At 44.2% G+C, this 72,089-nt stretch overlaps 2 long non-coding RNA genes across 3 annotated transcripts; one reads left to right on the top strand and one right to left on the bottom strand.

Moving 5' to 3' along the window:
* Positions 1-20,886: 20,886 nt before the first annotated feature.
* On the bottom strand, positions 20,887-29,359 carry LOC142924808 (uncharacterized). 2 transcript variants are annotated; one of them, XR_012941877.1, is made up of 4 exons: positions 29,156-29,359; positions 22,690-22,930; positions 21,952-22,087; positions 20,887-21,557 (listed from the first exon to the last, which is right to left on the bottom strand). It is a non-coding gene; the product is annotated as an uncharacterized LOC142924808 (long non-coding RNA). The 2 variants fall into 2 exon arrangements; XR_012941876.1 differs by lacking the exon at positions 29,156-29,359 and adding an exon at positions 23,999-24,582.
* Positions 29,360-44,597: 15,238 nt separating this feature from the next.
* Positions 44,598-47,092, top strand: LOC142924790 (uncharacterized). The gene is made up of 3 exons (XR_012941862.1): positions 44,598-44,653; positions 46,013-46,110; positions 46,972-47,092. It is a non-coding gene; the product is annotated as an uncharacterized LOC142924790 (long non-coding RNA).
* The last annotated feature ends 24,997 nt before the right edge of the window (positions 47,093-72,089 follow it).

The following is a 72,089-nucleotide window of genomic DNA, read 5'->3' as shown; positions in this document are numbered from 1 at the left end:
CGGTAAAATAATATCGTGCGAGCCCACTGCGTTATAACAATGATCATCCACGGCAGAGGTATTGGTTCTGCCGTGTTTCAAATCTGCCTTGTGTTCGCGAACACAGTCCGAGACATGTCGTTTCGTTTCCCCAATGTAACTGCTGCCGCAGGACACAACTTAGTTTGTAGACACCAGGGTATTGCATGTCAGGAATGACATCCTTCACAGGTGGGATCAAATCACGGATTTTGTGTACTGTATTGAATTGGACCTGGATCTTGTGTTTGTTTAAGATTTTGGAAATATTTTTGGTGACACGTGCTATGTACGGTACGGTGATTGTTTTTATTGGATTCTCAGAAGGTTGTCTCCCCATGGTTGGAGATACAGCTTTGCGGATTGTGCGGTCTGAGTATCCATTCATCTTGAGGGCTTGGTGTATGTGTAGAGGCATTAATCGGCACTCCCCATCCTGTTAGCGGGTAGCTTCCCCTTTCTCGTCAACAGGGGGCGGAAGCGCTATCACGCCACTGTTAATGACTATGGCCCAAGGGGCCAACGACAATCCCTGGGAAGCGGATCCTGAGACACATTCCCCAGACCCCGGGAGGGGGGACTGGGGGATGATGTCACCTTCCAGAAAGTTCTGTAAGGGAGGCGTGGCTAGGGCGGAGCAAGCCACGAACCAGTATATAAGCCGGACCTCTCAAGGGTCCGGCTCAGGCATCTCCAAGCCGAAGACTGTAGACCTGGGCTGAAGTTAATACCCTGGACCCCAAGCTCCGTCGTCCTTCCAAGGGTCGGAGCTCAGTGAGGCCAGTGGTCAGGACCCGAAGACCCTGGCACGGTCGGGTCAGCATAGCCTCCCCTAGGGCCCCCAGCCAGAGGACAGGGAATTAACGGGTTCCCAGTGTTAGGGCCCGTGTAGTCCGGAGGCCATACCTCCCCAGGTATCGGGTGAAGGGGCCGCTACCCCTTTGTGTTAGGGACCCTGTAAAATAGTGTTAATAAATATCGTGTTGCCTCGCAAGAAGTTCTCCGCCGATTATTTACCCACTTCATATGTGCTCCAGTTCACTGGCTAGGTGGCGCTGGTCGGAGATGCAGCGGATTATTTTTTCCACCTGAGGACGACCGCTTGTGTTGCGATAGAAACATCGTTATATGTTATTTTTTATTTAATTTTTCTACCTACGTGACTTTACCAAAAGAACCAAAGAGTATGGATTTCTGCAGTCACAGAAGCTTCAAATCATCACCCAAATAAGATTTTGTATATGAACAACAATGACTATCTCCAATTTCCAAATGTTACCCACCAGAGATCCTTTCTGTATATACACAACAGCAAGCGAATTATAGCACAATACGTTCAGTCCCTATTCATGACACACTTGACTCCCAATCCTCATGTAAGATTGCAATATAATTTCTGCTTGAGGGCCCGTCAAAAAGTGTTGAGAATGGACACTTTTTCCAAAAAACTACGTAAAATATTCTTAATTAAAAGTCCAGTATAGTACTCTTCGTGGCACTCATAAGTGAACTTCATTATTCCTCATGTTAATTATTACAATATTAACGATTTACCCAGGAAAGCCTCATTGAGTCTAAAGACAGGATTTTTTTCAGAAGTTTCTCATTGCAATGAGATATTAGGCAATTATATTAATGAGCGTTTGGCTCTGTGTGAGTTGAACCCAGAGAGACCCCCACCTTGCACATGGGGAAACAGCACAACTCTGCACAGATTCTACCCACACTCGATAAATAATTAAAACCGATCTTGATTTGAAGCTTTTGTGACTGCAGGAATCCTTACTCTTTGGTTCTTTCGGTAAAGTCACTTTGGTAGAAATAAAACAAAATAAATCACGACGTTTCGATAGCAACACAAGCCATCGTCTTCAGGTGAAAATCGCGACAGCCGCGATGTCTGCTGCGAGCAGCACGATGTCTGCTGCCTTGTGAAGAGAAGCTGTTACCAGCAAGAGTTTATATACGTTTTTGAGAACAAAGGTAGCCAAAGTAGTGCTAATGGGGTATTATAGTGTAAAGGTAATAAATAGCGTGCCATGTTAAAGGAAATGAACTTAGATTAGCATGTTGGATTATAGTGCAAAGTCAATTTGCTTCCGTAGCGCAGAAGAGTTCAGATTAGCATGTAGGATTAGCATATGTATTTTGATAAGAGATGCATGTAAAAGTTAGTGAAAAAAATAGCAAGTTAATGTCAGTCTATGTGTAACCAAGAATAGCATGTTAAAGTTGATGAGAAAAGTATGTCAAAGTCAATGAGCGAAGTTAATGAGAATATCATGTTAAAGTCAATGAGAGATGAGCAAGTCGATGTCAGTCTACGTGTAATAAATAGCGTGGTATGTTAAAGTTAATGAACTTAGCATAAGAACGGCTGGCGGGAGAGAGAGAGAATGTGTTTTAATGAGAGAAGCATGTAAAAGTTAATGAAAAAATTAGTAAGTTAATGTCAGTCTATGTGTAACCAAGAGTGGCATGTTAAAGTTAAAGAGAAAAGCATGTAAAAGTACATGAACGAAGTCAATGAGAATATCATGTTGAAGGCAATGAGAGATGAGCAAGTCGATGCAGTCATGCCGGTGGTAGCATGTCCACGTGTGACAAAAGCAGCCGTGTTAGCGATCCAAAAGATGGCCGTGCCAACGCGTTCGGGTGCGGAGCTCGCTCCCGCCGCGGAGCTCGCTCCCGCTAGGAGCTCGCTCCCGCCACGGCGCTCGCTGACGTCACAAAGCTCTGCCCCCCCCCCAAAACCAAATTTCCATTTTGAAAATAAAACATGCTTCAAATCGCTTTAAACTATTGTCATTGTATTTTATGTGGCGCTGCACTCTGATGTTGTAGGAGAAAACATTAATTAAAAAGTCTATTTAACTAAATAGAACGTGTTGTCTATATTTATTTTAAGTTGCGCATTTCGATGTGACGTCACATTTCTCAACCCCCCCCCTCGTCACAAATGTCTGACCCCCCCCTCCCCAGGTGCGTGATGTCATTTATGGACGGCCCCCATCGCCTTAAAACGCGAACTCGCGCTTGCAAACTGAAACCACGGAACTTTTTTTGTTCAGCAGCGCGATCCTCCGCGAGATGTAATGAGTCGTCCTCGCGCTGTGAGTGAGTGTGAGTGAGACAGCATCGTCCCCCACTCCTCCTGATGTCGAGGGTAAATGGGCGAGGTTTAGGCCTGTGACTCATGCAGCTGCAATGGCTGCTTTGTGTACGCGGTCCAGACCTCCCCAGAGACCCTGGCTGACAAAGGAGGTGTTCAGGATTGTTGAGAAAAAGCAACAGGCCCATTCTAATCGTCTACAGCATCCCACGTCAGAGAATGAGGAGGCTTACCGCAGCCTTCGCTCGGAGGTTCGGAGAGACGTGAGGCGCTGCAAGGATGGGTGGTGGTCGCGGGTTGCTGGGAGATGGAGTCTGCCTCAATGGCCCGCGATCACAAATCCCTATTTAACTCCATTAAAAAAGTAACCTACAGCGCCACACCTATTACCATTGTAGAGGTAATCGTCACTCACCACTCTGTGGGCTGGTAGCTTCCCCTTATCGTCAATAGGGGGCGGAAGCGCTATCACGCCGGGGCTAATGTCCATGGCCCAAAAAGGGGCCAAGACAGTAAATATCGTGTTGCCTCATCAGAAGTTTATTCGTCAATTTATACCCACTACACCATCATTAGGGGAACGAAGGGTGATCCAATCTCCGACCCCCAGCGACAGGTTTGCAGATTTGCTGAGCATTTCTGTGAGGTCTTGGGGGAGGGGGAATCCCTCAGCCTGGAAAACATCATGGGACAAAGTGGGGATGACCCTGCTGAGGATGCGGTGCCTCAAATATTGGAGGAAGTCACCCTCTGTGAGTGGCTGGCTGAGGTACCATCCGTTGAGGAAGTACTGAGGGCGATCCAGAGTCCGAGAACAGGAAAGGCACCGAGCAGAGATGATCTCCAAAGCGAAATGCTGAGGGAGGGTTGCGTTTGTGCGCAGACTGCCCTACATGACATCATAACAACAGTCTGGGCCACTGGACGGGTTCTGCAGGATTGGAAGGATGCCCTGGCGGTCCCCCTCTTTAAGAAGGGGGACCGCACAGACTGTAACAACTACAGGGGCATCTAACTCCTCAGTGTGCCGGGAAAGGTCCTGGCAAGGATTATTCCACATCGCCTTGCTAGGTACGCTAAGGAGAGGCTTGCGGAGTCCCAATGCGGTTTCAAGAAAGGGCGGTCCTGCAAAAATGTCATATTTTCTGTTCATCTGCTACAGCAGAGGTGGAGGGAATTCCAACTAGACCTACATCTCTGCTTTATTGACCTGGTTAAGGCCTATGATACCATCAGTAGGCCTGGGCTCTGGGTTGTTCTTCGTGCTTTCAGAGTCCCTGACCCTCTGCTCACACTCATTAAGGACCTTCATGATGGTGAGCAGACCCGAGTAAAACTACATAGCCGGGAGTCAGAGCCATTCCCTGCGACAGGGATGTCCTCTGGCTCCAACATTATTTAACATCTATTTCGACCACATAGTTCGTGAAGCCTTCAGTAGCTGTACCAGAGGAATTTACGTCCGGTACAGATACAATGGGAGGCTGATCGATGCCCAGGTGCGGTCAAGGGATGTCTCCCTATTGGTCAACCACATTATGTATGCCGACGACCTGGTAATTGCTGCTCATTCAGAGGAGGAGTTGGAGGCGCTGCTGCTGAAACTGGAGTGTGCCACTAAGAGGTGGGGCCTTACCATCAGCCCCACCAAAACGAAGCACCTGCCTGGGTATTTTGTGCCATCGGGCACTCTACCGCCACAACTCCTAATTGGTGATGGGGCAGTTGGGGAGAGAGTGGAGAGTTTTCCATACCTGGGCAGTGTGCTCATGATCGGCTCCGGTTTAACAGCAGAGGTCTCACTCCGAATTAGTCGAGCGGCATTATCTTTTCATCGGTTGTGTAACGTTGTGTGGAAGCTGCCTGGTCTGTCGCTCCGCATGAAGCTTCGGTTCTTCTCGGCCACAGTCATTCCCTCCCTTCTCTACGCTTGCAAAACGTGGACCCCCCTAATGCAGCATCTTCACCGGTTAGAAACATTTAGGCTGGCCTGCCGACGATCAATCCTGGGTTTAACCAGGCTGGATTGTGTGAGGAGCTCACAAATCCTCGAAAGATCTGGACAAAGTCCCATCGGTGAGCTCCTCCAGCAGGCAAGGCTGCGTTGGCTGGGCCATGTAGCCCGCATGCCCAATCACCGCATGCCCAAACAGCTTTTGTTTGGCCGGATCGAGGGAGCTAAACGGGCGTGGCACGGACTAGAGAAGAGATGGAGTGATGTGGTACAGGAGGATGTGGAGCTGAGTGGACTTGCCAATGACTGGTACCAGCGATGTCTCTACTGGGCAGTTGGAGGCAGTCGCCCTCCAACAACAACGGAGGGCGGAGGAGCGACGCTCAGAAAAACGAGCGGAGCGTCGGGTGGCTAAAGCTCAGCAGGTTGGCACAGTAGGGGGCACAGGTGGTGCATCAGCCAGTAATCTCAGTCATCTCAGTCAGTCGACCAGTGGCACCTGGGTCTGCCCCGTGACCTCCTGCCAGCCGGCGATCGACACTTCACGTAGCCTCAAGGTGCACATAGCCTGGCATAAGCGTCGTGGTGACGTCACCGCCACTTAGTGGCGCATGGCGGTTGTTGTTTTGAGACAGTAAGAGAGTGTGAGGTCGACTCAGCCTCAGATGAGTACCTGGTGCGGTGTGTCGTAAACATCGCTACTGGGGGAGACAAAGGCCGCCGTGGAGGAGAATCCTAAAATAATAAAAGCTTTTATTATAATAAAAGCTTTGATTATAATATTATGATATTATAATAAAAGCTATACTAAAAGCTTTTTAAATTAAAAATACAAATTTTTTAGAAATAATGTAAGCTTTTATTATGAAAAATGTATTATTTAATTTTTAAATTGGCAGAATCTACACGCCATATTCTTGGTTCTTCAGGCAAAGTCACGTAGATTTGAAAATAAAAATAATTAAATTTAATTTAAAAATATAAATAATAATATTTAAACTAATAAAAGCTTGATTATTTTAAATTTATTATTTGAAATTTTAAAATACAAAAAAATAAAATACAAATAATAAATTGAAAATAATAAAAGCTTTTATTATTTTATAATAAATTGAAAATAAAAGCTTTTATTATTTTCAATTTATTATTTTAATTTTATTAACAGGTCCCTGGAGGGTGGGCTGGTAGGGCAAGTCTCTGCACTGCCTATTGCTGATTTTACACCCAACAGCACGAGATTTCACTTCGTTAAAGTATTGAAAGGGCACGGACGGACACATTAATCTATTGCAGGCTGGTACACTCAGTTTACAACTTGGTTCCTACCAGTATTATGACTTTACCGAAGGAAGCAATAATCTGGCGTGTAGATGCTGCCATCTGCTGGCCACCATTGTTGGGTGTAGATTGTGACTTAAAATTTTCGTGACTTCAGGAATTCATATTCTTGGTTCTTTCGGTAAAGTCACGTCCATACAAAATAAAAAAAAATATCAAATCAAATAAAAATGTGAAATTTTAAATAATAAAAACAAAAAACCCACATTCATATTCTTGGTTCTTTCGGTAAAGTCACGGAGATAAAAAAAATACAATTTTAAAATAATCGATTGAATAAAAGCTTTTAATATTATTTACGCTTTTGTTATATTCAATTTATTATTTTAATTTTTAAATTGGCAGAATCTACACGCCACGTTGGTGGCCGGCAGGTGGCAACATTTACACGCCGAATTCTTGTTTTTTTCGTTAAAGTCACGTAGATTTTAAAATAAAAATAATATAATTTAATTTAAAAATACAAATAATTTTCTATCTACGTGACTTTACCGAAGGAAGCAATAATATGGCGTGTAGATGCTGCCATCTGGTGGCCAACAACGTTGGCAGGTGGCAGCATCTACACGCCAGATTCTTGGTTCTTTGGGTAAAATATAAATAATAAAGAAAAGTAAAAAAAATCATGATTTAGTATTTTTTCATTTAATTCTATTATTTTCATTTTCAAATCTACGTTACTTTACCGAAAGAACCAAGAATATGGCGTGTAGATTCTGCCAATTTAAAAAAAAAATTACAAATTAAAATAATAAATTTAAAATAATAAAAGCTTTCATTATTTTCCATTTATCTTTTGTATTTTTATTTATTTAATTTTATTATTTTTATTTTCAACCTACATGGCTTTACCGAAATAACCAAGAATATGAATCTGGATTTTGATTATTATTTTCAATCTATTTTAATTTTTAAATTGGCAGCATCTACACGCCATATTCTTGGTTCTATCGGTAAAGTCACGTCGATAGAAAATAAAAAAAATTATCAAATCAAATCAAATAAAAAGTGTGAAATGGAAAATAATAAAAGCAAAAACCCACATTCATATTCTTGGTTCTTTCGGTAAAGTCACAGAGATTAAAGAAATGAAACAAAATTTTTATTTTAAAATAATAAATTGAAAATAATAAAAGCTTTTATTATTTTCCATTTATTTTTTTGTATTTTTAAATTGGCAGAATCTACACGCTATATTCTTAGTTCTTTGGGTAAAGTCACGTAGATAGAAAATATAAATAATAAAAGAAAAGTTAAAATTTAAATAATATTTTAAAAAATATTTATTTTATTTTATTGTTTCCCTTCTACGTGACTTTACTGAAAGAACCAATAATATGAATCACTGCAGTCACGAAAGCTTTAAATCAAAATATAATAATAACAATTCATGATTTTCGTTTAATTATTTTCTTTTTATTTTCAAATCTACGTGACTTTACCGAAAGAACCAAGATTATGGCGTGTAGATTATGTCAATTTCAAAATTACAAATAAAAGTAATTTTATTATTTACGATTATTTTTTTATTTAATTTATTTCATTATTTTTAAATCTACGTGACTTTACCGAAAGAACCAAGAATATGAATCTGGATTTTTGCTTATTATTTTAATTTTTCAATTTGCAGAATCTACACGCCACATTGGTGGCCGGCAGATGGCAGCATCTACACGCCATATTCTTGGTTCATCTTCTTTGGTTCTTTCGGTAAAGTCACGTAGCATGAGAATAAAATAATAAATTGGAAAAATAAAATAACACAATAAAATTCTCACGACGTTTCGGCCACAACACAAGCGGCCTTCATCAGGTGAAGGGACGAGACTGTCTGGAGGACAGCGCTGGAGCGAACAAAGCCAAGCTCAGATCGAGACCTTTAAGCTGTGTGAGAAGGAACAAAGCACCTTGACAAAGGAATTAGCATTGAATTTAGCATTGAAATGGCTGAGTGATTAGCTTGTGACTGGTCACAGATATGGCTATGTTAAAGTCAAAGCATACACATCCACAGAGGCACCCCTTGACAAAGGAATTAGCATAGAATTTAGCATTGAAATAGCTGAGTGATTAGCTTGTGACTGGTCACAGAAATAGCTATGTTAAAGTCAAAGCATACACATTCACAGAGGCACCTAGTAAAAATCAAACAGGAAAATTTAGCATTGAAATAACTAGGAGAATTTAGCATTGAAATAACTGAGTGATTAGCTTGTGACTGGTCACAGAAATGGATGTGTTAAAGTCAAAGCCTACACATCTGAGCTATTAATAGTAACTGGGTCAGTGTCTACTTCAAATATTGTTCAGGCTCTGGAGACTTCCAAAGTTATTCGTGATGTTATACATTTGGTTCGTTTTGAGCATAATCGCGACCTTATATAATTATTACGTGATACACACGCTGAATATACGCACACAAACATCGTGTACACGTGTGTCGTGCCCTCTATTGTCCACATAGACGGCTTGTGCTGACTAGAGAACGATCTTAACGTACAATGCCGTGACATGTATCAGCCCTTTGTCGATCCAGCGTTTTGATAGAGGCCTCCCCCACACCATGTCGTTCGTGGGAGTTGTTTAACCATACTTCACCATGCCGGTCAATGCGGGTTTGGTGAAGTGAGGAGGCCCAGAAACTTGTATTTGCAGATACGAGTTTGCCTGTGCTTGCATCTGCAGAATTACATTCTCACACATCTTCAAGTGTAGTTTAATACTTCTAAAAATGCATTTATTCTTGAGGATTCCATAAAGTACTGTGGTAAAAAGAAAACAACTTGATTTGAATAAATTTCGATTTAAAGCTTTCGTGACTGCAGAGATTCATCTTCTTGGTTCTTTCGGTGAAGTCACATAGAAGGGAAATATTAAAATAAAACATAATAAAACAAAATTCTCACGACGTTCCGGCCACAACACAAGCAGCCGTCCTCAGGTGAAGAAACAGAACTGTCGGAAAGACAGCGCTCCAATGAACACTGCTAAGTTTGGCAGCGTATTTTAAGCTGGGTGGGAGGAGCAGAGCGCCTTGCCAAAAGAGTTTACATATCAACAGAATAATTTAGCATTGAAGTAGCTGTGTTAATGTGATAGATTAGCAGGATGTTAAAGTCAGAAATTAGCATATAACTGGGAGATTAGCATAATGTTAATGTGAGGAATTAGCATGTAACTGGTCACGGAAGTAGCTATGTTAAAGTCAGAGTTTACATATCAACAGAGGCATTTAGTATATTGACGCTAAAGAACTGCAACTACCCAACTATCATACAACAAACCGATGTGAAAGAACTAAATATAAACTACATCAATTTAATAAATGTACTCAATATATTCTCCACTAAGCTGAGCTACTAACAATAAGTTATTATACATTACACTTCTATGTCGCAAAAAATATTATAATATGCCTCCAAATAATATTTTTATTATAAACTGGCATAGACAGACCACAACACTGAATTATACACTGAGTTACTATACACTACCCTATACGTTAGATTATAATAATATTAGACTTGTAATATTACACTATGTATTATTTTACCAACCCTACTGTATACCACACTGCTGTAGATTCACTATACAATTACGATACTATATATTACCAAATAAATTATATTAAACATTACACTGAGTACTTTGTTGAACAGGGAATGCTTTGAGCTTGTGGGTTGAATCCATCTGTGTGGAGTTGTGTTATTTCCCAATATGCAAGGTGGGGTCTCTCTGGGTTCCACTCACACAAACATCTCAATGCAATGGGACCTTTCTGAAAATGCAGTACTTAGACTCAATGAAGCTTTCCTGGGTAACTAGTTAACATTGTAATATTAGCATGAGAGATAATGACGTTCACTTATAAGTGCCATTAATAGTACTATACTGTACTTTTAATGAAGACTATTTTGCGTAGTTTTTTGTAAAAAAGTGTCCATTCTCAAAACTTTTTGACCGGCCCTCGTACAGAAATTATATTACAATCTTATATGGAGATTGCCAGTCAGAGTGTTGTGAATAGTGGAGTGAACGTGTGGTGCCATCATTATATTGTTGGTGTGTATATACAGAAAGGCCTATTGGGTGGGTAACATTAGGTAATTGGAGGTAGTTAGTCATTGTTGTTTAGAAACAAAATATTAATTGGGTGGATAAGAGGGTAAAATCGTACATGATAGGAACTGCAATTTTGTGGAGTTCTGGTATAATGAGTTGTAGTATATATGAATCTTATGTCACCTTAAGTATGCCTTTGTGAGTACACTCGTGACACGGGTGTCATGTGCGTGACCTTTGTCTTTTGTTTCAGATGTGCGAGAGCAACTCCGCTGCGAGTCATGGTGGTGCTGGGAGAATTGCCTTCACCATCGATGGCACTTCACCAGCACCCGTCTCAACCCCACCTCAATCCGGTAGAGTTACAAGAGCGAAAAAACTTATCTCTTGTGACGTCTGTGGGAAAAAAATTCCAACTGGCATGGTGCCTAGAAGCCCACGTAAGAACGCATAAGGAGACCCGTGAGCAATGGTGCGGCATATGTGGACAAAGGTTTAATCAGCCAGGAAAATTAAAAGGCACATGAAGACCCATGAAAAGGATTATATGATAAAGGGTGCACCAGGTTTGGTGAATAACGGCAGTTTTGCCAATGCGGTGTTGAATCCACCATCGCCCTATGAGATGTGCTCAGTCTGCGGATTTTTAAGTCCTATTGAAATCCTGAAAACTCATGAAAGTCTTCACGCACAGTTCTTGTTCAGACCGAAGCCTGAACATGATTACACTTCGACAAAAGATAGCGGCGTTAAGATAAATGACATGAAATCCAAATTTCTTGAATGCTTTGGCCTAGTTCCACGTCAAGAAACTGCTTCACCAGTCAGTGAGAATAAACCATACGCTGCTCTCGATCCTATTACGAGCATGAAAGTGTTGATGACCTTGCAGCAGAATAAGAAGGAAAAGCGAAGTAGACCTAAGTCCATTAAAAGAAAGAAGACCACCACCAGTGTCACCAATTGCAGCAGTAGCAACAGCCAGAATTCGGACATCAAGAGGATGGACTGCACGGAAGCAGGAGGCTGCGTGGAGCAGAGCATCCCCAAGGTGGATGAACCCAACCTGGCACCTTTAGGTACGTCCTAGTAATGCACACACTACATTTCATTTGGATGTAATTCATAATTTCACAAATTAGTTAATGTACGCATATGTTGACCATATCTGTATGCCTGCGCTGAGGAGTCTAGAGATCTGATGTGGTGCTGCTCGGATGTTGGGTTAAACCGTGAAACTCTGGGTTTTCTGTCACCGAACCACGATTAAACTGGCTTCTCATTGATGGTCTTATCCAGTTACCAAACACTTCTTCCAGCAAACACTTGAACCTACAGCCCCAGAGCCCACTTGGACTCTTTGATGAATACCTCGAGATGGGTACAATGAGCTCAGAGGATCACACTACGGAGTCAACGCGTTTTACTTTATTATAAAAAAAACACACACAATTGGGTATCATTTGACTATATAGGCACGTGTGTACGGCCCCTGTGTATCTGTCGGACATTGTTGTGGGAGGGAAATTACCCACACTTCGGGTTGTTGAAGGCAGGGAGCACAGATGTAAGAGCTTAGATGTACAATACAACAATGTAATTTGCTGCACTGTCCTCTGCTGCTCACAACCCCACAATAACTATTGCATGGTCACAAATCCAACCAATTTTCAGGCTCAGCTCTCCTTAACTTCTGGGATCTGATTAAATCTGACGCATACTGGGTGATTTGGCCATAGGCACCAATCTATGGATATACTGTAACACAATTGTCTTTGAGCATGCGCGTATGTGCATATGTACGGAGTTAAGTTTTAGAAACAATAGGAGCACATATTTGCTCCTCTTGTCTGCTAACCAATGCAGCTACATTGGTCAGCTTGGATTGACGGTTTTCCCCCTTACTATTTATTTAAAACTCTTGTGCATCATGTCCACTGTGGTTAACTGCTGTGATTTGTTGGCATTTCAGCCACAGTGCATATGCCTAAAAATGTGTGGTACGGTTAATGGAGTCCTCAATACAGGATGTGATCTAGTTATTATAGCCACCTAGTGGTGGAAAATGGTGCAAAAGAAACCCAGGTGAACCAGAGCTGAACATTAAAGATGGTAGTGGCTGGTCGCATGTCAGTGGCCAATGTAATGGACACGATAATTTTGTGAACAAATGACACGAAAATGTGACCATATTTTGGGGTCTCCTTTGACTAAAACACATTCAATGCATTGAAAACATGTTTTGTTTGCTTAAAGTAATCACAACATAACAGCATTAAGAGTGTATGTCTATATCCTGTTTCACTCATTATCCTATCCTTGCCCCCCTACCCATTCTCAAAATATACCCCAGTTATCCAATTCGGGTTTGTCACTCTCTTCGTGGCATCATTTCCACTTGCGCCATTGCTCGCACTGCTCAACAACATCATCGAAGTGCGGGTCGACGCGTGGAAGCTCGTAACAAAGATGAGGAGGCCTGTGGTTTCACGAGCAAGAGGAATTGGAGCCTGGGCCGACATTCTGAGTATCGTTGCCACCCTCTCTGTAATCACCAATGTAAGTCGCCAGATTGTCCGCTCGCTTTCTCGCTCAATATCCCATCTTATGAGTGACATAACATGTCATGTTAGCCGTGTGGGTTCTTTTTACCATACTTCACCATTCTGGTCCTGGCAGGTTTGAGAAGAGGTGTAGTGGGGGACCAGGAGCGGTTCGGGTATCACTCGTCACTGATGTTAGTCGTAGCTGGAAGTCAATTGCATGTGTGCTGAATTCAAAGTGCAGTGCACGAATCACTGCACCACCGCTCCTATCCACTCTCTCCCAAAATCGCAAAAGGTAAAGCCTTGCCATTGCTTGCTCATGTCACTGCTGGCAGAAGGGCCTCAACTAAAGGTAGCTCTAGAGAACCCCTCTACACGGTATTTGGCCTACTCTTCCATGATGACCAGACATGTTGTAAGATGTGGAATTACCTGCGCTAAAACAGTGATGAACCCATTTATATTGCTAATTGGACAGAGGTGGGGGAGATTTAAGAAAATGATCCATTGCTTCAACTGTTGTGTCAGGAGAATGAACTGACGACTGCCAGATTGCAAGTCCTTATATGGTAACCATTTCACTCTGGCAGCAACCCCCCAAATTGTATTTGTGAAAATTAATGTAATTGCCAAGGTAAGATGTTCAGAAGCCTTGGTCAAATCATTGCATGCTAAGTGACCGCTATCGCTGTGCCTCCGTATGCTAATTCCACAGTCATGCATCTTGGCATTCACAACGGACATCATCCCACGCCTGGTGTATTATTATGGATACTCAGCAGAGTATGGCACAGGTTCGCCTACAATGCATGGGTACACGGAGGACAGCTTTTCAATTTTCAAGATCAGCAACTTCAAGGAGCAAAATTATCCCAACATCCTGCCAGCCTGGTTTGATCCGGCAATCCACACAACCTGCAGGTTTGTGCCATTCAGTGTCATGCCCAGCTATCGGGGGTGCCGTCCCTGCGAATGTGATGCACTGATGTCTGGGTGTGGCGTCCTCCTGGCTCCGCCCCTTCCTGATTATGCTCGTTTTCTTCCTCTTTTCACTCCGTGACTTTCCTTTTAAGACCCACACTTCCCCTAGGCCCCACCTCTGTTTATGCCCTGCCCCTTACCGTGGACACAGGGTTTGGCTTCGTTGGGTAGTAAGGGGTTGTGGTAGGGTTGGGGGAAGAGTGTGCATGGTGGGTGGGGACAGTAAAGGGGGTGGGGGGGGAATTGGAGGGGGGGAGCAGTGGGTACGGGTGGGATGGCTTCACAACCAAAGTCCCACTTAGAGAAATATAATAATAGATTGATATAAATTCTAGCTCATTGTTACCCTGCTAAAGAGTAATGTTATTTATTTATCTATCTATCGATCCACGACTGCTTAATTGAGTCTCAAGATCCCTTTTCAGGAAGACCGTGCATTGGGATTCCAGTTTAAGGTGGTCTTATGCATGTGGGATGCAATAAGAGGTCCTGGAGAACCCATGATAATGAAATGAAGCTTAAAGGTCCACACAGACATGAAACCACTTGCTCTACAGCCATCTTCTGGTCACCTCACAGCACAGTTAGTTAGGAAATTGATGCGATCTACCAACCCTTTTCTGTAACGTTTTTGAATTGCTGGCATACACAACTATAACCAATATAACCATATTGATCGATATTTAATATAACCTTACTTGACTATGACCAAATCACCACGAATACAGCTAATCTTAGATTCCGGAAGTCAAGCAGGCTTGAGCCTTGTTCGTGCTTAGATTGATGAACACCATGCACAATGCAGGTGCAGTAGGCGACTTTGGAGCTAGGTTGTCAGCAGTGGGTAGATCAGAAAAATTAATAGTTGTGCTATATTGTTCTCCCATTATCTGTACTCCCTACCTTCACCAACCTGGTACGGACCAGCGTGAACCATGGTCAATAGAGCCCCCACAAGCTGCACGTTGTGGGAAGGCCCTCTTTCAGAAGCGGATTTTTTAAAGGGCTGTGAACGCATATACCGTTTGTGCACAACCATACTTGTTCAATTTAGCGCCAACTCTACTTTCGAGGCACTTTGCTCAATATAGTCCATGCGTGCTTGTGGTTGTATGTGTGTAGGTATCCAGGTCATCGCTACCCGTCGGATCATCCCCAAGCCTACTCCGTCACCAAGCAGTACTGGAAAGTACTGACGGCAAAGCTGGCCTTCGTCATTGCCATGCAGGTACACATCAACATGCACACACACACACATTCATAAACCCATTGAAAGATAAAGGTACAGCCCTCCAATTACTTGCTCATGTCACTGATGGCAAAAGGGCTCCTGCTATAGGGAGCTCAAGAGAGACCCTTAAGATGTATTTGAACTGCTCTTCCACACTGGACAGACGTCTTGGGAAGAGCTGGGAGTTCCCGCACTGAACAGCACCAAACTCAGCCGACCAATTGACTGGATGTATTCCACTTACACTGCTTGGTGGATAGAGGCAGTGGAATGTAAAAAAAAACCTTTCACCGTTGTTTACACTCCCACGATCAAAGATCAATTCACACCCGTGACCTCTGGATTGCAAGTCTAGTGTGCAAAGCCTTACACTACTGCACCATCGTATAGACTCATCTGTGAGCAGTTGTTAAGGTCAGCAGAGCAAACCGTGATCATTGTCAATGGGTCATTACAGATAATGCCAGTAATGCTATTACACCTCACAATTGCACAGTATTTCTGAGATCACAAATAATAGTGGTAATACAATACTCACTTTCATCATGCAGCAGACGATTCATGTTGTTGATGCAATTTGTCACACGTAAGCATGTGTGCGTGTGGGAAGGGGAGCGGCTGCGTAGTTGTTTGTGAACTGCGCTACCAATCCTGTGTGACCGGAGTACTATTTCTGGCCACAGCCAACAACAGTGGAAAATATTAGAACCAGTGTTGAGCTTCCCTTAAGTTGATTCTGTCTTAAAATGAGTACTTGATGAAGTGTGTGAAAATCATCACTGGCGAGATAAAGGTGCACACCACCCCCACAGGCACTGTGCCACCCTTCATAGATGCACTTGTCTCAGTCTGTGAAAGGCTACACAGGGAATCTTTGTAGTGGTGACATGGCCGAGTGTAAGTGTTTGCTGATTGTTGCGGTAATTTGCGGCTGCCCAGGTGAATACTGTGGGTGCATTAACTGCACATCATAAATGTTGCCTGCTGCATAGTGAACGTAAAAAACCCATTAAGTAATTCAAAAAAAGTGTCTCGGTATAATTTGCCAAATGTTCAAAAATTACTCAAATGACTTAATTTAATTGGGAAAAACGACGTAACAATATAATATCCCTGGGCTTCAGGTCCCCGGAATAGTTGACCTGAGATGTAAAGCACTTTAAGATGCTGCCATATTATATTTAGTAAGCACCCTTTACATGCAAATCCTGAAACTGAAAATCCTTTACCTGTGTGTGGACGTGTGCAGCACGTGGTGTTACTCACGAAGGCCTGCATTGCATACATCATCCCGGACACGCCATCCCATGTGCGTGCCTGCAGGCGCCGCGAGCGCTTCGTCGTACAGACGATTCTGCAGCAGGCAGAGCTGGGCCGTCTCCGTAACACCCTCCTCACCGATGCCCCCAGCTCACCGCCATCTCCTCAATTCCACGTTGAGGATGAGCAGGCAGAGATGGGCCTGCTTCGCTGCTCGCTGCATAAGGAGTCTCCTGGCGTATTGCACCCACCCCAGCCGTGCCACATGGAGAATGAGCAGGCAGAGAAGACTGGTGACGACTCACTGCTGAAGGGATCCGAGGAGGAATCAAGCAACGAGGATTCGTCAACTGTCTTCTACAGCGTATAAATCTACTCTGGCTTTTAAAGGAGGCTGCTATCCTAACTCTGTTTGCACGTGGACAAGGACATTGCAGTCGAGGACTATCTGTATATATATATTAATAAATACGTTTATGATTTAACATGTCTCAATCATCTCATGTCTGTTCATACGAATCACGATGTGAATGAGGAAAACTAGAAATTATTGTTATTTTGTATATATTTTAAATTTTGGTTTAACATGTAGGCTTTCGCGCCCAATATCATCCATAGAGGTGTTTTTTGGATTAGATCGCATACATATATAAACGTGTCGTTAAAACCCGCCACCACTCGACACAGCCAACTAGTAAGGGTTGTCACGGAAACAGAACAAGCCAATTCGTCACTGGTACTTTGGAGAGCCAAGCCACAACATTTACAATTGGAGTACGACGTTTTGCCAGTAATTACAACTAGCTTCATCAGGCGACAGCCAGATTTGTGGCACTCTCGCGCAAAGTGGGGGGGGGAGATTACCGAGTCAACGTACATTATGCATGTGCATTATGAGAGCCCTTTGATCTTGTCCTTCCTGTCTATTGTGTATTAAAATAGCCGTACCAATGGTAATCCCTATTGAAGTATGCTGCCCTTTATAGGCATGCATTTAAATAATGTATTATTTGTTGGCACCCGTGTTCAGCAGTAGCAGAACACACGTGCCAACAAGGACACTCAGTTGATTCTAATGTTGAAGTTCTGTGCAAAACTAGCTACTACTGCCCAAGAATAATTCGAGAATCTATCGAAATTGGAAGAAAAATTTACAGTTCGGATAGCTACCGCCTTTGTGCTGTGTGGAAGCGACTCATCAAATAGTACATTAGATGAAACTCCGAGTACCCACTCAGGAGGTATAGTGGTAAAACAGTGGAGGAAAAAAAAGCTTTTTTTTTTTATTTGCCCTTGTTGAATGATAGAGTCGATACACACAGCAAGCGAGATTAAGAAAGCGCATCGGAAGAAATACCGGAGGAGAGAGAGAAGACAATTGCTTGCTGCAGAAGGAAAGGCATTCCTACCGAGGGAGACAAGTTGACAAAGATTTTGATCATGGGAACCGGTGGCGTGGCTCGATCTTCCCTATGTGCGCAGCACGCTACCGAAGGAAAACAGAAAATCCTATTCAAAGGCTAAAATAAGCTCCATTTTTTGTATAAGAGCCCGATAAACAATAACCCCATCCATAGACTGAGAAAGAAAGGGAAGAGCCTGAACAAAGGGGAGGAGATTACGACGGAGATGGGTTGGAGGTGGAGAGAAGGGGAGAGGGGAGGCCGTAAAGGCAGCTGCACATTCAAGGAAAGCGGTGTAGAAAGAGTTGAACGGGGACATGGAGACAGCAGAGACAAGGGTGGAGAAAGAGGAAGAGAGGATCTTTCAGTGCTCGCTACAGGAAACCCACAAAACTGAATTTCCTAAACTCGTGTCGCCTCCGTGACAGCAGCACCACGAACGCCACAGACTCACGCTCCCCAAATCGACAATACCATCTCCATTGCCGACCAGCCACGAGATGGTTGCTCTCAACACCTCGGTCGTGGTGTAAGCAGCAAAAGACTTCCGGCTGGTGAGCATCCGGCCATTACGAGGGTTGGAAAGAAACTGAAGCACGGGGCGACTCCCACAACCTTCGGGTATTTCCAAACTGGATGACGTCTTGGGATGAAGCTAGAAGTAAGCCAAATCTGCACTCAATAAATGGGACAAAGATTCCAGAGAAGCCTCCAGAAATGTCACAGGAGGCTCGGGTGCGAGAAACCAGACTCCATGTGGGGTCCTCCAGACCTTTGCCCTCCAGTTCATCAACATTTGTAAAAGCAGGACGTCTCAAAGGTACGTAGCATGGGTGAGGTACGAGGTTGAGAACCACGTTCCGAGATTAGGCGCTTTGACAGGTTGGGGTCCGAGTAAACTTTTAATGGAGCTCACCCTATGACATTACAGATAGAAGGATAGTGTGCCGGCACAATCCGGACACCCTGCTACACCGAAACAATCTGCTGCATCAAACTCCCTGGTACAGCTAAACACTGGCACGATTGCGCTCAAATACACACAAACTCTCGCTCGGCCAGTTGGTACACAGGTTGTCAGTTGTGGGGGATGCGGGCCCCCGGCTCCCCCCCTGGGGGAGGGCTGATCTCGAGAGGGCTGCGGGCTCCGGACTCCTCGCTCGAGTGAGAGCAGCCGCTACTCGACTCCTCGCTCGCGGTGAGAGGGCTGCCGCTCTCCGGCTCCTCTCCTCGCGCCGCAGCCCCTCGGGTCCGCGGGTCCTGTTTGTGGGGCATTGCTCGGGGCTGGCACGTGGCTGCCTGGAATCAATCCGTCGCTTCTCAGCCACTCAAACGCGACGTCTCCGCTCACACAACCCCGCGCACCACTCACACGAACTAAACGGGGGGTCAGGGGTCAGAGGGCAATGACGTCCTTCGCACACGCGTTGCCGCCGATGCCGGGCAATGGAGATTGTTTAAAGGGCTGCGGGGCGGGGATTTGGAGTCGGTTTTAGAGCGACACACCAATCGCACGCGCGGGACGGGGGGGTCGGGGGTTAGAGGGCAGGGACGTCACTCATACACGCATAGCCGATTGGGGGGCTGTATGGGAGGTTATTTAAAGGGCTGTGGGGGCGGATATTCGGGATTGGTGTTAGCCCGCAGTCACGAAAGCTTTAAATCGAAATTTATGTTAAGTGTAATGTGTTGGTGTTAATAAATAGTGTTGCCTCCCAAGAAGTTGTGTGCGCCTATCTCAGCCCATTACATATAAGTGTAGATGTGATTATGTAATTCTTGTGTTCATACAAGTGTAGTGACACAGCGCTGACTGCTGTCCAGCAGCGGCAACTGCAGTGGAAAGTTTGCGCACACGCCGTTGAGCATATATACGGGTGTGCCGGCCGGGCAGAGGAATTGGGGCAAGGGTCATGGAAGACCTCATAGGGAAGCCTCTGGAACCCTCTGGTCGGTTCGAGAAGGGAGGCGTGGATAGGGCAGAGCCAAGCCGCACCGAGTAGAATATAGAATATAATATAAGCAGCGGAGAGCGACAGCTCCGGGCTGCCGGTTCTGGGAGTGGACTCGTCTCGACGTCGCTGTCGTTGCCACCGCATTCGCCCAATCATTGCGTGGCCAGACAGTAGTTGGCCTTCTCGGTCGACGCCGTCGGTGCAACACGGACAGGGTCGTGTCTAGGCCGGGCTCTATGGCAACGTGGTCGAGAGAGTGAGGCCGGAGTTGGTGTGAACAAGATAATAAAGAGACGATGTCTCCTGCAACTACCTCGTCTCCGACAGTGTGTGCGACACACACCACACGTCGGAAGGAGAACACTTCACAAGTATAAATGCTGCCTGTGTCAGTCGAGTCACATTTGCTCTAATTTATTTTGATGGTGACCTAAGACAGGAGAAGCAAAATGCACTTCTTCAGGAAGTGATATTTTTTTCATAATGCAGAGGCTGTGCCTGATACACATCTTTCACGTGTTGTTTGGCAACCCTGGTGCCCAATAAACGCCATATGGCCAGATCTTTGCATTGAATTCCAAGTATTAATTCCTCCATACTTGTGCACAGTTGAGTTTTTATTCCATTCCCTTCATGAACCATGTTTTTTAACTTTACATCATAGTAAGATAGTACATGCCGATGAATAATTAATAGATGCTTGAAAACATCTATCCCCCACCATCTGCCTGTGTTTGGCCTAAAACCCAATCACCCAGAATGCCCAAATTCACCTTACATACTCTAGGAATGTAAGCAGGTTAATGCCTGTATATTCATCACAATCATCACTCCCAAATGTGAAGACATGTCACGAGACTCGCTGACTTTTCTTAAAATACTTGAGAAATACAAATCATAGCTGAATATTTTCAATTCCATGTGTATAAGCCTTTGTCTCAGATTTATTGTAAAATAAATATACATGTACAATATAAACATTCAAATATCAGAAAATATTTAATGTATGTTGAATTTCTTTCACACTGTACATAACCAACCATGCTAAACAAGACATGATAAAAACAATCCAAGTCATGGGTTGCATACAATATGCAACTTTGGTTTATTGATTACAAATTACATAAAAGGTTCTGAAATTTTACAATACAGGTATAGTGCAATCTAAATAAGCAAATGTACTTTTACAGTGATTTCCCAAATGTTTATAACTACACAAATACTAGCATGTATGTTCCCAATAAAGTAGTCTCCTTCCAAAATGGCTAAAACCAAAATTAGTTTAGTTGTGCTCACAATATTGTTCACATATCCGTTCTATTTCAAGTGACATTTGAGTCTGTATGGATTTGCTGTGCAAAATACTGCTGCAACCATTCAATAACTCCAACCCTGAACGAACTTTATCACATTTTTCCAATACTTTGTTGTGGCACTTCCATTAACAGGGCAATTACTGTGCCCCATGGGCCCCACAAGTTCACAAGTAATTGCGATTCACACCACAGCACCTGAAGTACCATTGATGTTTAACAACCATGAATTAGCAGGACCAAGCGAACGTATCCTTCTGAGTAGAAACCTCGACCACCGCCATAAAATGCTTTCGGGCTTTCTACATCACGGGTAGTCAGCCATCCTTGTTCTCCTTGATGGTGTCAACCAGCTCTTTCAGACGCGACAGGTGGTACACGGCCCTGAGAAGAGACACGATTGAGAGAAAATTACTTGGTTGACTTATTATCAAGGTGGAAGCCAGAAAAATCTCACCAAGTCTCAGGAGGGTTTGGCAGTGATATTTTGCAAATTTCATAAGCGAGTGGTATGTGAGAGGAAAACGGAGAACCCGGTGAAAACAGAGGGAGTAAAATGCAAAACTCCGGATATAGATTCAAGATTCCATTGCCGTATTACTAACTCCTGGTTACCTAGCAGCCAAAATCTATAATATATGCTATTTCAAAACAGTCTCCCATCCAAGTAATAACCAGGCTTACCTGCTTAGCTTATAACATTCAAAATCTGACATCATACTTAGAGGCGGTGCAGCCTCTATGCTGTGCGTGAGTGTGGATATAAAGATAAATTCACAATGGCGTGGAGGGGTTTTCCCAGGGACGATCAGCCCCTAGAAAGACGTCCGTGTTGAAGCTGCCCGGGGAGGGGGCCTCCAAGCCGGGGGAGTCCAACTCCATGTGCGCCCTGCTCAGCAGCTCCTCCAATGAGGCTGTGCATCAAGAATCACGCATCGCACGTCACAACCACATGGGTGGCCGCTCAGCCGTCTCTGTGAGAAAAGACTGAATATGTACCTGAAAACATATGAAATGTCATCTGCTATATACAGACTATATATATACACACACCTAGGGATCTATTGTCCTCTGACACGGGCTCCTCGTTGGCTACATTCGTAAGGCCGGAGATATCCAAAACTTTGAGCCACTCTGGGTACTTTGGTCTGCTTTGCGGGCTCTGAGCGGTACCTGCTCTCTTTGTGCTGGTATCCGTCTCGTGGCTGCTGGTCTGGGAGTCCACATCGCAGTCACGCAGCCAGGCCGGGTACCTGAGCTCAGGAATGCTCGTGATCCCCGACACATCCAGCTTATCCTTTTGGCTTGTCAACCACCTGAGATAGGTACTTGTCGCACAGCCGCCGTTCGGCAAGTGCTCACGCCTAGTTGCTTCACTGCTCCATAAGTACAACAAAACATTCGTCTGGTTAGAAAAGAAATAATTTTCGGGCTTTGCCGACAAATTTAATGGCATCACGGCCTTGTTGCTTCTCGCTGTTGAGCTCAACCGTTTAGTTGGCTTATTGCCCCTCACCAATGATGCGCCGAAGCTGTGCGCGGTGACCCCGAGAGATGACCGCTTGCCTCTGTGCGACACTGTGAGGTCTCGGTGGGCGCCAGGCGAGCGGAGCAAGGACTTGGAGGAACCGTCAACTGGCGCCGCTAGGAGCTGGTCCGTGGTTAGACTGACCGTCGGGCTATGAGCCACGACCGCTGCAGCGCAGCAGTGAGGCTGCACGTGCCCGAGATGAGGTCCTCCACAAGCAGCATGCCACCTGCAATGTAAGACCCACAGACATTTTACTGGTACACAATGAATTTGCTCTCCCCTAGATTCCTTGACCCCTGAACGGCAATCCTGCAATGTTGCCTTACTTTGCACCATCAGTAACTAATGATGTTATCCGTTTGTGGAGTTTGTGAGAATATGGGATAAATCAGTGCATGAGCTGTTATTGTTTAAACTTCAGATGTGTCCAGTCTAGGATCTGCAAATTTTGACACAAAGGTTGGAGGATCACTTAGATTTCACAAACTTTACAAACTCGATAATCAGTGAAGTTGCTGGAAGATGACAGGAGAAAGAAATGCATGCACCGACCTATCTGTTCAGACCTATGCTATCCTCTCATATGCGTGTGCTTACTGTGGATAGTTTTCTCTGACATAAAATGAACTCATTAATGGAATTTGCCAAGCATCCCAGTGTGGGACTCTCACGAAAATGTATCTTTAGACCTTATTAAGGGTTTTTTTTCTAGGGGAATTACATTACATTCATGATAGCATAGCATAATTGACAAGCACCCAGTACAAGCAAAAAAAATGGGGTTCTCCTCTCCAATTATCCCCCATCCAGTCAACTAGCTTCGATACCTTATGAGACCTCCTTTGCCAGTAACAAGATATAGTAATAGGTTTTTACCCTTTTATCTGGCACAAAAACTGACACTTTTATACAAGGGATCATGTTTGCGATAACCACAACGCAAGTAGTCAAAATGCAAACAAGAAGACGCTAAGAATAAGAAGACGCCTTTTGGCGTCTTCTGGTCCAACACCAGTGGAGACTGGGATCTCAGAAAAGCCGTCTCGGGTGTGGACCAATCAAATTCAAGGACAGTGCATATTATCAGTTGTCTTTTTTGTTTGCATTTTGACTACTTGTGTTGTGGTTATTGCAAACATGATCCCTTGTATAAAGGTGTCAGTGTTTGTGCCAGATAAAAGGGTAAAAACCTATTACTATAGCTTCGATACCATTGCACCGCCTGCACACTCGATAGCCACTCGAGTGCAAGCACCACGGAGCGATTCCTCGCGTGGCGAGAGGCGCAACCCACCCTCATCCACACTGTGCATCCTCCTCTCCTCCGCGCGTCTCCGCTCCGCCATGCTGCGCGGTGCTGTGCTCTGCACGTATCCTGGGTAGCGGTGACGCACAGATTCCGCTCTGCTCAAAGTCCTCGATGTAGGCGTCCAGCGCACCGCTCGCCTACGAGCAGCACTGCTCTCCGCACACCACAGGGCTGTGCTAGCCCCCGCTTCCGGTCCGGAGCAGCGAGCTGCCCTGGCTGCCGCGAGGGCTTGTGTCCGTCACCGTGCTGTCGCCCGAAGGGCTGTTTGTCTCACCACCGTTGCAGTTCATTTTGTACGATTTGGGATGCCCGAACCGGATGGGGCCAGGGAGAGGAATCGCTGTGGCTACCAGGTCACCACTGGTCCTGGTATGGGGGGCACCATGAGGAGCTGCTGTGTGCGGAAAGTGGGTCCGACGTCACAACGCATGGGCCAGCGTCGACCACTTCGCGTTAGCAGCTTCAGCGTTAGGTCTCTTAAGCTACTGTGGCTGTTGTCCTTTTTTCAACAAAAATTCCAGCCTTTCCCATGCTTTCCTTCATCACACCTGCAAGCTCTATGTACAATTGAAGTGTCATAAATGCTCTACCTGCCTACTACTACATTATGAATGATATACATTTAAGAATTAGCTGGAGACAACTCCATGTTTAAAACACACTGTATTCAAAAGAGAAGGCTTAACATTTAACATTGGTTAACGTTTGGCATGTACACCTGCATCTCAACAAATTACAGTACTACTAATAAAATGAATGCTACATATTAATAGTGGTATTACAGTAGTATGACTACTTATATTTATATATTATCGCACCTCCGAAGAGCACGGTGGGCTTGGTACGGTGCGAAAGAGATTCAACACACATACAGAATACAATACTTTCCGAGCACATTATGCATACCGAACATCCAAGTTCCTTACCCTACCCTGAATAACAACGTGTGCAGAGTACAGCTCCTTTTTCAATCCATTGCTGGCTGACAGCTGTCCCATGCTATGCAGCTCCCAGGGGGAGGGGTTATTTACCGTACTTCACCACGCTGGTCAGTGTGAATTTGGTGATGGCAGGGGGCTATAGAAGTGCATTACAACAATGTACTGAACATTGCTGCACAATGTCAGGGTGCTATAGAAGTGCATTACAACCACGTACTGAATACTGTTGAACTGGTGGCAGGGGGCTATAGAAGTGCATTACAACCAGGTACTGAATATTGCTGCACTGGTGGCAGGGGGCTATAGAAGTACATTACAACCACGTACTGAATATTGCTGCACTGGTGGCAGGGGGCTATAGAAGTACATTACAACCACGTACTGAATATTGCTGAACTGGTGGCAGGGAGCTATAGAAGTGCATTACAACCACGTACTGAATATTGCTGCACTGGTGGCAGGGGGCTATAGAAGTGCATTACAACCATGCACTGAATATTGCTGCATTGATGGCAGGGGGCTATAGAAGTGCATTACAACCACGTACTGAATATTGCTGCACTGGTGGCAGGGGGCTACAGAAGTACATTACAACCATGTACTGAATATTGCTGCACTGGTGGCAGGGGGCTATAAAAGTGCATTACAACCACGTACTGAATATGGCTGCACTGGTGGCAGGGGGCTATAGAAGTGGATTACAACAATGTACTGAATATTGCTGCACTGGTGGCAGGGGGCTATAGAAGTACATTACAACCACGTACTGAATATTGCTGCACTGGTGGCAGGGGGCTATAGAAGTGCATTACAACCACGTACTGAATATTGCTGCACCGGTGGCAGGGGGCTATAGAAGTTCATTACAACCACGTACTGAATATTGCTGCACTGGTGGCAGGGGGCTATAGAAGTACATTACAACCACGTACTGAATATTGCTGCACTTGTGGCAGGGGGCTATAGAAGTGCATTACAACCATGCACTGAATATTGCTGCACTGATGACAGGGGGCTATAGAAGTGCATTACAACCACGTACTGAATATTGCTGCACTGGTGGCAGGGGGCTACAGAAGTACATTACAACCATGTACTGAATATTGCTGCACTGGTGGCAGGGGGCTATAAAAGTGCATTACAACCACGTACTGAATATGGCTGCACTGGTGGCAGGGGGCTATAGAAGTGGATTACAACAATGTACTGAATATTGCTGCACTGGTGGCAGGGGGCTATAGAAGTGCATTACAACCACATACTGAATATTTCTGCACTGATGGCAGGGGGCTATAGAAGTACATTACAACCACGTACTGAATATTGCTGCACTGGTGGCAGGGGGCTATAGAAGTGCATTACAACCACGTACTGAATATTGCTGCACCGGTGGCAGGGGGCTATAGAAGTTCATTACAACCACGTACTGAATATTGCTGCACTGGTGGCAGGGGGCTATAGAAGTACATTACAACCACGTACTGAATATTGCTGCACTTGTGGCAGGGGGCTATAGAAGTGCATTACAACCATGCACTGAATATTGCTGCACTTGTGGCAGGGGGCTATAGAAGTGCATTACAACCATGCACTGAATATTGCTGCACTGATGGCAGGGGGCTATAGAAGTGCATTACAACCACGTACTGAATATTGCTGCACTGGTGGCAGGGGGCTACAGAAGTACATTACAACCATGTACTGAATATTGCTGCACTGGTGGCAGGGGGCTATAAAAGTGCATTACAACCACGTACTGAATATGGCTGCACTGGTGGCAGGGGGCTATAGAAGTGGATTACAACAATGTACTGAATATTGCTGCACTGGTGGCAGGGGGCTATAGAAGTGCATTACAACCACATACTGAATATTTCTGCACTGATGGCAGGGGGCTATAGAAGTACATTACAACCACGTACTGAATATTGCTGCACTGGTGGCAGGGGGCTATAGAAGTGCATTACAACCACGTACTGAATATTGCTGCACCGGTGGCAGGGGGCTATAGAAGTTCATTACAACCACGTACTGAATATTGCTGCACTGGTGGCAGGGGGCTATAGAAGTACATTACAACCACGTACTGAATATTGCTGCACTTGTGGCAGGGGGCTATAGAAGTGCATTACAACCATGTTACTGAATATTGCTGCACTGGTGGCAGGGGGCTATAGAAGTACATTACAACCATGTGCTGAATATTGCTGCACCGGTGGCAGGGGGCTATAGAAGTGCATTACAACCATGTACTGAATATTGCTGCACTTGTGGCAGGGGGCTATAGAAGTACATTACAACCACGTACTGAATATTGCTGCACTGATGGCAGGGGGCTATAGAAGTGCATTACAACCACGTACTGAATATTGCTGCACCGGTGGCAGGGGGCTATAGAAGTGCATTACAACCATGTACTGAATATTGCTGCACTTGTGGCAGGGGGCTATAGAAGTACATTACAACCACGTACTGAATATTGCTGCACTGATGGCAGGGGGCTATAGAAGTGCATTACAACCACGTACTGAATACTGCTGCACTGGTGGCAGGGGGCTATAGAAGTACATTACAACCATGTACTGAATATTGCTGCACTGATGGCAGGGGGCTATAGAAGTGCATTACAACCACGTATTGAATATTGCTGCACTGGTGGCAGGGGGCTATAGAAGTACATTACAACCATGTACTGAATATTGCTGTACTGATGGCAGGGGGCTATAGAAGTGCATTACAACCATGCACTGAATATTGCTGCACTGATGGCAGGGGGCTATAGAAGTGCATTACAACCACGTACTGAATATTGCTGCACTGGTGGCAGGGGGCTATAGAAGTACATTACAACCATGTACTGAATATTGCTGCACTGGTGGCAGGGGGCTATAAAAGTGCATTACAACCACATACTGAATATTTCTGCACTGATGGCAGGGGGCTATAGAAGTACATTACAACCACGTACTGAATATTGCTGCACTGGTGGCAGGGGGCTATAGAAGTGCATTACAACCACGTACTGAATATGGCTGCACTGGTGGCAAGGGGCTATAGAAGTGGATTACAACAATGTACTGAATATTGCTGCACTGGTGGCAGGGGGCTATAGAAGTGCATTACAACCACATACTGAATATTTCTGCACTGATGGCAGGGGGCTATAGAAGTACATTACAACCACGTACTGAATATTGCTGCACTGGTGGCAGGGGGCTATAGAAGTGCATTACAACCACGTACTGAATATTGCTGCACAGGTGGCAGGGGGCTATAGAAGTTCATTACAACCACGTACTGAATATTGCTGCACTGGTGGCAGGGGGCTATAGAAGTACATTACAACCACGTACTGAATATTGCTGCACTTGTGGCAGGGGGCTATAGAAGCGCATTACAACCATGTACTGAATATTGCTGCACTGGTGGCAGGGGGCTATAGAAGTACATTACAACCATGTACTGAATATTGCTGCACCGGTGGCAGGGGGCTATAGAAGTGCATTACAACCATGTACTGAATATTGCTGCACTTGTGGCAGGGGGCTATAGAAGTGCATTACAACCACGTACTGAATACTGTTGCACTGGTGGCAGGGGGCTATAGAAGTACATTACAACCACGTACTGAATATTGCTGCACTGATGCTCGCCACGTGAGAGCCACACAGCAGGACAATGCTATACTGTACAATATTGAAATGATTCACCTACAAATACTAAACATTATTGTCTTAACAATCAATACTACTTTTAACATAAACAATAACTAATAAATGCACACGTAGTAATCGCCGTGCTAACCCTTAGCGTGCAATGTGAGCAGAACTTGTGTTGTAAGTCGTACCCAGTCCATTACCGCGCCACACACTCCCATTAACAAACCAACGACATTTACTGAATGTCCTCCTCCTTTACACGGCACAACCAGACAACACTTTGCACACCGAAGTGTCCAAGTCGCGTGCTAAGTGAAGCAAACCCCATTCAATTCTAGATTTAAAGCTTTCGTGGCTGCTAGGATCCATACTCTTTGGTTCTATTGGGTAAAGTCACGTAGGTGAAAATTGTTATTTTTTTCACCTACGTGACTTTACCCAATAGAACCAAAGAGTATAAACCCCATTCACTCTGCGCTCAGCGTTCAACAAAGTTGAACCTGGCTCGCCCTCACGCCTGCCCATCTCTCTCCGTCTCTCACCGGAGATTATTCCATTGATCGTCTTCGCCTTGCCGTCCAGAGATCCGTGTGGATTATCCGTGAGGGTAGTTAAAGGTCGCGGTTATTCGGAGAAGTTTTTTTTTATTAATTTTCCCGCCACAACCACCGCGTCGCCAAAGGCCGCTGAAGGCGATGTCCGAGACATGCCGCCCGCGCATGCGCACTGAGGGTTGAGAGAAACCTGCGGGGAGGGGCAGCGGGGGGCGGGGAAGCCGCCGCTGTTGGCCACACCCACATTCAGGCCACGCCCATATTTAACTGACGTCACGGTGACATCATTCTGGGTCGGACTTTATCGTGGGCTGGCTGTGCACGCGAGGAGCTCCTGACTTCTGACTCTGAATTCGAAAAAAATCAAAGATTCACGATGTCTACCTTCGTCGAGATAGGTAAAGTTTAACGTTAGTGTTAGGGAGGTGTGTTTGTGTTATATGTTGAGCCTGTAGACAAAACTGCTGGGGATGTGCCAGATGTCTCCATCTAACGTTAAGGAGGTTGGAGTCTGGATAGCGCATACCAGGTGTTACAGGCTACATGATGGGAAGCAGAAGGCATTCTAGTAAAATAGGTTTTTGTTTGTACGTTAATGCTCCTCCTTTTCCTTTACCAACCCATACTCACCGGCATGGTGAAGTATGTGCAAATAACCAACACGATTCGTGCATCGTCAAGAGGCTCTCCAGCAGGGGATTGGCAAAAGGTCGTACAGGAGCAGTTTTGTGAAAAATAATTGATTCTTTCATAATGTACATCTATGATTTATTATTATTGTTCATGTGGGTAACCTCGGCAAGGGGGGAAGCAAGGTCGGGAAGAGCGGGGGATGGGGCCGCTTTTGACCACGCCCATATTTAGGTGACGTCACGTCCTTTTCCTGTGACGTCACTATAGCGGGGAGTTATCCTTGGCTGGCTGTGCATGAGGAGCCCCCGAGTTCTAACTCACAAGATCTGAGATTAGACCAAAGATTCATGATGTCCACATTTGTTGAGATAGGTAAAGTGTAATGTTCGTGCTATGACGGGGCTTTGGGCCACTTTTAAATATTGAGATCTCGTCAGTGTTTTAATCGGACGCTCAGCAGGGTTTGAGCCAGGATAGTGCATAACAGGTCTAAAAGTGTAGTGTCGGGCTACATGGTGGGCAGCAAAGGGCAGTCCATCAAAATTGGTTGTACTATACATACTATACGTCTTCACCAACCCACATTAACCAGAGTGGTGAAATGTGGATTTGAAGCTTTCGTGACTGCAAGGATCCATACTCTTTGGTTCTATTGGGTAAAGTCACGTAGGTAAAAAATAAAACAACAAAAATCACGACGTTTTGGCCACAACACAAGTGGCCTTCTTCAGATGAAGGAACAGAACTGTCAGGACGACAGCACTTCAATTGAAATGTGGTCAAGTAACCACCATGATCTGTGTGGTCACGGGGAAGCTCTCGCAGAAGCTGACAAGCTTCCATCTTGGCAGTAATTATGTTGCCTCTTTTTTTACTCTCAGCGTCTCTGCAGCGCTTGCAGCGCTCGCACTCCTCGCCCCATTCACCCCCCACTCTCCCCCTCTCTGACTTATTTAACTGCCCTAACCCTGGTTTCTCTCCCACTTCAGTAAAACAGTTTCCTTGCTGTGGTTGTCACACCTGATGATGAGTGCTTATGTTGCATTCGAAACGTCGTGATTTATTTCTATTTCTATTTTTTTTTCCACCTACGTGACTTTACCGAAAGAACCAAAGAGTATAGCTGACAAGCTGTCAGGGCAAAAATGACTTTGCATATTCCAACTAATATTTTTTGCCCTGGTTTGTGTCTGACCATGCTGGGCACGGCTTTGTTAAAGTGTACGATATTCAATGGGGTAAAAGTCCCCTAATGGTAATACAACTTTATACCACAGGTGTACTCACACTGGAGCAGCGTCGACATTTATGAGAAAGCTTTACACATGAGTACCATGTGCGGTTCTTTACCGACATTCCCATCCCTGCACCTGCCTCCCCTGTCCCTAATGCAATGAACCCTCTACCCCCACATTACCTATGCAGAGCTCGTGGAGAGAATGAATGAGGAGGAGGGAGCGGAGGGGCATGAGGCTCAGCCTTCAACGGTGCCACAAGACTTTTCGACGTCATCATTTCAATCTACCCTGGCCCAGGTACGATGCGGCACAACGTGGATTTGCACAGCCTATAAATTAACTTGGCTAATGTCAAAGATGGGAGATTCCTGGTATTTACAGATTTAGTTGTTTGCATTCGCCAACTAATGGGCCCCAAAGTGTAGACATGGCTGCTCCTCATTTATAGATTTCCAGCCTTTGCAGCAGTGCGTTTTGGTGACTATACTGTGCTGATGAGTCCGAATGAGGATTACACCGGTCCACAGTTGCATATCACTGCATCACTGCTGCTGTTAGTCTGTCACATTTGCTCAACTTTATTTTGATGGTGGTTTAAGATAGCATTACCACAATGCACTTTAGAAAATACTGATGTTTTTTGTATAATGCACAGGGACTAGATGCTTTGTGTACATATTTCTCCAGGTCTCTGGTTTCCTCCCATAGCTAAATGACACAGTGTAACTGGTATTGGCCAAACGTACCAATGCTGAAAAAATACATGCAAATTATTCAATTGGAATTAAACTTAGCAACTTCGTTCTCGACTGCAAAAAAACAGAACTTGGTAGGACCCTCCTTGAAAATAAAAATGTAAACTCATTGAGGTTTTCCTGGGTAAACTAGTACATCATCATAGCAATAAACAACTTGCATACAAATAGCAGATTAACTTATGTCCTGATACATGTATCATGAGCTTATGAATAAATATACATTTCATGCATAAGCTATTACATCTCTCATATTCGTGTGTGTGCTTGCCTTTGCGTGTAGGACACTGTCTACTTTTGCGATGGAGTCCGTCGGATCGATTTCATCCTCGCGTTCGATGATGAGGTCCATTCTCAGGACGCCATCAACAATCAGGTGAGAACGAGGAACCTACAAATAATGCTCCACCTTCCTGCACCCAGCATTATCACCCCTCCCCACGTGCAACACCACACGCCTCTAAACCTAGGTTTGACGCAGTGGTGCCAGCTCAGCTCTCTGACTGCTGAGTCACCCTGCCACCTCCATACGAGTCTTTAAATCCACAGTATACATCCTTTATCAAACTGTATCGTCAACTGCAGACCACGCTAGTCAATGAACGCTAGACTCCCATCACTCAACTCGCACATCCATACCCTGAACCATACACCTCACTGCTTTGGCGAACAACAATCAATTATCGTTACGTATCACACTCCATCCACAACTCCTAAATAAATACACCACTTTCATATTGCCGACAACACCGACACCCAGACATAACTTACAGGATACATGTAATATCCACATTCTAACTGCCAAATGGAAAACTATTACAACAGTGCTGAAGTACCCAGTATGCATTCTCTGCAATATTGATGTTTTTGTTTATTTTGTTGCTATTGTACCCACGCACAATGGATCTATCTCCCTTGTAAAATAGCAAAGCAACTAGCTAAGTGAGACCATCCCTGTAACAAATAAGGTGAACTCAAACAGTTGATTGACAAAGAGCTGTGCAAATTTTTATTTTATTAAGGTCTGCTGAAGTGACACCGACTGAAGCAGTTCAGTGATGCTACTTTGCAGAGCCGTTCTCTGATTGATTCCCATGTGAGGCTCTACTCACTGTAAGAGTTCAAGAAGTTTCCTCACCTCTTGACTTGACTCCCACAGTGACACAACTGAGAACAATGTATAACACAGATGGTCAATTTTGTTTGACAGAAGAAGAGGACCGAATATCAGGCAAGCCTGATGAAGATGGGGCTAGATCTCGAGATTGAACCCAAGGAGGTAAGTTTCCTGCGTGTCTCTCTGCTATAGATGACAGACACTGTATACAAATAAAAAGGTGTTAGACTGTGATTGCTTCATAATATCACTGCTGGCATACATTCCTTGAGTAGGAGCGCTAAAGATCCCCGCTGGAGGGTATATGGCCTACTCTTCTATGCTTGCCAGACGTCTTGAAAGAGATAGCGAATACCCATACTTTACCCCACCATGCACAATCTTAAGATGGATTAATTGTGGCTTACCCATTTATACTGGAGGGTATAACAGTCTCCACCTTAATGTGGCATGCCAGCTATTTATACTGTAGTAATAAGTGTTCGATAACTGCACGTACATTATGCAATTTGCTTTTGGGTTGTGCCACACGTTGATCGGCACGAGGTGCTAACAACACGTGACACAAGCACGAAAATCCACGCGGCCGTGGACACTCTTCCAAATGAGACCATCCGGTTCCCTTGAACTCTCACCTGGTCAAACAAAGTCTAATAAATACAACTAAATGCACTCATCTAGAGTCTGACGATGAACTTCGTGCCATCCACTAGGAGTCGGTGAGCGGACGCACCACCTTTGTGAAAGTACACGCGCCATGGAACCCACTCACCACCTATGCCGAGATTCTACACATCCAGGCAAGATTCTGATGGTCATTGTAATGATGATCATGATGATGCCGATGATTGTGATGATGATTGTGGTGATGATTGTGATTATGATGGTGATAATGAATGTGATGACAATAATGTTTGTGAAGATTCATCATGGTTGTGATGATAATTGCGATGATCATGCATGTGATACAGAGTATGATGGTGAGGGTGATGATTGTGATGATTATAATGTATGACGTTCAACGATAATAATCGTAGCACTGACATTACGAGATATCGAGAGACGTAAATATACAAACGGATTAGAAAAACGTACATTTGGAAAAATATGCATATTAGCAACATATTGACTCTTTTTAGAAAAGTGAATGGGCTCGGGAAGGGCACGTTGCTTGAAGGGATGATGTCTGCTGGCCGAAAATGACATTGGAGTGGCAGCAGAAGGAGAGAACGTGCCCAAGATGATGTATATCATAGAGATGGCGAGATAAGATTGGCTCATGTGCGTGTGCTCATGACTGGGGATATTGGTGGGACAACTTGAAGAGTGGGTGGGATATGCAGTGGAGGCTTTTGGCATATTAATTGTTGCATTATAGGACTTGTTGTATTATAGGACTTGTTGTATTATAGGACTTGTATTATAGGACTTGTATAGAATGTTGTATTATAGGACTTGTTGTATTATAGGACTTGTATTATAGGACTTGTTGTATTATAGGACTTGTTGTATTATAGGACTTGTTGTATTATAGGACTTGTTGTATTATAGGACTTGTATTATTATAGGACTTGTTGTATTATAGGACTTGTTGTATTATAGGACTTGTTGTATTATAGGACTTGTATTATTATAGGACTTGTTGTATTATTGGACTTGTATAGAATGTTGTATTATAGGACTTGTTGTATTATAGGACTTGTTGTATTATAGGACTTGTTGTATTATAGGACTTGTTGTATTATAGGACTTGTTGTATTATTGGACTTGTATTATAGGACTTGTTGTATTATAGGACTTGTTGTATTATAGGAATTGTTGTATTATAGGACTTGTATTAAAGGACTTGTTGTATTATAGGACTTGTTGTATTATAGGACTTGTATAGAACGTTGTATTATAGGACTTGTTGTATTATAGGATTTGTTGTATTATAGGACTTGTTGTATTAAAGGACTTGTTGTATTATAGGACTTGTATAGATTGCAACAACTTGGGGAGACCTTCATCCATTCGTGGACTGATTTTGGCTGATGATGATTCCATGTGTTCGAGGCAAAGGGTTTAATACATTTAAAATCAAACAGGTGCCACTCAAGGAGAGCGACCTCCCCCAGGTGTCAGGCTCAGACAGTGGGCCTCTTCACTACCTGGGAAATATTCACCACCTGAAGCCGGGAGCCGTGCCCAAACAACCGGACTATTTCACGGCACCCTACCGGCGTTCGCAGCAGGACATCTATCCTATAAAGGATCATGACGTCCTCATCCCACCGGCCGTACGCAGCCAAATCGTACGTTTGTATCAATAATGCTGTATAAATAATGCCAGAATGAGGTGGTTTTTTTGCAAAAACAAGTTAATTTAATAGGGTTTTGTCGTGTTTTTATCATTTTAATTAAAGTTTTCAGCTCTGTATCGCAACTTGCGATCTCTGAGTGACATGTGGTTAGAAGTGTAAATCATTATGGTTTATTAAGAATGCCTGGATTTATGATTTAGGGGTTGTGGTAATATGTGTCCCTGTAGAGAAAGCTACCAAATTTTTGGGATGCTTAACCAGGAGACATGGTGAGCTAGCAGCCCCACCCTTTGTAAGTCCTGCCCACATTATATAACCACGTCCCCTCAATCACTCTCCCCTGCACAACAAAAGAATGAAAGACTACTGTTGATATGGTTCTTGGTGAGCAGGTATCCTGTCGAGCCAATATTATGGGCATTTGGGGTTTTGATAGTATTGTATTCTGAATAAATTGCCTTTGTGCATGGGAAGCATGCATAAAATGTCTCCTTGAAATCTGGATATTGTACTTGCTGAAATCAGTACATATCTGCTTCAGTTTTTGGAGTGTTCTATGGACCTTTCCGAGTCGGGACTCAATAAGAGTTGTGGGCCCATTATAACTGTGTAGGCTGGTGGTGGTTGGAGAGGGGGAAACATTTCAGAGTGGAGTGAGTCAATAATAGCTTACCCACCCAGCCCTATGTTTCATGCATGTAATGTTTGTCATGTGTGTCATGTGTGCTCACACAGGTCCACTACATGCTGCAAAACCCCATGCCACAAGACAGCACGAACATATTAAATATCAACCAAATGATTGAAAATGGCTGCTATACTGCAGCCTATCCACTGCATGACGTAAGTTGTTGGGGGGGTAGGGGGTGGAGGGCACACTGACACCTTACAGGAGGCCTATGTACAACACCTGAATTGCACACCTGTTTAGGACGCTATTGCATAGTCTAAAGCTTACCACATACTTAACATTAGTGTCCCACAGAGATGCGCCGCATAGGTGTCCAGGTTCCCCAGCTCACTAAACACACCTCTGATTTGCATGGTTGGCTACATACGGTGCAAAAGAAGTTCAATATCCATGCATTGGAAAGGACTCCACGAGCACTCTAGAGAGCCATTCTCAAGGGTATTTGGCCGACTATTTCACGTGGGACAGAAGTCTTTGGAAGAATTAGAAGTACCCACACTTCATCCCACAACACGTGAACAACCAATAGATTAACTGTGGGTGCACCCATTTACACTGCTTGCTGGGAAGAAGCAGCGTGATTAAGAAACGTGGTCATTGTTTTAACTGTCGTTCCCATGTCCAGTGCAGTGTGCAAGTGTGCAACACCATTACACCACAGCAGCGCCACGGCAGAGTTTTGGGGGGGTGGAGCTGGTAATTTGTGAATGTCCATGCAGTGTTTGTGACTAACAATTGCTTTCCCCATGTCAGAGTGAGTCTGTTCATCCCACCAAAAACCCGAACACGCTGGGCGACCGCAACACGCTGCGACGGGAGTGGGCGAGAGCCGGGCGCTCTTTCAAGGAGCAGCCTCTTGACCTTGTGCGGTAAGTTCATGCCCTATCCACTGCTGGATGAAGACTTCCCCAAGCCTTCGCCATCTCTCCCAGTCTCCTGATGCAACAATCCATGTGGCTCCTGCACACATGCTGATTTCATTACTTAAATCTCTGTGGTGCACATCCTCTCAGACGCATTCCTTCTCTTGACTGCCACATCATTCTTAGTCTCGACCACAGGCCATCGTACCTCTTAGGGACGTGCTCTGTCCAGAAAGGTCCTAAGGCTGGACTTGAATGCTAGCTGGGAGTTGATAGCACAGATGGCTGGGGAAATGGAGTTCCAGAATAGCATTTGCCCATGCCTTCCCTGCTCTTCACATTTCCCTCCAGCCCATGGTCCTTGCTTACATATTCGATAGCTACACCACTGGTGCCATGTGCGGTTGGTGATGTTTGCGCTGTGTGTGCGAGTGATGTTGTCGGCACAGGTCATACTTCGGGGAGCAAGTGGGGCTCTATTTTGCATGGCTCGGCTTCTACACAAAGATGCTGATCTTCGCTGCAATCGTCGGCCTGATCTCCTTTTTCTTTGGAGTATTCAGCAAGGACCGTGACATCACTAGGTACTGGCCCGACACATGCATACAGACAAATGCATACAAACACACACACACATACACTCATGTGTCAGATGTAGAACTCACACAGATCTCCTGTATAGCAATACAGACTGAACAATGAGTATCAGAAAGCACCTACTAAGGCTATACACAAGTACATATACACGTAAAGTACATATAGACATACATATACACTTATATACAATCCCATGGGATGCTGCCATGGTGTAATAGTTACATTTCTAGAATTGCAGTTTATAGATTTCCAGTGCGATCGCCTGGCATGGCAGCTGAAATAATGGCTAGGTTTCTTCAATTATCCCACATATGCTCAGCAGTATAAACGGAGACACCGCAGTTAGATGATTGGCAGTTCAGATGTGATGGGGTAAAATGTGGGTACTCCCACCGTGTCCAAGACGTCTGGCCATCATGGACGAGTAGGCCAAATATCATCTCGATGGGCAATCTAGAGCATTCTTTAGTGGAGGACCTTCCACCAGCAGTGGCATGAGCAAGCAATTTCAGGGCCACATCTTTAACATTTCACTATTAAAGTACATATGTACATATATACAATCTCATACAGTTTATATACATATACAGTACAAATATAGTACATTCAATATATTGTATATGTATATATGTTCCAAATGTCTCTGTTTCTAAAAGTAAATCCAAAAAATCAAGCCTAGCTACAATATTTCGGACAATCCAGGGAAAATTAAACATTGTTTTGGATTGCTCAGAAAACATGACATCGCCCATTGTGACGTCACTCACGACGACACGTATCACGTGGCATCGGGTTTCGTCACTCTTGTTCACATGAATATATTGTACATTCTTACGAATTGTAAATAATCCGAAAATCAAAAGCAAAACATATTCAAATCCAAAATGTTTAAATGTGAAACGTATCCTTATAATACGACTTACACACATAGACTCTGTGGAGCTGCATGACGGACAGCGGGGAGCAAGTGCAGGAAATACATTGCTGTACTCTGTGTCTGGAGTCTTCGCTTCCCATATTCAACCCGTACTGACCAGTGTGGGATGACTAGAATTAAATAGCCCTCATGACCCACGAGGTGTGGGGAGGCCCTCAGCCAGAAGTGGATTGATAAAAGGGCTGTAAACACCCCTGGAAATCAATACATAGAGATGTTACACCACTGATATCAACGAAAATTATAATTAAACATCAGGAAATACATTTTACTTTGGAAAATGCTCGACGTTGGAACCCATAATTTAGTCTGACTTTGTTTAAAGGGAGGGTATGACACATTCAAAGGTGGCATGACCTTTAGGCAAATTATATTTCTCATCCAAGTGTATTATGCCCATTAGTGTGTTTATGTTCGTGCGTGTCTATGTGTGCAGTGGAGAAATATGCAACAACACCATCGGAGGATCCTTGGTCATGTGTCCCCAGTGTGACCAAAAATGCACCTTTTGGAGGCTAAATGATACCTGCGAGACTGCGAAGGTATCACACAAATACACCATCGATGTTCCCTCTAAATAAGGATACTTATTGGTTATTGGTGATGTGCATCATTATCACAAAGCCAACTCACATTGCTGAGATTGTATCATTAACATTAACCATGATCACTAGATTGCAGCACATCATGCTAAACACTATGCTGCCATTCGTGTGGGTGTTAAAAAAATATTATACTAATAATACACGTGTGATCATTTTGAAGGTAGTTAGTTATAGTTTTAGCAAATAGGGTATTTTAATGGACTAAGTCGATGGTTAGACAAATACATGAAAATGAATGCATCGTCACATCCCAGCGGGAGTGCAAAAGTTACTTTGAGTAAATCCGACACGATGTATTTCATGAGTATTTCTCCACGATCAATACAAGTGGACAAAGTATTTTGAAATCTGAATTTCAGTGCTAATTAGTTGACATGTCATGCCGAAATAATGATTATTCACTTTAAAGTGTCTGAAATGTATGTCCACAATCATGGAACTGCCCATTGCTTATTTTGCTCTTTCTGTCACATTTATACAGATTTGTTTGATACATGAATAGCACTATAATATCAGACATTGTAGAGCATTGTCATCTCCACAATTTAATGGATGTTTCATGAGTGATTAATCTATTTTAACTTAAAAATCAATCGATGCATCGTTACTTTCCTGCTGTTGATATTGAAAAGACGTGGATGCTAAGATTTAAGGTTTAATTGTGACTAACACCTCTGATTGTGCCGTTGCAGACTTCACACATGTATGAAAATCCGGTCACCATATTCTTCGCAGTTTTCATGGGACTTTGGGGTAAGTGATTCTAAGCATTGGCACACATTGTCCAGACACAGTGACAAGTATCAACATGTTTGCAATGATGATGAGCACATTTGGCCACGTACAGTGTTAAAGAAGTTCAACATACATACGTACAACCATATACAGTACCATCATGTCTTGCAATGTTCGTATGCAGTGATCCTGACAGTCCTATTATGAACCCACTGCTCAATGAGGGCACATTTGGACCATGACTTGTACACATTGTCCTACTCTTACGAATGATAACCGATAATCTTTAATGTCCACTGTGAAGCAGATGGTGTGTATTTTTGTGTAATTAATACACCGGCAATATTAATCAGGGCAGCCACATAATTTGAACCACGAACCTCTGCAACAAGCAACGAATGCGCTACCCCAAGGCGATTCCATGAAAAATACAAAGTGGCCAGGTGGCTCAGAGTTCAGAGTGCTGCGTTGCCGCCGCTGAGATTCTGTGTTGAAATGAAAGTGGCCACCTGCGATTAAACAAGTTTTTCAATTATAGCGAGATGATGGTCTCAACTCAATCACCGATATCTGCACAACAAATAGAAAAAATCCATAATGTTGAAGTTGCTTCTGTACTTAATTTGGCTACATTCCAGCTCTGAGAATAAAAATGTTAGCTTGACTATCACGTAACAAACGCTCCTCTCCGTGGCAAAGCAGTTGGGAAAGAGCTACCCCTACTATGTGGATCAGAGATCACAGAGGTAGCTCTGTGACATTCGCTTTTGTGTAACGTTTTGTAACACGAAGAGCAGCACTGCTCTGTTATAGATCCAAAAGAAATCTCAATCTCATGCCGTGCCACTCATGGTGCAAGTGGGATAAAATTGTGGCAATGTACCAAAAAAAGCCAATAAAGGTATTTATGAAAGACAAAAAAAATACTAATGAAGTTACTTTGAACATTACATTTAACAGACTACATTAGGTAACTTTTGAACCCTTGAGCAATCGATAGTCAAATTACTTTTCAAAGTAAATCCTCCCCGTGTGGTGTGTCGCAACAGCCACGGTGTTCCTGGAATTTTGGAAGCGTCGCCAGGCATCGCTCGCGTACCGCTGGGACCTGACGGCAGCGGCGCAGGAGGGAGACCCCATCCGGCCCGAGTACCTGGCTCGCTGCACGACCACGAAATGTAACATCATCACCATGGTAATGCTTTTTGCTGTCACCACGGCGACTACCTCATTGCACACACACACCTCTGTTTTGTAATGTTGCATGTGTAACTGTTCACTGTTTTCCTAGTTTTTCTTCTAACATATTTGTTGGCCTTTGCTCAATTTTGTTTTCCTCCCAATATTATCCCGATTGTACTATCGGAATCGTTATGAAACAATGTCCATTTGGAACTCTATGTTATGGAAAGGTTTGCTCAAGCAGATGTTACATAATTACTTCTAAGATCCCTTCAAGTGAACACACACTAGAGGGTGGCCCTTTCCCATCAGCCCTGCTACAAAGAAATGTTCATGATGGTCAAACTAATCTTTTTTTATTCTGAAAGGTGAAATTTGGCCAAATTAAGAAAAGAAACAAATGTAATATTGGTGACCAGGCTGATCGGCTTACTACTTGGTTTAATTGTAGGCAGCTGCCTGGATTCAAGCCAATGAATCTCAGCGCTGCCAGCTCAACTCTCAGACATCAGAACCATCAAATCCATTCCTTTATATCATCGCATGCTTAACTAGTAGTGGGGAAAACAAATAATGGTTCATCAGTCAACCTTAACGGCTCACACTAACATTGGTCACTCCTACAGACTAATCTATATACAAATGCTTTTCCGTCTATGTCCGTGCATTGTGAGTGCAGGAGGAGGAGCCTCATATGCCTAAGAGGATACTGAGGTTCCGTTACTGCCTCTCTGGGATCATGGTGTTGTTCTGGGTGAGTCCGCCAACTCAACAGCAACATTGAACCCCTTCTCCTGATCCAGTGAGCTATGGTCAAGTCACCTGCTATGTGCCTCATCTTGGAGGCGAAGCAGGTTTTGAGCCTGGGTACTGCACGAATCGGTAACCATCATGCACAAAATGGACTGTAGGCTGCTGCAGAGCTACCTTGTGGCCAACAGAGAACTGCATTCTCATGCTTCCATCCTTTACCAACCTGTACTGGTGTGCATGGTGAAGTATGGGAAAATAACCCTGACAACCTGCACAGGTTTGGGGAGGCCACCATCCAGCAGTGGATTCATATACGGGTTATACATATATATTTTTACTTGACCCAATCCCAACCTCCACACGCTGCTCCCCCAGTCAGAATCGCTCTCAAACTATGTTGTTCCTCCTGTGTGATCCATTGAGTGATTACAAGTGGGGGTATAGATACATGCATAATCATATAACTTACAGCCCTTTGTCAATCCAATCACCTGAAATATCTACTGCTGCCCCAAGGCAATGAATACCTCATGAGCCATATCATGTTATCCACCTGCTCCTGTCAACCTCGATTTGGGTTTCTCGAGACCAGTACTCGGCCTTAAGGCCAGATGAAAAACATGTCCTCAGCTCCTTGGCCTTGAGTGTGTGGCCTCAGTCCGAGGAGGTTTCTTAGAGGTACCGACCTTGACACTGGCCTCATACTAGCGCACCCAACCTTGAGTGACCTTGACACTGATTGTGGCCTAAAAAGCTGCCGCCTTGGCCTCACCTTGGCCTTGTAGCTTTTGGTCTCAACTTCACATCTGAACCTGGCTCGAGGTCTAGCAGGGCCAGGGATAGTAATTCCTTTCATAACATTGCATCATTTTCTACATTTGACCAAGTGACGTTACCATTACACGTTCATTGTGTGTGATGTTAGCGAAACAGCTCAGGTTCTGTTTAACATGTAAGCTTTTCGCGACCAATATCATCCATAATATTTTTTTTGGGTTAGATCGCGTAAATATATGCCATGAAACCCACCACCACCCGACACAGCCAATTAGTAAAGTTGTTCACGTAAACAGAACATGCCAATTCGTTACTAGTACAGCAAATCCACAATATCTACAATCTGAGTACGACGTTTTGCCAGTCATTTGGTTCTGCAGTAGACAAACGAACTGGCACCTCCTGAGTCACACCAGGCTAGCTTGGCACAGCTAACTCACGGCTTGGTTATACAGTGGAAAAGAGCTACAAGACTGTAAATCTCACCCACCTCTGTGTTTCTTGTGTTACTGGCAGATCCTCCTGATTCTTGCTGCAATTTTGGGTGTGGTTGTTTACCGCCTGTCCATCTTTGGCATACTCTCCTCGAGTATCCCCAATCATGTGACCAAGATCAAGGTGATCGGTGCCCTACTCACACCTGATATGGTTACCACCATCACGGCCTCCATCCTCAACATCGTAATCATATTACTACTCAACAAAGGTTACGACAAGCTGGCCCTCGTCCTCACTGATCTGGGTAGGTGTTATCACCATCACGGTTTGCATATGTTTATTTTATTATACGCCACCAGAGAACACATGTAAATTTGAAGATTGGATAAATGTTGTGCATGGTAAATATTGTCGCTGTAAAATGTCATCATGATTTTAACCTTGCACCATGAGGCCATGAATAGCAGCATCAGTGCATCATCCAATCACTTGTTCAACTACTGCCTGTTTTTGTCAGAACTCTGTTAAATTTTTCCTCCAGTTTCATTCCGATTGGGCTATCAGAATCGTGTCTTGAGATGAAGTATCCAATGGGATCTCTTGTAGACCAGTGCAACCCTTAATGTCATGAAATGGCCCTAGAAGTGAGCTACCTCTGAGACCCTTCATTCAAGTGAACTCTGGTTCACACATTAGAGGGAAGCACTTTTCATTCCACACTGCTACGGAATGTAATGTTAATCTCGTAACAGTCAAATTGCTCATTCTCACAACTAAAATTTCACCAAATTAAGTGATGAACCAAATGGTGTATGTTACAGATGTAATGCCATCATTAGTAATAGTCCTGAAGCCATTAATTTACTGCACTTGAGAACACATGTTACCAGAGGTCGCTGCCTGGATTTAAACCCAGGATCTCAATGGTGCCAACTTAGCGCTCTGATTTCACCTCTCGATCCATTGAATCACTGAATGTAATTGTGGGCTGACCCTCACTGCTGCATTGCTACCTTCTAGCCAGCAAACAGCTCTCTGCTTGTGTTGGTCATGTTGCCCGCTACTGAGCCCTTTATTAGTAATTTATCCTGCTGAAGCCTGCACCCCCTCTGAAAGGTGACCCATGATAATTAGCGCTGTCCTCCAGACAGTCTCGTCCCTTCACCTGATGAAGGCCGCTTGTGTTGTGGCCGAAGCGTCGTGAGAATATTATTGTGTTATTTTATTTTATCAATTTATTATTTTATTCTCATTCTACGTGACTTTACCGAAAGAACCAAAGAAAATGAATCCTTGCAGTCACGAAAGCTTTAAATCGAAATTTAATACACCTTAAAGATATTTGAAAATCAAGTGCACTGGCTTTCAGACATCATACGGACAGTGTAAATGGCTTAATTGCAAATGGAGACTGAAGGACACTCCACAGGGTGAATGTGGTGAACAACACCTGGTAAACAACTTGTCCACTGTCACTCATTCCCCAGCAACATCTTTGAAATTCACTTTTGATCTTCAAATTCATTTTAATGGATATCAAAGCACGTCACATTGTGAAATGTTGCTATTCCTCAATGCGGCATCATTATCAGTGGCTTTTCGTAGCCTGTGTGCCAGAAACTATGTAAGTAACATCAAAACCGATTGCCCTGTTTGATGTCTGTGTCCCTGTGTGCCTTTGTATCATACCCACAGAGATGCCCAAGACGCAAGGAGAATATGAGTATCGGCTGACGTTCAAGAAATTCTTATTTCAGTTCGTCAACTTCTACTCGGCGTCTTTCTACATTGCATTTTTCAAAGGGAAATTCATCGGCTTCCCCGGAAGCTACACTTACTTTGGAAAATGGAGAATCGAGGAGGTGTGTAGATCTGAGGGGTTGGCCCTGTCTTTTCTATGCTGTTTGTACAACATTTTTATGTTTTACTTTTGTAGTTGATATTTTTCCCAACAATTGTCTTCACACCGTGCTGTTGGTGAAATGTCGAAATAAGGACTCTTTCTTTTGGAACTCTAAAAGGCCTCATTGTCTTCACACCTGGTCACCAGCTCTAGCATTAACACAGTCTCCGGAGTAAAAAAGTTTTCGAAACCAGACTTGAGAGAGCACGAGGTCACCACGAGCAGAACACGTGTTAGACTGATGCAATTGGTAACCCAGTTACCTTTAGGGTGTTAGTTTATCACATACTTTGCAAGTACTACCCTTGTGGTCTCTCATTGGACATTTTCAATTATATACCGTATTTATCAAACGCCATTTATTTAAAATTATATATTTGATCATCCTTAAAAATGTACAGTATTTCAGACCCCCTCAAGGATATATTTAGCCACTACCTATGACTCACTGTGGCGCAGTGGAGCACGTTGTGTTAGAGAACGGCCCCGTAATATATCAAGAACGAATTCTGGAGTAAGGAATTAAGCAGCATTGCGTTGTGCACACGTTAAATCAATGTCATTAAGACAGTGTTAATGACACGTAGTTTAACATTTACATAATTGCCATTCAGAGTCACCCTGAGTATTTGCAGCCTATGCTCGGAAGAAAGTCCATTGCCCAAAATGTGCCCCTGTTGCTCATGTTTCTGTTTGAAGGCAGACTTGTTGACACATGAGATGATTATTATGAGTATATTTGGTGTTATATTAAGGTGCCTACTTCTGCTGCAGATTTGCAGAAAATCGTCACGAGGGCGATTCATTGATTGAAATCCTCTCAAAAACAATACAGATAAAGGATAAAGAATACAGCTTATTATTTAAGTGCCTCTGTGTTTTCTACCAACTTAATTTCATGTTTTACGATTATTATATTTACTAGACGATGCTCTGGAATTAAACTCACCTGATACTAAACACCAACTGCAGTATGCATGTTGTGTGTTGAACTTATTTTGCACCGTACACAGTCTGCATCGGATGTGTGGGGGAAGGACAACAAACAAAACATTATCAGATGCGCCACCATTTTCTTTATTTAAAATACATGAGGGGGAGGGGGAAAGTGTTTCTTATAATCTGGAGAATATTGATATTCTTAATCACTGTCCCCTCTAACATATGGAGCCGTCACTTTTGCAGTGTGCAATTGACTGAAGAGAAGAATGTGAGAGGATCATTAGAAATGATGTGTGGTATCCATATATGTATTACCCAATATTTCATATCTTCAGTGTTTAACCTGAATCTATTCTCCACCCCATCCCCCCTCCAGTGTCCCCCAAACGGCTGTCTCTTTGAACTGACTTCTCAACTCACTGTGATCATGGTAGTGAAGCAGATGGTTGGCAATTTTCAGGAGGTCATCATCCCGTAAGTATCGCATGAACACATGAAAGCTGTGAAGTCTGATTACGGCGTTTCCTCGTGTAACGCGGTAGATGCGTTCCTGAAAATTTCCGCCTGAAGTAAAAACGCGCAAAGCAAGGAATTACTGAGTTAATCACATTTTCACAGTACATTCAACCTGCAGTCATTCCAAAGTGGGATAAACAACTCAGGCTAGGCTGCCGTGTTACTGTATCATTCGGCATCCTGTATCAAACTGCTCAGCCGCGCAACTCCAGACAGTCGTTCATCGTCGACTGCTCAGGAAAGCATTATAATTGCCGCGTTCGGCGTTTTAACAGTGTGCATTCCACATTATAATGGACACGTTCCACGTTGTGTGAAAAGTTTTCCCAAATATAAGAACCATGTTACAATGCAAATGTGTTGTGTGAAAACGCATTCAGCGAAAAGTCGGGTCGACAGCTTGTTAGCAGTGTGCACTGGTTAAGCAGTGAACACCAGTCAAGTGGACAAAGTTCACCTCGTTAGTATCATGCGATATTCCGATCAGACGCTTTGTACATAGTTTCATAATATTAGACAAGCAACTCCCATGACTGAAAGAGTGTAGTGGATTGACAACGGGCTAAATGAAAAACAGCTACTACTTAGGTTTTAGCAGTTGTTTGTACAGCTCTCTGACATGTTTTGTGTCATACCGCATATTGTTTGGCATGTCTTGACGTTTCGCTCCACGTGCTTGGGATATTCACATGATACAACCTGAAAACGCAGTGGAAAGCTATGAAATAGCAAACCTAGTTTTGATGAACAAATGGATATGCACGTGTGTAAGGGTGTCTCTGTGTCTGCACATGCGTACCTCCCTCCACAATTCCCCAGATGGTTCAGCAATTGGTGGGCCCAGCGTCGGGCCAAGCTAAGGCCTGAGGCTGTCTACACGCGCTGGGAGCAAGACATGGACCTACAGCCCCAGAGCCCACTTGGACTCTTTGATGAATACCTCGAGATGGGTACAATGAGCTCAGAGGATCACACTATGGAGTCAACGCGTTTTACTTTATTATAAAAAAAACACACAATTGGGTATCATTTGACTATATAGGCACGTGTGTACGGCCCCTGTGTATCTGTCGGACATTGTTGTGGGAGGGAAATTACCCACACTTCGGGTTGTTGAAGGCAGGGAGCACAGATGTAAGAGCTTAGATGTACAATACAACAATGTAATTTGCTGCACTGTCCTATGCTGCTCACAACCCCACAATAACTATTGCATGGTCACCCATCCAACCAATTTTCAGGCTCAGCTCTCCTTAACTTCTGGGATCTGATTAAATCTGACGCATACTGGGTGATTTGGCCATAGGCACCAATCTATGGATATACTGTAACACAATTGTCTTTGAGCATGCGTGTATGTGCATATGTACGGAGTTAAGTTTTAGAAACAATAGGAGCACATATTTGCTCCTCTTGTCTGCTAACCAATGCAGCTACATTGGTCAGCTTGGGTTGACGTTTCTCCCCCTTACTATTTATTTAAAACTCTTGTGCATCATGTCCACTGTGGTTAACTGCTGTGATTTGTTGGCATTTCAGCCACAGTGCATATGCCTAAAAATGTGTGGTACGGTTAATGGAGTCCTCAATACAGGATGTGATCTAGTTATTATAGCCACCTAGTGGTGGAAAATGGTGCAAAAGAAACCCAGGTGAACCAGAGCTGAGCATTAAAGATGGTAGTGGCTGGTCGCATCTCAGTGGCCAATGTAATGGACACGATAATTTTGTGAACAAATGATACGAAAATGTGATCATATTTTGGGGTCTCCTTTGACTAAAACACATTCAATGCATTGAAAACATGTTTTGTTTGCTTAAAGTAATCACAACATAACAGCATTAAGAGTGTGTGTCTATATCCTGTTTCACTCATTATCCTATCCTTGCCCCCCTACCCATTCTCAAAATATACCCCAGTTATCCAATTCGGGTTTGTCACTCTCTTCGTGGCATCATTTCCACTTGCGCCATTGCTCGCACTGCTGAACAACATCATCGAAGTGCGGGTCGACGCGTGGAAGCTCGTAACAAAGATGAGGAGGCCTGTGGTTTCGCGAGCAAGAGGAATTGGAGCCTGGGCCGACATTCTGAGTATCATTGCCACCCTCTCTGTAATCACCAATGTAAGTCGCCAGATTGTCCGCTCGCTTTCTCGCTCAACATAACATGTCATGTTAGCCGTGTGGGTTCTTTTTACCATACTTCACCATTCTGGTCATGGCAGGTTTGAGAAGAGGTGTAGTGGGGGACCAGGAGCGGTTCGGGTATCACTTGTCACTGATGTTAGTCGTAGCTGGAAGTCAATTGCATGTGTGCTGAATTCAAAGTGCAGTGCACGAATCACTGCACCACCGCTCCTATCCACTCTCTCCCAAAATCGCAAAAGGTAAAGCCTTGCAATTGCTTGCTCATGTCACTGCTGGCAGAAGGGCCTCAACTAAAGGTAGCTCTAGAGAACCCCTCTACACGGTATTTGGCCTACTCTTCCATGATGACCAGACATGTTGTAAGATGTGGAATTACCTGCGCTAAAACAGTGATGAACCCATTTATATTGCTAATTGGACAGAGGTGGGGGAGATTTAAGAAAATGATCCATTGCTTCAACTGTTGTGTCAGGAGACTGAACTGACGACTGCCAGATTGCAAGTCCTTATATGGTAACCATTTCACTCTGGCAGCAACCCCCCAAATTGTATTTGTGAAAATTAATGTAATTGCCAAGGTAAGATGTTCAGAAGCCTTGGTCAAATCATTGCATGCTAAGTGACCGCTATCGCTGTGCCTCCGTATGCTAATTCCACAGTCATGCATCTTGGCGTTCACAACGGACATCATCCCACGCCTGGTGTATTATTATGGATACTCAGCAGAGTATGGCACAGGTTCGCCTACAATGCATGGGTACACGGAGGACAGCTTTTCAATTTTCAAGATCAGCGACTTCAAGGAGCAAAATTATCCCAACATCCTGCCAGCCTGGTTTGATCCGGCAATCCACACAACCTGCAGGTTTGTGCCATTCAGTGTCATGCCCAGCTATCGGGGGTGCCGTCCCTGCGAATGTGATGCACTGATCTCTGGGTGTGTTGTCCAGGTAGATGCGACATCCTTCTGGGTGTGGCGTCCTCCTGGCTCCGCCCCTTCCTGATTAGGCTCGTTTTCTTCCTCTTTTCACTCCGTGACTTTCCTTTTAAGACCCACACTTCCCCTAGGCCCCACCTCTGTTTATGCCCTGCCCCTTACCGTGGACACAGGGTTTGGCTTCGTTGGGTAGTAAGGGGTTGTGGTAGGGTTGGGGGAAGAGTGTGCATGGTGGGTGGGGACAGTAAAGGGGGTGGGGGGGGAATTGGAGGGGGGGAGCAGTGGGTACGGGTGGGATGGCTTCACAACCAAAGTCCCACTTAGAGAAATATAATAATAGATTGATATAAATTCTAGCTCATTGTTACCTTGCTAAAGAGTAATGTTATTTATTTATCTATCGATCCACGACTGCTTAATTGAGTCTCAAGATCCCTTTGCAGGCAGACCGTGCATTGGGATTCCAGTTTAAGGTGGTTTTATGCATGTGGGATGCAATAAGAGGTCCTGGAGAACCCATGATATTGAAATGAAGCTTAAAGGTTCACACAGACATGAAACCACTTGGTCTACAGCCATCTTCTGGTCACCTCAGCACAGATAGTTAAGAAATTGATGCGATCTACCAACCCTTTTCTCTAACGTTTTTGAATTGCTGGCATACACAACTATAATCAATATAACCATATTGATCGATATTTAATATAACCTTACTTGACTATGATCAAATCACCACGAATACAGCTGATCTTAGATTCCGGAAGTCAAGCCGGCTTGAGCCTTGTTCATGCTTAGATTGATGATCACCATGCACAATGCAGGTGCAGTAGGCGACTGTGGAGCTAGGTTGTCAGCAGTGGGTAGTTCAGCAAAATTAACAGTTGTGCTATATTGCTCTCCCATTATCTGTACTCCCTGCCTTCACCAACCTGGCATGGACCAGCGTGAACCATTGTCAAAAGAGCCCCCACAAGCTGCACGTTGTGGGAAGGCCCTCTTTCAGAAGCGGATTTTTTTAAGGGCTGTGAACGCATTTACCGTTTGTGCACAACCATACTTGTTCAATTTAGCGCCAACTCTACTTTCTAGGCACTTTGCTCAATATAGTCCATGCGTGCTTGTGGTTGTACGTGTGTAGGTATCCAGGTTATCGCTACCCGCCGGATCATCCCCAAGCCTACTCCGTCACCAAGCAGTACTGGCAAGTACTGACGGCAAAGCTGGCCTTCGTCATTGCCATGCAGGTACACATCAACATGCACACACAGACACACACACATTCATAAACCCATTGAAAGATAAAGGTACAGCCCTCCAATTACTTGCTCATGTCACTGATGGCAAAAGCGCTCCTGCTATAGGGAGCTCAAGAGAGACCCTTAAGATGTATTTTTACTGCTCTTCCACACTGGTCAGACGTCTTGGGAAGATGTGGGAGTTCCCACACTGGACAGAACCAAACTCAGCCGACCAATTGACTGGATGTATTCCATTTACACTGCTAGGTGGATAGAGGCAGTGGAATGTAAAAAAAAACTTTCACCATTGTTTACACTCCCACGACCAAAGATCAATTCACACCCGTGACCTCTGGATTGCAAGTCTAGTGTGCAAAGCCTTACACTACTGCACCATCGTATAGACTCATCTGTGAGCAGTTGTTAAGGTCAGCAGAGCAAACCGTGATCATTGTCAATGGGTCATTACAGATAATGCCAGTAATGCTATTACACCTCACAATTGCACAGTATTTCTGAGATCACAAATAATAGTGGTAATACAATACTCACATTCATCATGCAGCAGACGATTCATGTTGTTGATGCAATTTGTCATACGTAAGCATGTGTGCTTGTGGGAAGGGGAGCGGCTGCGTTGTTGTTTGTGAACTGCGCTACCAATCCTGTGTGACCGGAGTACTATTTCTGGCCACAGCCAACAACAGTGGAAAATATTAGAACCAGTGTTGAGCTTCCTTTAAGTTGATTCTGTCTTAAAATGAGTACTTGATGAAGTGTGTGAAAATCATCACTGGCAAGATAAACGTGCACACCACCCCCACAGGCACTGTGCGAACCTTCATAGATGCACTTGTCTCAGTCTGTGAAAGGCTACACAGGGAATCTTTGTAGTGGTGACATGGCCGAGTGTAAGTGTTTGCTGATTGTTGCGGTAATTTGCGGCTGCCCAGGTGAATACGGTGGGTGCATTAACTGCACATCATAAATGTTGCCTGCTGCATAGTGAACGTAAAAAACCCATTAAGTAATTCAAAAAAAGTGCCTCGGTATAATTTGCCAAATGTTCAAAAATTACTCAAATGACTTAATTTAATTTGGGAAAAACGACGTAACAATATAATATCCCTAGGCTGCAGGTCCCCGGAATAGTTGACCTGAGATGTAAAGCACTTTGAGATGCTGCCATATTATATTTAGTAAGCACCCTTTACATGCAAATCCTGAAACTGAAAATCCTTTACCTGTGTGTGGACGTGTGCAGCACGTGGTGTTACTCACGAAGGCCTGCATTGCATACATCATCCCGGACACGCCATCCCATGTGCGCGCCTGCATGCGCCGTGAGCGCTTCGTCGTACAGACGATTCTGCAGCAGGCAGAGCTGGGCCGTCTCCGTAACACCCTCCTCACCGATGCCCCCAGCTCACCGCCATCGCCTCAATTCCACGTTGAGGATGAGCAGGCAGAGATGGGCCTGCTTCGCTGCTCACTGCATAAGGAGTCTCCTGGCGTATTGCACCCACCCCAGCGGTGCCACATGGAGAATGAGCAGGCAGAGAAGACTGGTGACGACTCACTGCTGAAGGGATCCGAGGAGGAATCAAGCAGCGAGGATTCGTCAACTGTCTTCTACAGCATATAAATCTACTCAGAATTTTAAAGGAGGCTGCTATCCTAACGCTGTTTGCTTGTGGACAAGGACATTGCAGTCGAGGACTATCTGTATACATATTAATAAATAGTTTATGATTTAACATGTCTCAATCATCTCATGTCTTTTCATACGAATCACGATGTGAATGAGGAAAACTAGAAATTATTGTTATTTTGTAAATATTTTTTATTTTGGTTTAACACGTAGGCTTTCGGGCCCAATATCATCCATAGAGGTGTTTTTTGGGTTAGATCGCGTACATATATAAACGTGTCGTTAAAACCCGCCACCACTCGATACAGCCAACTAGTAAGGGTTGTCACGGAAACAGAACAAGCCAATTCGTCACTGGTACTTTGGAGAGCCAAGCCACAACATTTATAATCGGAGTACGACGTTTTGCCAGTAATTACAACTAGCTTCATCAGGCGACAGCCAGATTTGTGACACTCTCGCGCAAAGTGGGGGGGGGGGGTGGGGAGATTACCGAGTCAACGTACATTATGCATGTGCATAATGAGAGCATTTTGATCTTGTCCTTCCTGTCTATTGTGTATTAAAATAGCCGTACCAATGGTAATCCCTATTGAAGTATGGTACCCTTTATAGGCATGCATTTAAATAATGTATTATTTGTTGGCACCCGTGTTCAGCAGTAGCAGAGCACACGTGCCAACAAGGACACTCAGTTGATTTTAATGTTGAAGTTCTGTGCAAAACTAGCTACTGCTGGCCAAGAATAATTCGAGAATCTATCGAAATTGAAAGAAAAATTTACCGTTCGGATAGCTACCGCCTTTGTGCTGTGTGGAAGCGACCCATCAAATAGTACATTAGATGAAACTCCGAGTACCCACGCAGGAGGTATAGTGGTAAAGCAGTGGAGGAAAAAAAAGCAAATTTTTAAATTTGCCCTTGTTGAATGATAGAGTCGAGACACACAGCAAGCGAGATTAAGAAAGCGCATCGGAAGAAATAACGGAGGTGAGAGAGAGAAACAATTGCCTCCTGGAGAAGGAAAGGCATTCCTACCGAGGGAGACAAGTTGACAAAGATTTTGATAATGGGAACCGGTGACGTGGCTCGATCTTCCCTAGGTGCGCAACACGCTACCGAAAGAAAACAAAATCCTATTCAAAGGCTAAATAAGCTCCATTTTTTGTATAAGAGCCGGATAAACAATAACCCCATCCATAGACTGAGGAAGAAAGGGAAGAGCCTGAACAAAGGGGAGGAGATTACGACGGAGATGAGTTGGAGGTGGAGAGAAGGGGAGAGGGGAGGCCGTAAAGGCGGCTGCACATTCAAGGAAAGCGGCGTAGAAAGAGTTGAACGGGGACATGGAGACAACAGACAAAGGGTGGAGAAAGAGGAAGGGAGGATCTTTCAGTGCTCCCTACAGGAAACCCACAAAACTGAATTTCCTAAACTCGTGTCGCCTCCGTGACAGCAGCACCACCAACGCCACAGACTCACGCTCCCCTAATCGATAATACCATCTCCATTGCCGACCAGCCACGAGATGGTTGCTCTCAACACCTCGGTCGTGGTGTAAGCAGCAAAAGACTTCCGGCTGGTGAGCATCCGGCCATTGCGAGGGTTGGAAATAAACTGAAGCACGGGGCGACTCCCACAACCTTCGGGTATTTCCCAACTGGATGACGTCTTGGGACGAAGCCAGAAGTAAGCCAAATACGCACTCAATAAATGGGACAAAGATCCCAGAGAAGCCTCCAGAAATGTCACAGGAGGCTTGGGTGTGAGAAACCAGACTCCATGTGGGGTCCTCCAGACCTTTGCCCTCCAGTTCATCAACATTTGTAAAAGCAGGACGTCTCAAAGGTACGTAGCATGGGTGAGGGACGATGTTGAGAACCACGTTCCATGATTAGGCGCTTTGACAGGTTGGGGTCCGAGTAAACTTTTAATGGACCTCACCCTACGACATTACGGATAGAAGGATAGTGTGCCGGCACAATCCAGACACCCTGCTACACCGAAACACTCTGCTGCATCAAACTCCCTGGTACAGCTAAACACTGGCACGATTACACTCAAATACACACAAACTCTCACTCAGCCAGTTGGTACACAGGTTGTCAGTTGTGGGGGACGTGGGCCCCCGGCTCCCCACCCGGGGGAGGGCTGATCTCGAGAGGGCTGCGGGCTCCGGACTCCTCGCTCGAGTGAGAGCAGCCGCTACTCGACTCCTCGCTCGCGGGGAGAGGGCTGCCGCTCTCCGGCTCCTCTCTCTGGCTCCAGATCCACCCAGGACGGAGATCACAACCCCAGTCTCCTCCAACAGCTACCACAGACACAACAAATCCGTCAATATCAGTTGGTTGACACCGAGGCGACCGCAAGGCAAACACCGGCTTAAAGCTAAACGATACGCATGGAGCTGCATCTCACAATGCAGTGCACGAAAACTGATTAAATAATACAGATTTAAGTTTGCAAATTAACACAAAATTCGTTCTCAATTTTAGTTTTCCAAATGCGCTATCGGCGTAATGTCAAGAGACAAATAAATCATCCATTCGTAAATCTCGCATAGCCGTGCAGGCCCTGTGTCATAAAATGCGGTGGGTAGCCTTTTATCTTGTACACAATAGGAGCCAACACTTTCACATTAGCTGTGTTATGAGATTGTGCGGCGCACGAGAGTCAAGCTGAAATTGTTATTCTCAGAGATGGAATTAGGAAAATGAAGTGCAAAACCCAAGTTTAATGAGACTGTAATTTTGTGCAGTCGCTGGTGACGGGGCTCGGACGATCGACTTGATAAGACTTGAGACCTCGGTTTCAACCCAAGCAGTCAAAATCCAGATTCAAGCCCAGAATCTCATTATTGCCAACGCACCGCTTTGATCTCTGAGCCACCCGTCCACTTTGCATATATAGTGTTATCATATATTTTATCTGAATGTCACCGCTGTACACTCAATTTTAACGGTGATTTTCAATATCTACCTTTGGGATGTTTGCCAAATTCACAGATATTTTTTAAGAGTGACAAGAGAAAACCCATGCATCTTACGTGACACTTTGTTGTGCTCTGCATTGGCAGTGATTGAATAACGCTTAAACGTATTTGAGTTATCGACAAATGAGTTTTAAGTTGGTAATAATAAACTAATATTACCGCGCACAATTTTGGAAACAAACTTAACATTGAGCGCCACTCGGAGGCGATAAGTACACTCAAACTTTGCACGGGCAGTGTCGTACACCTACTTGCTGTACTGCCTCTTACCAGCTGGAGGCGGGTGGGCTCACGCACGCCACGTACGCACCTGTGCGTTGCGATGGAGGATGTCCAAGAAGGAGCCGAGGCCCAGGTTGGGGAGGTTGCGCGAGTCAAAAGCTCGGCAAGCTGCTTCTCCACGCGTGACAGCGCGGGTAGGCCCAGGGGCTCTGCCATCTTACTTGCGTGGCTCAGCAGACGGACCAGATGCTCGGCTACCACCTCTGCGAAGGAGACAAGCAATGCCATTGTAGGAGAGGACAACGATGCTGTAACTCACTCCAATAGGCTCAACAACTGCAACTCTCTCTCTGCCCTCCCACCCCCCACGTCTCATCTACGGCCTCCCGATAAGTTTCATCATCACTCTCCAGATGACTCAAAAAACAAGTTTAACACGAAGGCCTTCGCGACCAATATTACCCATAATAGAGATTTTTGGGTTAGGTCACATAAATAGTGCATATTAAAGCGTATTATTGAGTGCATGTTTACATGATCTAACCCAAAAATCTAGATGGACTAAAAAAAACCACTGGCAGACTTCTCGCACCCGTATGCAAGACGATATCGCCCCAATATTCGAATTGTTCAACTATCCCCCGAACCAGTCCAGGATTAATTTCAAGATCACACTCAGCATTCTGAAGGTCCTCCGTGGTCTGACCCCCTATGTACAATACAAGAAACTACATTTTATTCAGATTGTGCTTTCGATATTGTGTAATGAGACGGAGTATCCACTCGGATCTCTCACGGAGCAGCGGAACCCGTCCTATTGGAGAATGGCCCGCAGAAGAGAACATCACAAAGCTACCTCTGACATTGCTTCTAGTGACCTCTGGTCCACAGAGTAAAGGGAAGCACATTCCCACCCACTCTGTTGAGCCGATATTGGACTTGGTCAAATTAAGTGCATAGCCATTTAGTATGTCTTGGGTTTTTTTGACAGTCATTAATGACCGAGCTGAGACCATCAACTGGCTGCACTTGACAAAAGCAAGTTTAATCACAGGTGGTTACCCAGATTCGAACCCAGGATCTCAGCGTTTCCAGCTCAATGCTAATAATCTCTCTCAGCCACCCGGGTCATCTCGATGTAGATCTGACAAACTGATGCGTCGTGATATGCCAAACTCTTACTAATGCATTAGTAATAATCGATACGAGATGTGAAATAAGGTGTTTAGAGAAGCTACGACAATTCAGCGCGCGTGCAATCCAGTAGACTCTTGATTATCCGTGTGCGGTTTATCTGATTTGCGGATTAACCACGCACATGAGATTTTTACTTATTAATAACTCATGGATTTTCCCTTAGGCCCAAATTAATAATCTAAAAATAGTTATACATTGTAATTCTTGGAAATGTTTGTTACAAGTCACGTGCTTATATCGAGCAAATATGTGCGCCCATGAATCCGAAATCTACGTGATCACCTCGACAGTACAGTAGTTGCATATCTTTACAACAGTGGGTGGAGTTTGATTGATGGTGATTGGCGTGGCTCTGCTATCCACTTAGAGGGCCGAGTCTTCTGCTCGGGAGCAGGAAAGTTTTATCACCGACCACGTGCATCGATCGGTTGATCGTTAGTTTGTGGCATAGAGATCCGCAGAAAATAGATATCTTTGGATCATCCGAGATTTTTTATCATCCGCAGCCATCTTCCCCGTAATTAGCGCGGATAATCGAGAGTCTACTGTATATGCAAGTTTGTCTCCTTACTCCCCGGAAGAAGCGGCGGTCTGGTGTCGGGAGTGCTGATGTTGCCGAGAAACGCGGCCGGTTTCTCCTTGACCACGAGGTCGCGAGGAGTCTCGAGGGAGCCACAGCACAGAGCCAACTGAAACAGCTTCCCGGCCAGCGTGTCCCCTTTCACCTGCCCCAGGAAGTCCTGCACACACTGTTGGTGGAAACAATAAAGGACCCAAACCACTTGCAGCCATATCACTCTGTTGGGACAAATAGAGGGTGACACATGCATAGATGTCCGACCAATTTCAATGCCCCCCCTTACTTTTGTCTCAACGTGTAACTGAATTTTGTGAAAGCGATGGCCCTAAATATTATAGAGGAGAGTTAATTCAGTGGTAGAGAAAGTTTTTTTGATAATGGTGGAAGTATCCACAGACTTGAAACGTATGGCGATTATCACTCATTAAATAATTCCGAGGACAAATGTATTATGGAAAATCTTTGACAAATGTAAGCAAATGCATGAACTTTCTCGCACGGTAATTTTGTTGCATTAAGTCCAGACGCCATGGGCCCCACCTTCTTCAGCTTATTCACAAAGATGTCCTCGGCATTCTGGAAGACCTGCAGCACCATCTCGGTCGCCGGCTGTGTCGTGAACTGTCGGCGAAGATCGGCGCTCGTCCCTGGCAAGGGGAACGACTCCAACAGGTATTTCTTGATCTTGTGTGGCCGGCCCTCCACCTCCTGCTTGATGTCACACTCGATGCGAGCCAGCCCACGGTCCATCACCTCCCACTCGCCTTTCTGGGCCTTGCCGATCACCTAAACAAACAACACAATGTTAGCAACTGTGGCGGCCACAGGTGCAGGGCAGTGCTGTACTTGCGATGATGGAACACGTGATGGACGAGTGGTTCAACAGCGAATGCAAGGTGTGCTGCTAATGCACGATTGCAATCGAGAGATGGGATTGGTGGATCATCCTAGCAGCAGTGGCTTTTGGCAAGCCATCGAACAAAGACAGTTACCGCATCACTCGCTTTCAGATGGGCTTCTGCGGCCAACTGGAATGCTCTTCCTTTCGATATTAGGAAGCCATTGGAGCTATGCACTTTTAAATCTAGATTGAAAAGAATTTCTTTAGAACTGCTTTTTGTGTTCAGTTTGTTGCCCTCCACACCTCCGATTAGCACAGTTGGCTACGTACAGTGCGAAAGAAGTTCAACATATATACTTGTGGTTTTACCCAATCCAGTCATTTCTGAGTACTTGTTTAGATTTGCAAATTTTGATTCTGACGCCGGCACACATGTCCTCCTCATTCATTAATAACAACACGGGATTTTTTTTTTTACATTATTTGTGAAGCATATAGAAATGCAGTTTTGGATAATACACCCGCAATATTAACTAGGGCGACTCCTGGGATCGAATCGCGAACCTCTGAAACAAGCGACAAATGCACAAAGACTCGGGAAAGAATATTTCTGTAAGGAACGGTAAAGTAAAATAGGCCTCAGCCTTCAATACGATATATATTAACATGATGTACTTACACGAGCAGTTACTTCAGTGCTCTTGTCACAGCACTGCACCCCCAAAACTGAAGTCGTGTTGGAAGTCTGTCTCAGACTGCATGACAAAAGGATACACCACATTCACTTGACAGGGAGACAGGTGTGAAACTTGTGTGCCTGAGCAACTGAGGATAGCTCAGCATTGTGGCCGTGTAAGGCAAACGCAGGGGCGGGGGAATATTGGTAAAAGGCTGATGCAGTGTCACTCTCAGGTGTGAACACAGCGACACGTACGTTGTGGCTGTGTGTCAGCAATTCCAGAACGCATTTAATTCAGAAAGTAAACCCCCTCAAGGGCAACAACAATACATACTTGAGGCAATCTTGATTTGAAGCTTTCGCGACTGCAGGAATCCACACTCTTTGGTTCTTTCGGTAAAGTCACGTAAAATCGAGGAGGAGGCCGCTTTCCTACCTTACAGTTACACGCTAATTTCTCACGTTAACATCACTAGCCCTGGCCACTTCTTTATGACCCATGGGCTACATACATTTCAAACCATTTAAAACAGTCTGCCTCAGCAGCACACCAAGGCTTTCCCACCTGATGACGGACGCTTGTGTTGCGCCAGAAACGTCGTGATTTATTTTATTTTATACCTACGTGACTCTACCGAAAGAACCAAAGAGTCTACTTGAGGCATCCAATAATAATAATACAATTCGCAGTCAACAAGCGACGCAATGCATACACACGTACACACACACACACACGCTCATACACGCAGGCACGGCACGTACGGAAATGCCCAGAGGTATGCTGGTGATACGGATGCCCAGATCGTGAATATCCGGAGCCCCGTATCGTTCCATGAGATGCTTCAGCAAGTCCGGCACCTTGAAGCGTGCCATCACTCCTTTGCCTCGGGAGCTGCGGCTCTTGGCCACGAAGGTCCTAAACTCTGCCGCAAACAACAACAACACGAGCGGGTTACGCAGAGCGCATGCTAGGGGAGCAACGACGACGCATTGATTCGGACGTGATCATTCATCCTGAAGATCGCGATATGCACACCGGATCGCGTGCGTAAGAATTTATGTTTTAGATTTGTATACGTTGCGTGTCATTGTTTCACATTGTCCAACACCCACCCACTCCAGTCACTAGAGCCGGCTGTGTTCACGTTTTAAAACAAGGCGTTGAATCTAGAATTTATTTACGAGCCCTCAATCGCGATAATCAATTGATTCGCGACATGGGTGGCTGGGGTGGCGAGTATCGCTTCTGTTTATGTCTGCAAGGAATCACTTGCTGAGCCTTCGTATCATTTCAAATACCAAACAAATTCATGCATCAGTAGCACTGGGGCCTTTAAAAAGGGAAAAAAAATCCGATAAGCGACGTTTCGGGCAATGACCCTTCTTCATATTGCATAGAAAGGCCAGAGAGATTGAGTGAACAATAAAAATTGGAAACTGCACTTCACAGCGATTACCGTGTTTCAAAAGTTATTAGGTAACCATTCATATGAACCTTATGGCGGGACCCCGGGGTCTCATAAGTCCCCGGCTCTTGCATAAACATTATATTATATATTATATATAATGTAAACATTATATTATATATAATGTAAACATTGTGTTATAATGTAAACATAAACTTTGCTTTTTTTCACCAATGGGTTTGAAGGATGGTGGCAAGTGTTGTCTTGTTAAACTATGCCTTTAAAACTGAAAACTACTTACCTACAGTAGCTCTATTTACATACACTATCTAAAAAATAATTTACTCCCCTCTGTCAATCATCGTGTTTCTCAGTGTGGATTTGTAAACACACTTGTTAAACAATACATAAAATAGTACGCGTTTTCAATGCGCTGTTCATATCGTAAAATGCGTTTTTACAAATGTGACTCTACAGCAGTTGCAGAGCCGCACTTTTATATAATTCAGGTCAAAGCCAGATAAACAGTGGAGGATAAACATCGCATGAAGGCGGGGCAATTGTTGTGCAATCATTTCAGGTCAAATTTACAGGTGCGTTTTATTCATGCCACACAGGTAGAGAGTTGAGAGTGAAACCTGGCCCACTGGCATCGTGAATCATGGATCATGAGTCACCCGGACTTGTTGTGTTTGTTTATGGTTGCTATACAAGCCATCAAATCTACACCACGAAGAGAGTTGATGAACAAGTAGGAGAGTGTGTAACTGGATTGCATTCATGTGCACAGGCGTTTCACATGTGAATATAAAATAAATAACGTCGACTCAAACGCCACTCTTTAGGATTTGGCACACTCAATAACATTTTAATTGATAAATTAAGACCAACAAACCATAATCAAATGGGTCATGCATCGATGTACCAATTGTGGTTACGGACTGCTAAAGAAGAAAATGATGAATGCAGATTCGAAGCGAGTTTAAACGTGAATCTACACCATTTAAATATATTTTAAACAACCCGTTGCAAACATGACAGTAATTTGAAATGTAGCACTGTACATCAGAACAATTTGAAAGACGTTAGAGATTTGAAACTGTCCAAAAAGAAAGGAGGAAAATAAATGTATTTTTACATAATACAGGTTTTTGGGGTAAGATTGCATAAATATAAAAATATGTCGGTAAACCCACCACCACCCGACACAGCCAATTAGTAAGGTTTGTCACTTAAACAGAACATGCCAATTCATTACTAGTACAGCACACCGGTTGTGTGTTAGAGAGCAAAGCCGCAACATTAACAATCTGAGTACGTCGTTTCGCCAGTAATTACAACCAGCATCATCAGGAGGCAGCCAGAATTGTGGATTTTAAAATGTAGATTTATTTAAATCTAAATTAAAAAAACATATAGAGAAACTGGAACATTATTATTACAGAATTTGGTGAGACATGTCGAAAAGAGAATGACTCCAGCTTAGCTTACAAGAACTAAGAGACACAGTGTGGCCATGTGGCCTTAATGAGAGAGACTGACTCCAGCTTAGCTTGCAAGAACTAAGAGACACAGCGTGGCCATGTGGCCTTAATGAGAGAAACTGACTCCAGCTTAGCTTGCAAGAACTAAGTGACACTGTGTGGCCATGTGGCCTTAATTAGAGACTCACTCCAGCTTAGCTTGCAAGAACTAAGAGACACAGTGTGGCCACGTGGCCTTAATGAGAGAGACTGACTCGAGCTTAGCTTGCAAGAACTAAGAGACAGTGTGGCCATGTGGCCTTAATGAGAGAGACTGACTCCAGCTTAGCTTGCAAGAACTAAGAGACACAGTGTGGCCATGTGGCCTTAATCAGAGAGACTGACTCCAACTTAGCTTGCAAGAACTTAGAGACACAGTGTGGCCATGTGGCCTTAATGAGAGACTCACTCCAGCTTAGCTTGCAAGAACTAAGAGACAGTGTGGCCATGTGGCCTTAATGAGAGAGACTCACTCCAGCTTAGCTTGCAATAACTAAGAGACACAGTGTGGCCATGTGGCCTTAATGAGAGAGACTGACTCCAGCTTAGCTTGCAAGAAATAAGAGACACAGTGTGGCCATGTGGCCTTAATGAGAGACTCACTCCAGCTTAGCTTGCAAGAACTAAGATACACTGTGTGGCCATGTGGCCTTAATGAGAGAGACTGACTCCAGCTTAGCTTGCAAGAACTAAGAGACACAGTGTGGCCATGTGGCCTTAATGAGAGAGACTGACTCCAGCTTAGCTTGCAAGAACTAAGAGACACAGTGTGGCCATGTGGCCTTAATGAGAGAGACTCACTCCAGCTTAGCTTGCAAGAACTAAGAGACACAGTGTGGCCATGTGGCCTTAATGAGAGAGACTGACTCCAGCTTAGCTTGCAAGAACTAAGAGACACAGTGTGGCCATGTGGCCTTAATGAGAGAGACTGACTCCAGCTTAGCTTGCAAGAACTAAGAGACACAGTGTGGCCATGTGGCCTTAATGAGAGAGACTTACTCCAGCTTAGCTTGCAAGAACTAAGAGACACAGTGTGGCCATGTGGCCTTAATGAGACTGACTCCAGCTTAGCTTGCAAGAACTAAGAGACACAGTGTGGCCATGTGGCCTTAATGAGAGAGACTGACTCCAGCTTAGCTTGCAAGAACTAAGAGACACAGTGTGGCCATGTGGCCTTAATGAGAGAGACTGACTCCAGCTTAGCTTGCAAGAACTAAGAGACACAGTGTGGCTCAGTAAGCGCGTTGTGACGGAGCGCGTTCCGCGTTGTGCGAAAAGCGTTCCCTAAATTAAAGAAAACGCGTTGTAGTGAAAACGCGTTATCGTGTGAACACGCGGGACAGACCCAGGTGTTGTGGGTTAACTCCCCGAGGTAAACTTTTTTCCAAATTTGTGTTTTATACGCCTTGTGCTCCGCCAATAATTGTTGTGAGTGTCGCTCCTCTCCCCTCTGTTGTTCATGGAGAGAGACTGCACCCTAGTGCCCAGTATCTTCCTCTGCGAGCCTCTTCAAAATGCTGATCTTGACACCGCTGTAAGCAGTCATCGGCCTTGACCTCACCCCACAACAGTGCAATTTTAACAGCTCAACATCAAAACACGATGATGGGTCGCTTGCACCAATCGCACAGCACCACAGCATTGACTCTCAGCTGTTACTTGTGTAGAGGGGGTCACGTGTGTCACCATAATTGCCCTAATCCTGAAACTCGTGCTGCGTAATATTTTCCTTGCCATATTATCTGTGACACACATAATGAGGACAACCGGTAAGTCAAACGAAACCAGAGGTGGGAAACCTGTTCTTAATATTATTAATTTCAGGCAATGTGAACACGACTTTTAGAAACACCGATGCAGCTATACACACGCCAGATTGTCCAGAAATTCAGTTGATACTAATAGGGTTTATTTGCCAGTATTGTACATTATTTAAATTACATTTGTTTGGGCGGCAGGGTGGTGCAGTGGTCACGCCCGTGCATGACATCTTCTGAAGGACTGCCTGGCTTCGCTTTTCTAATTATGGTCCCTTTCTCTGTATGGGTTTACTCCCATGGCAAAACAACAACAACATACAATGTAACTGGTACTAGCCAAACATCCAAATTACTCCTGCGAAAAGGTGGCAGGCCCCTCCTGAACAAGAGTCTTGAGACTCAGTGAGATTGCTTGTGTGGCGATAGAAACGTCGTGATCCATTATTATTTTTTCTACCTACGTGACTTTACCGAAAGAACCAAAGAGTAAGGATTCCTGCAGTCACGAAAGCTTCAAATCAAGATTAATGAGTGTTTACATGTGGGAGGAAATCGGAGCACCTGGAGAAATCCAAGCAAATGGGGGGGCCAACGCTCTATCACAAATCTACAGATGGAACAGGCGGAGTCCACATTATTCGACACCGCCTTCTCTACCTCCTTGACGAGCAAGGGGTGGGAGTTGTCGCAATATTTTTGTAATCCACCAACCCTCACCTCCACGTAGTGGTGGTTTACAGGCATACATAGCCACCACAACCACCCGGCTAAAGTAGCTGTAATGCACATCTAAAATTCTACAAAAGTTGATGGGGCAAAGGTCGTAGGTCAATTGGTTTGATTTCTATGCGCATTAACCAGTCTCTAACGTATGCACATTTAGATTCGCATTCAGCCGCCAATGGAACAGGTGGAGTCCAAAAGCTAAGTGGATGTACTGATTGTATCTTCATTGCGGGACTCATCCAGCAGTGGATTGACATGGGCTTCAGGTATCCACGTGTGGACGGGCAATAAACACTGGGGCCACCTGGCGGTAAATGTTTGCCGGTGCACATTGGGACCGGCTCACACGTCTCTGACCCCAGGCAGCCCCCAGCCACTGGCGTGCAACACAGCGAAGGGAATCTCCCACCAATGAGAACCACGCACAACCCATGGTGCAGTCCTATAACTTGGACTCATAAACACAACAAAACCCATAGCCGCCAACCCACACGGTTTACCCGTATTCTGTTGGGGGAAAGTGAGTGTGTTTCTCCCTTGTGATGGGACTTTGTAGGATGAACGTTGAGATTTATAAGGGGCACGGGGTGACCAACAAGGTCTGAATTGGTCTGTAATAAGGTAGGCACTGATAAGGGGTTGACAGCGATGCACACCCCACACAATACAAAACGGCAAGCGGCCAGCAACAACAAAAAATTATAATACATAACTGTCCAATGAGTAATTAGATCATTAAGATCAAAGAAACGTGTTCCTTAAATGGATCAAGTTTATTGTTGCAAGAGTTTGGGAAAACAGGAAGACCGGGTGTGGATTCCAGAGTGGAGCAGTGCAAACTGATTAATCTGAAAAGAAGAGTGAGGTGACCTGCATGGTGGTGAGTGGGTGGGTGAGTAAATGGGTGAGTGTTTGAGTAAACGAGTGGAGGAGTGAGTGATAGGGTGATTGAGTCAGTGACCGGATGCGTGAGTGACTGGATGCGTGGGTGACTGGATGCGTAGGTGATAGGATGATTGCGTGGGTGACTGAATGAGTGGGTGACTGAATGAGTGGGTGAGTGGATGAGTGCGTGATTGAATGGGTGACTGGATGAGTGGGTGACTGGATGAGTGGGTGACTGGATGAATGGGTGACTGGATGAGTGGGTGATTGGATGAGTGTGTGATAGGATGATTGACTGAGTGACTAGCTGAGTGTGTGATTGAATTAGTGACGAGATGAGTGTGTGATAGGGTGATTGAGTTAGTGGGTGACTGGATGATAGGGTGATTGAGTTAGTGACTGGATGAGTTAGTGACTGGATGAGTGTGTGATAGGGTGATTGAGTTAGTGACTGGATGAGTGGGTGACCGAGTTGTTTAGTTGAGTGCGTTCTTGTGACCTGCAGTGAGGCGCGGTGGTTGAACGCGGAGTGGATGAGATGAAGCGGTCAAAGTGTCTGGTAGACCGAGTCCCTTAACGTGGGTGGAGGGGGGAATCAACGAGGGGAAGTTCACTGCAACATTCACCACGGTGGTGCTAGTAGTCGCAGCGAAAAAAAAGTGATACAGGGCTGAATGAATGAAGGTTGAGGCGAGGATGCAAGATGGTGTAGAGGAGGCAAAGAGGAGGGTACAGGAGGTGAGGTGTTGAGGTGGCGTAGTGAGGAGGCGTAGAGGAGGTGTAGAGGAGGCGTAGAGGAGGGTGCCCCGCTCTTGGCGTTGATCTTGGTGAGCACGTGTCCGCGCCCCGTCTCGTAGCTCTGCCCGGTGCTGATGCAGCCTCCACCGGCCGAAGCGCCCAGCGTCCTCGCTGAGTCCGTGCCCAGCTCCGCTCTGAGCAAGCTCTCCATTGCGCGCCGTCTGCTCGCAGCAACAGACACAACGATAAACTCCCCCCCCCCCCCCACCCGGTCCGGTGTGGCCTCTAAATACGTATTTCCTTGGGAGAGGTGATTTATCGGACGAAGTCTAAATGGTAAAATAACACACACAGCATCTACCGAAAGGGAATGCATACTGATGCCTATCTGAATGCAGATTCGGATCATCACCCCGCACAGAAAACCTCTCTCATCACGATGCTCATACATCTGGCTAAAACAGTGTCAGATGGTGAAAGTCTGAGGAGAGAGATTAAACATGTCAAAGAAATGCGACGATTGAATTTCTATACTCTTTGGTTCTATTCGGTAAAGTAACATAGGTAAACAAATAAAAGAAAGCATTATAATTTGTTTTTATTGCTTTATTTGATTTTTTCATTGCTTTATTTTTTTTACCTACGTGACTTTACCGAATAGAACAAAAGAGTATGGATCTTTGCAGTCACGAAAGCTTCAAATCTAGGATTGAATTTCTACAATAATGCTCAAATTAACAGAGCAGTGAATGCCAAACCAACATCGAGCAGCAATACTGCTGAAAGTGATCAGGTTATTAAACAATTAAAATACCATATATCGTGGGAGTGACTGACAAATTAGCTCGACTTTTGGAAAAGCAAAAAGCTAAAAATCTAAGTACGATTTGGCACGGTACACAAAATTCAAAAAATTGTATCTTGTACTAAAGATGAATTGCCTAAGTCATCAACAGATGGTATGTATCGGATTAATTGCTTATGTGGCAGATGTTATATTGCACAGACGGGATGTAACATTAGCGTAAGACTAAAGGAACACCAAATAAATATTAAACACTCTCAAACATAACTGTTGGAAGTTGCAGTACATGCTTGCCAACAAGAACACTTAATTGATTTTGATAACGATGAAGTGTTGTGTAAAATTTCGATTTAAAGCTTTCGTGACTGCAATGATTCATCTTCTTTGGTTCTTTCGGTAAAGTCACGTAGAATGAGAATAAAATAATAAATTTATAAAATAATATTATTGTGTTATTTTATTTTATCAATTTATTATTTTATTCTCATTGTACGTGACTTTACCGAAAGAACCAAAGAAGATGTTGTGTAAAACTAATTATTACTGGCCAAGACTAATTTGAGAATTCATTGAAACTGAGAAAAATGTTATTATTTTAACCTCTCTGACAGCTACAGGCTTAGTGCGGCCTGGAAGCGTATTATTAAGTTATTGTGATTGTAAGATGAGGAGATGAAGGCAGAAGAAGAAGACGTGGGGCGATGTGGTGATGCGGTCGAACGTGGTGGCCCGAGGAGCGGAGGGAGAGATGGCGTGGGACGGGGCGGTGTGGAGAAGGTGGCAAGGACGGCGGACCCCACGTGAGTGGAACAAACGCGTGGAAGAAGAAGACATCTCACATTTATCATTACTTATAGAGGAAACATACAAATTTAATTATTACTAATCAATTATATAATTTCAATAATCCCCCTCCCCGCCTCTGATTTCTGCACCTGATGGGTTCAGTGATGACATCGCCTTTCTCTATTTAAGACCGGAAGCAGGTGGATGGCTTCACTATTCTGGCAAATCGCCCGATGATGCTGGATGTAATTACCAGTGAAACGTCGTACTCATCTTGTGGATTTCCTCTCCAAAACACCGGTGGGCTGAAGTAGTAACTAAGTGGAGTTTTGTTTACGTGACAAATTCCTTACTAATTGGCTGTGTCAGGTGGTGTAGGGTTATGACACATTTATACTTACACGATCTAACCCAAAAACCTTTGTTATGAAATTTGGACAATTTATTAAATATATTGTATACCAGAAAAAACAGCAATTGACTAAACATATACGGCAATAGATGTAACCTCGCAGCAGTGAACGTGACGAAATTTCATCATGGAAATGTCCGCTGCACAAAACCTTCCGTTCATCGCCCCACACGTGGTACCTCAGCCTCAGGATGAAATAAATCATCAGGGAGTTCTCCGTGAGCATCGTGCGCGCTCCAAATCCAGAGTTGAGCCGTGGTCTCGGCACCCAGCCAGCCGCCTTCTCTTCTTGGGGCAGTCGGAGTCCAGCACGCTATCGAAGGGCACGTGGTGAACGCTCAGGACGTGTCTCTTGAGCTTCGACTTCTGCGTCGCTCCGTACGAGCAGTCACTGCACGGGAAGGGCTTTTCCTCTGGAACACAAGACATCCACCGTTGAGCACACGCACGCGCTAATACATAATTTATTTATCACCATGCAGTGGATGCCATAGCATTACAATGTATATGGGACGTTTTATCAATCACGGTTGATGACCACAGGCCCAAAGGCCCAAAATGCCAAATGGCCAGCAACAAATACCTCCGATTAGCACGGTTGGCTACGTATGGTACGAAAGAAGTTCAACATACGTACAAATAGTAGAAAAGCAAGATACTGATTTCCTGAAAAATATCATAATACATTTTTGGGGCTTATTTTGAAGCCCCAACATTTTGCACTTCTTCGTGTGGTTGATGTTGATGCAGAGCAACAACTATAATTAACATTGAGGTGGTTGAGCCAGATTATTCTATTACAGCTCATTAATTACACAATAATTACCTGCAATAGAACGAGTAAATACACATGGAAGTTAGGTGTTAGTACAATGAAGAGGAAATTCCCATTGTGGAAATGACTCGGTCTATACATTCAAAAATGTTCCCTAAATTTACCCACTTGTTTAAGTAAAATTTACCCCGGTTAAGAAATAGATACTTTTTGGAATTTGTCAAGCAATGTATTTTGCTCAGTTTCCTTCCAATGGTGCTATTGGCTCCATGTCATGAGATGAAGTATCCCTGTGCAACTCTCACACAGCAGTGAACCACCTCATGTAAGAGAACAGCTCGTGGAAGGAGATATCATTGCACTACTCATGACATCCCTTCGTGACCGTTTTTTATCCACTAGGAGGTTATTGCAATTTCCTACACATCACGCGACATCAGAAGTGTTTGCTGGAAGAAGTGTTTGGTAACTGGATAAGACCATCAATGAGAAGCCAGTTTAATCATGGCTCGGTGACTGAAACCCAGAGTTTCACGGTTTAACCCAACATCCGAGCAGCACCACATCAGATCTCTAGATTCCTCAGCGCAGGCATACAGATATGGTCAACATATGCGTACATTAACTAATTTGTGATATTATGAATTACATCCAAATGAAATGTAGTGTGTGCATTACTAGGACGTACCTAAAGGTGCCAGGTTGGGTTCATCCACCTTGGGGATGCTCTGCTCCACGCAGCCTCCTGCTTCCGTGCAGTCCATCCTCTTGATGTCCGAATTCTGGCTGTTGCTACTGCTGCAATTGGTGACGCTGGTGGTGGTCTTCTTTCTTTTAATGGGCTTAGGTCTACTTCGCTTTTCCTTCTTCTTCTGCTGCAAGGCCATAAACACTTTCATGCTCGTCATAGGATCGAGAGCAGCGTATGGTTTATTCTCACTGACTGGTGAAGCAGTTTGTTGACGTGGAACTAGGCCAAAGCATTCAAGAAAATTGGATTTCATGTCATTTATCTTAACGCCGCTATCTTTTGTCGAAGTGTAATCATGTTCAGGCTTCGGTCTGTACAAAAACTGTGCGTGAAGACTTTCATGAGTTTTCAGGATTTCAATAGGACTTAAAAATCCGCAGACTGAGCACATCTCATAGGGCGACGGTGGATTCAACACCGCATTGGCAAAACTGCCGTTATTCACCAAGCCTGGTGCACCCTTTATCATGTAATCCTTCTCATGGGTCTTCAAATGCCTTTTTAATTTTCCTAGCTGATCAAACCTTTTTCCGCATATGCCGCACCATTGATCACGGGTCTCCTTGTGCGTTCTTACGTGGGCTTCTAGGCACCATGCCAGCTGGAATTTTTTCCCACAGACGTCACAAGAGATACGTTTTTTCGTTCTTGTAATTCTACCGGATTGAGGTGGGGTTGAGATGGGTGCTGGTGAAGTGCCATCAATGGTGAAGGCAATTCTCCCAGCACCACCTTGACTCGCAGCGGAGTTGCCCTCGCACATCTGAAACAAAAGACAAAGGTCACGCGCATGACACCCGTGTCACGAGTGTACTCACACAGGCATACTTAAGGTGACATAAGATTCATATATACTACAACTCATTATACCAGAACTCCACAATATTGCAGTTCTTATCATGTACGATTTTACTCCTCTTATCCACCCAAATAAGATTTTGTTTAACAACAATGACGAACTACCTCCATTTTCCTAATGTTGCCCACCAAATAGGCCTTTCTGTATATACACACCAACAATATAATGATGGCACCACACGTTCACTCCACTATTCACAACACTCTGACTCGTAATCTCCATATAAGATTGTAATATCATTTCTGTACGAGGGCCCGTCAAAAAGTTTTGAGAATGGACACTTTTTTTACAAACAACTACGTAAAATAGTCTTCAATAAAAGTACAGTATAGTACTATTAATGGCACTTATAACTGAACGTCATTATCTCTCATGCTAATTATTACAATGTTAACTAGTTACCCAGGAAAGCTTCATTGAGTCTAAGTACTGCATTTTCAGAAAGGTCCCATTGCATTGAGATGTTTGTGTGAGTGGAACCCAGAGAGACCCCACCTTGCATATGGGGAAATAACACAACTTCACACAGATGGATTCAACCCACAAGCTCAAAGCATTCCTTGTTTAACAAAGTATTCAGTGTAATGTTTAATATAATTTATTTGGTAATATATAGTATCGTAGTTGTATAGTCAATATATAGCAGTGTGGTATACAGTAGGGTTGGTAAAATAATACAGTGTAATATTATTATAATCTAAGGTATAGGGTAGTGTATAGTAACGCTGCGTATAATTCAATGTTGGGGTCTGTCTATGGCAGTTTATAATAAAACATTATTTGGAGGCATATTATAATAATTTTTGCGACATAGAAGTGTAATGTATAATGACGTATTGTTAGTAGCTCAGCTTAGTGGAGAATATATTGAGTACATTGATTATATTGATGTAGTTTATATTTAGTTCTTTCACATCGGTTTGTTGTATGATTGTTGGGTAGTTGCAGTTCTTTAGCGTCAATATACTAAATGCCTCTGTTGATATATAAACTCTGACTTTAACATAGCTACTTCCGTGACAAGTTACATGCTAATTCCTCGCATTAACATCATGCTAATCTCCCAGTTACATGCTAATTTCTGACGTTAACATCCTGCTAATATCTCACATTAACACAGCTACTTCAATGCTAAATTATTCTGTTGATATGTAAACTCCTTTGTCAAGGCGCTCTGCTCCTCCCACCCAGCTTAAAATACGCTGCCAAGCTTAGCAGTGTTCATTGGAGCGCTGTCTTTCCGACAGTTTTGTTTCTTCACCTGAGGAAGGCTACTTGTGTTGTGGCCGAAACGTCGTGAGAATTTAATTGTTTAATTTTAATTATTTTATTATTTCCCTTCGACGTGACTTTACCGAAGAACCAAGAAGATGAATCCCTGCAGTCACGAACGCTTTAAATCGAAATTTATTCAAATCAAGTTGTTTTCTTTTTACCACAGTACTTTATGGAATCCTGAAGAATAAATGCATTTTTAGAAGTATTAAACTACACTTGAAGATGTGTGAGAATGTAATTCTGCAGATGCAAGCACAGGCAAACTCGTATCTGCATATACAAATTTCTGGGCCTCCTCACTTCACCAAACCCGCATTGACCGGCATGGTGAAGTATGGTTAAACAAGTCCCACGAACGACATGGTGTGGGGGAGGCCTCTATCAAAACGCTGGATCGACAAAGGGCTGATACATGTCACGGCATTGTTTGTTAAGATCGTTCTCTAGTCAGCACAAGCCGTCTATGTGGACAATAGAGGGCACGACACACGTGTACACGATGTTTGTGTGCGTATATTCAGCGTGTATATCACGTCATAATTATATAAGGTCGTGATTATGCTCAAAACGAACCAAATGTATAACATCACGAATAACTTTGGAAGTCTCCAGAGCCTGAACAATATTTGAAGTAGACACTGACCCAGTTACTATTAATAGCTCAGATGTGTAGGCTTTGACTTTAACACATCCATTTCTGTGACCAGTCACAAGCTAATCACTCAGCTATTTCAATGCTAAATTCT

The sequence above is a fragment of the Petromyzon marinus genome, chromosome 17 (assembly GCF_048934315.1).
Source record: "Petromyzon marinus isolate PM22_M1 ecotype Great Lakes invasive population chromosome 17, UKy_Petmar_22M1.pri1.0, whole genome shotgun sequence".
Lineage (NCBI taxonomy): Eukaryota > Metazoa > Chordata > Hyperoartia > Petromyzontiformes > Petromyzontidae > Petromyzon > Petromyzon marinus.
This window is presented reverse-complemented; position numbering and strand designations above follow the sequence as displayed.